The sequence below is a fragment of the Bos indicus genome, chromosome 14, assembly GCF_029378745.1.
Source record: "Bos indicus isolate NIAB-ARS_2022 breed Sahiwal x Tharparkar chromosome 14, NIAB-ARS_B.indTharparkar_mat_pri_1.0, whole genome shotgun sequence".
Classification (NCBI taxonomy): Eukaryota; Metazoa; Chordata; class Mammalia; order Artiodactyla; family Bovidae; genus Bos; species Bos indicus.
Window position 1 is genome coordinate 73,817,544 of NC_091773.1, and position 72,089 is coordinate 73,889,632.

Here is a 72,089-nt window from a genome sequence, read left to right on the forward strand (position 1 = left end):
ATCACGATGGGCACCTGATACAAGAGTGGTTCAACCACAGGCTTGTTGGCAGCCCATGACATGGCTTAGAGCTATGAACTCTTGCAACTGAATTGTGCTCCTATGAAATGCAGATTATAGGATAAGAAAAGGGTTAACTAGCACTCAGTAGAGTGAGAACTGATCAAAGAGGCAGAGAAAAACAGAGATACAATGGGAATAAAAGAACAGCTTTTCTTTAGAGGTGCTTCAGTTCCTAATAGCTGCTCATATATGTATATAAATACTCCTGCTTCCAACCCTTTTAATTAAAGTGGCTTTTTGGTCTCTCTTTCTTGCATGCAAAATAATTTAATGAGTACAATAGTGTCCCCAAGGTTTCACTCTTCTCATTCACTAAGAAGTGACAAAGATTTACTCTGAGACAAACAACAACAAAACCCCTCAAATCTCAGTTACTTAAAACAACCAAAGTTGCCTTCTCACTGACTTTAAATAGCCCATCACAAGGTGGATGCAACACTATTCTGCATTATCCTTCCAAGACCAAGATTAATACAGCAAATACTATGGAACATTGTTGATTGCCATGGCAAAGAGGAAAAGGGTTCTGGAAGGTCTTGCATCAACAATTAAATGTTGTGTTCATAATTCAAGGGCAGAATGAGTCAAGTATCTCATCCCAACCACAAGGAGGCTGGGAAATGCAATTTTACCATGAACCTGAAAGACAACAGAAGATATTTGGCACATCCACCACCATTGACTCACGCAAACCATGGCTTAACTGCTGTCTATATACCAATGTCAAAATTTCTAGGAGAGATGCCCCATTTTCTCTCTTTATCCACATTGTCAACCATCTACCAACATGTCACAACTGGATGATATCATAGACATTTCCAGTTTCACCTTTCTCACAACTTTCTGTACTTTCACCTTTCTCAGAAACTTTCTGTACTTTTTCTCTTGGTCATTGGCTCCATTATCTATCCACTACCTCAAATAGAAAACCCAGGTATTAGCTTTGACTCTTTCTCTCTCCTAACACCCAATCGGTGGCCAAGCCTATAGCTTCTAATTTATCCCCATTCTACTAACTCCATGACCATTACCTTACTTTAGTCCATCATGGATTCTTGCCCAAACAATTCTGTTAGCCTCCTGTCTGGCTTTCTTATCCTCCCCTGTAAACTGTAACTTATTCATTCAGAAAAACATATAGAGTACTTACTGTTTCTTTACTTATTAAGATTAAATAAGTAATGGGCCCATGTTAAAGAAATCCAGTCTAAAGAGGGAAACAGTGATGCAAACAAAAAATCTCAACATAATGGACAAATATAATAAGTAGAAAGAAGAATGAGAATGGGAACGAAACAACAAACTGGGTGTGACTGGGTAATGGGAAGGTAGTGTTGGAAGTTTCTAGAGAGGAAGTATAACTTTAGCTAAACAAGGAAGCTGCTCCTCCAGGTGAACTACAGGAATTAAAAAAGGTGAAGCAGCTTGTGCCTGATACCTTTGAAAAGCTTTAACTGACTCTGGCCAAACCCAATGGCTTGAGAGGAATGACATGAAAGAGAAAGCAGGTACCTAATCAGTAGGTCTCAAAGTGTCCTGGTGGCTATTTGGCGGGTAATTGGAAGATCGTCCACTGAGACAAGAAACTCAAAAGAAAGAGCAAATCTATGGGGAACAACACTTTAAACTATGAGATACCTTCTCATGGCTGAATACTGATTCCAGGAATAGTGTCAAGTATCTTTATTATTTTATTTAATCCTCACAACAGTTTTATGAGGTAAAATTGTACTATCATCTTCATTTTGCAGTTTAAAAACAAATACTGAGATTCAGGGGTTAATGACTTGACCAGTTCAGATCAGATCAGATCAGATCAGTCGCTCAGTCGTGTCCGACTCTTTGCGACCCCATGAACCGCAGCATACCAGGCCTCCCGGTCCATCACCAACTCCCGGAGTTCACTCAGACTCATGTCCATCGAGTCAGCGATGCCATCCAGCCATCTCATCCTCTGTTGTCCCCTTCTCCTCCTGCCCCCAATCCCTCCCAGCATCAGAGTCTTTTCCAATGAGTCAACTCTTCGCATGAGGTGGCCAAAGTACTGGAGTTTCAGCTTTAGCATCATTCCTTGACCAGTTCCTACGTCCTTTTTGCACCAGAGCTATGCTGAGTTTGAGGTACCTACAGAAATTCCATCTAGGTGTGTCCACAGGCTGGAGTGCAAGGGAGGGACGGAAGAGATAGACTTGGGGGTTATACCAAGTGGGATCAAATCTATGAGCTCAGATGAGAGGGCTCGGCGAGCTCTAAATAGAAGGAAAGAGCGCCTGAGGAACACTAACCTTAGAGTCTAGGCAAAAAGAAGAAAGGAAAGCAGCATGAGAAGGAGTCATCTGGTACGGCTAATCCTTAAGAATGTTCTTCGGTGTATCTTTTCGAGAAGTCGCTAGCCCAGGTGTCTGGCGCTCAATTAAAGACTTCTGGGTCAGAAGTGGCATTCTGTCGAGGTTGGGCTTTTATACTTAATTCCTTAAGTTCCTTAAGTACCAAACGACGACCTGAAACCTGCACGGAGATTTCACTACCTGGGGAGATAAAAATGAGCAAAGCCTCCTTAACGCAGATGAAGAACTCTTTTCCCTCTAATATCACCACAGTGGCTGTGGATATAAACCATCAGAGGTTACTGCAGAAACAGCCAACAGGTATTGGGCGAGAATCCAAGCGGCTGGCTGACTGGGACCGGGCCTGTCACTGCCCTGACAGGCAGGCACGCCTGCGCCTCCTAGGAAGGCCGGGAAGGCCCCTGCAGGGTTCCTCGCGCATTACCCAACTCTCCACCTCACTGCAGCCCCTGTCCTTCTCTGGCGCCCCCATAGTCTCTGCGGTTTCTCTCCTCCCAGAGGCTCCCTCAGCGCGTCAGCCCTCCAGACGCCGCCGCTACCCAGCCTCCTCATTACCCTGGCGGGGGCGGGGCGCTGTCCGTCACGGGGGCGGGGCTAAATATAGCTCGAGCCAGGCCCCGCCCCCGCGTGCTGACGCCCCGCCCCCTCGGCCCCCGGAGAGGCGGCCTCCACTGTGTGGCGTCGGGAGTTTTCTCCCTCTTCACGGCGTCATCCTTCCGTCAGCGAGCCCTCAGCTTTTTTTCCCTGAGGCCCTCTCCTGCCCCTCGAGAGAACGCGGCGAGTCAGGCCACGCGCGCGGGGCGCTATGAAGGTCCGCCGCCTGACTAGCGCGGCCGCCGCGGCGGCGGAGCCGCAAGCGGGTTGAGGAGGGCCCGGCGCTGGGCCGAGGCATGTGGAGCGCCGGCGGCAGCCTGCTCCAGTCGCTGCCCCGGCTTCTGCAGTACGCCGCCGCCCTCCCGGGCCACACCGAGCCGCCGCCGCCAGCCGGCTGGGCCCTGCCGCGGGCGGCCGGCGGGGACGGCCCGGCGGAGCGTCTGCCCCCGCGCGGGGGCGGGGCGAGCGCGGCGGCGGTGGCGGCGGCCGCCCCGGGGGCGCTGCTCGGCGCCTGTCTGGAGCGCCACGCTCCGTCCGACGCCTCAGAGCTGCCGGGGCCGGGCGGGGCGTTAGCGGGCGGCCCGGGGGGCGGCGGCGTGGTGGTCGACGTGGCCGAGGTGAGAAGCTGGCGCTGCTGCTGCCTCGGCAGCACCTGTTGGTGCCGGAGCCTGGTGCTGGTCTGCGCGCTGGCCGCCGTGTGCTTCGCTTCCCTGGCCCTGGTCCGCCGCTACCTGCAGCACCTCCTGCTCTGGGCCGAGAGCCTCGACTCGCTGCTGGGGGTCCTGCTCTTCGTCGTGGGCTTCATCGTGGTCTCGTTCCCCTGCGGCTGGGGCTACATCGTGCTCAACGTGGCGGCCGGCTACCTGTACGGCTTCGTGCTGGGCATGGGGTTGATGGTGGTGGGCGTCCTCATTGGCACCTTCATCGCCCACGTGGTCTGCAAGCGGCTGCTCACCGCCTGGGTAGCCGCCAGGATCCAGAGCAGCGAGAAACTCAGCGCCGTCATCCGCGTCGTGGAGGGGGGCAGCGGCCTCAAAGTGGTGGCGCTGGCCAGGCTCACCCCCATACCTTTCGGGCTGCAGAACGCAGTGTTCTCGGTAAGTGGCGTGCCACTGGGCTGTTCTCCCAAGTCTTTTTGTTTGTTTTGAGCGATCTTGGGGCGGCCCTGGGAGGGTGCTCCGTCCTGTGGAATGCCGGCAGAGGAGTGACATTAACAGAAGTGGAAAATACTTTCTGACGTACCCTGAGACATTTCAAACAGATAAAGCCAATCTGTGTCGGGCCCCCTCAATAGGAGATTTGGTAGAGAAAGAACTACTCCTTTTTTGACATATGAATTTGGTTAGAAATGAGCTCTCTCAACTATGAGAGGAGAGGAGTAGAAATATCTATTTTAAACATTTGTCATCTTACTCTGTAGCAGCTGTCGCACCAGTCAGGGAATAAATAAAGGCTGGCTTTCCCTCTAACTTGCCAAAATGCATCCAGTATTTTAGCTCAGGTTTTTAACAATGTGGGGCTAACGGAAGAGTTTGGGTAAATAGAGGAGAAAGTAGACTCTATTTTGGAGTTTCCTAAAATTTTTAATAGGATTTTTTTTCATCGAGTAATTTGCTTTTTTAATACAGTGTAATAAGGGGGGAAGCCTCCTTTTTACCTTTCTTTGGAGGAATTCATTTTAAAATCACTTGGTAGTGGATAAAGCAAAATTGGACAGGTAACCTTTTTCCCAATTGAGAATATATGTCTTTTTATACACCTTGTACACTTTTTTTTTTGTCTTGTATTCATATCCTTTGCTTATTCAGTTAAGGTGGTTTTAACTAATGTACATCGCGTTGTAAATGATTGAGTAATGGAAACACTGCTAGTAAATGATTGAAGAATGGAACTCTGCTACTGAGGACCATCCCATTGGGGAAAAAAAGGATCCAGTGTTTACAAACTTAGTGTCTTCAGCGCATGCTGTATGCTAAGTCACTTCAGTTGTGTCCATGGACTGTAGCCCACCAGGTTCCTCTGTCCATGGGATTCTCCATGCAAAAATGCTAGAATGAGTTGCCATTCCCTTCTCCAGGGTATCTTCCTGACCCAGGGATCGAACCTGTGTCTCTCATGTCTCCTGCATTGGCAGGCAGGTTCTTTACCACTGGCTATGTGCCCTTGCTTTCCTCTTTTTTAAGGTGAAGGGGTTAAACTAGTTACTGTGTTCTTCAAATTCAGTGATTCTGAAGTTCAAAGAATTTTCATATACATGCCCAGAAACTCAACCCAACTAGACCTAAAAAAAAACTCTGTGTGAAGAAAGAGTTTTAGCACTCAAATCCACAGGAATCATTAGTGAACCTGACAAATTTGTTTCAAAAATAGTTATCTCTAGAAACTTTCTCATTTTGTTTTATGTTAAGAATATTTCTAACCAACCTACCCTTTTCTTTTTAAATGCCTTTTGCAAATCTCATGTTGATTCTAACCAACTGCAGCAATGACTAGAGTGAGGCTTGAGGCGACATGGAAATAGATAAGGAGTTTTCTGTACACGGAAAGTTTGATGTTTACAGGTGGTTTAGTAAGTTCTCTTCCTTAAATTTTTACCTTTTCACAGCTTCCTATAAGCTTGAATTTTGACCCAGCCTTGGCTAATAATCGATCAAGTATCCTTAAACTTTGAAAGAGGGTTGGAACTAAGGAACCTGAATAGTTTCATTCTGTTAGTTTGCATCCTCTCCAGTATAGCTTATTTCCTTGTGCATTTTCTTGTCTACCAACTGTGTGCCTACTGTCCTGGACTGCTTCCACATATTATTTCTAATCTTTAAACTAGTTCTATGGAGAGTGATTATACGTATATTATAGATTATTATCTAATAGTCCGGAACACAGGGCTGATGATCTGAAATTCTGCTGTCTCCATAGAATTCGCCATAGAATCTGAATCTGTTGCCCCTCGGTCAAGTTGCTTACCCTCTTTATGGTTCACGTTCTTATATGCAAAATGGGAAGGTAATGTTACCTTCTTTATAGGATTATTGAGACAATTGCTTAAATAAATGCTACTAAGCCTGGAATAACAAACATTCTGGCTTTTGTTGTCATTCAGTTCAGTTCAGTTCAGTCACATCCAACTCTGCAACCCCATGAACCGCAGCACACCAGGCCTCCCTGTCCATCACCAACTCCCAGAGTTTACTCATGTCCATCGAGTCGGTGATGCCATCCAGCCATCTCATCCTGTGTCATCCCCTTCTCCTCCTGCCCTCAATCTTTCCCAGCATCAGGGTCTTTTCAAATGAGTCAGCTCTTCGCATCAGGTGGCCAAAGTATTGAAGTTTCAGCTTCAGCATCGGTCCTTCCAATGAACACCCAGGACTGATCTCTTTTAGGATGGACTGGTTGGATCTCCTTGCAGTCCAAGGGACTCTCAAGAATCTTCTCCAACACCACAGTTCAAAAGCATCAATTCTTTGGCGCTTGCTCAGCTTTCTTTATAGTCCAACTCTCACATCCATACATGACCACAGGAAAAACCGTAGCCTTGACTAGACAGACCAAGTAATGGTCGACTAAGTAATGTCTCTGGTTTTTAATATGCTGTCTAGGTTGGTCATAACTTTCCTTTCAAGGAGTAAGCGTCTTTTAATTTCATGTCGTCATTACTGTTGTTATTATCCAGGATCACCTAGGTACTAAATAATTGTTTGCAGATAGAGTCTTAACCCATGACTCCATTTCTTCATTTTATATTTTGTCCTGGGTATATAATGTGGGCTCATTATAATTTGTTAATTAAAACTATATAAGTTTTAAAAAATAATCAAATATATTAAACATGTAATTTATACTTTGTACTTGGAAGTAATTTAAGGTAATTAATTGAAAACGAACTTGACAAGAGGCAGATCTCAGTTTGGCCTTGTGGGGTCAAGAGAAAAGAAGGAAAAAAGAAAACTGGCCTCTTGAAATAGGTATTATTGGCATAGTTTAACTGAGGAAGACATGGAGGCATCCAGGAGCTTGTTCAAGATCACCCAGCTACCAAGTGGTGATGGTGGTGATGGTTCAGTAGCTAAGTCATATCCGACTGTTTGTGACCCCACATACTGCAGCATGCCAGGCTCCTCTGTCCTTCACTATTTCCTGGAGTTTGCTCATATTCCTGTCCGTTGAGTCATTGATGCTATCTAACCATATCATGTTCTGCCATCCCCTTCTCCTTTAGCCTTCAATCTTTCCCAGCATCAAGGTCTTTTCCAATGAGTTGGCTTTTCACATCAGGTGGCCAAAGTATGGAAGTTTCACCTTCAGCATCAGTCCTTCCAATGGATGTTCAAGGTTGATTTCCTTTAGGACTGACTGGTTTGATCTTCTTGCAGTCCAGAGGACTCTCAAGAGTCTTCTCCAGCACCACAATCCAGGTTCCTATGTAATGCTGTTCTTTATAGCACTGGACTTTACTTTCACCACCAGACACATCCACAGCTGAGCATCGTTTCCACGCTTTATTCTTTCTGGAGTTATGAGTAATTGCCCTCCTCTCTTCCCAGTAGTTTATTGGACTCCTTAAATGGCAACCCACTCCAGTTCTCTTGCCTGGAAAATCCCATGAACAGAGGGGGCTGGTAGGCTATAGTCGATGGGGTCGCAAAGAGTTGGACACAACTGAGTGACTTCACTTTCTTTCTTCTCTTTCTGACCTGGGGCGCTCATCTTCCATTATCCTGTCTTTCTGCCTTTTCATACTGTTTATGGGGTTCTCATGGTAAAAATACGGGAGTGGTTTGCTGTTTCCTCCTTCAGTGGGCCACGTTTTGTCAGAACTCTTCACTGTGACCCGTCCATCTTGGGTGGCCCTGCACAGCAGGCTCACAGCTTCACTGAGTTACATAGGCCCCTTTGCCTTGACAAGAGTGTAATCCATGAAGGGTCTCTAAGGACCAAGTGGTGGAGCTGAGTTATAAACCCCAGATTATCTGAAAAAGTTCATGGTACTGTGTCAAACTCTCACTCTTGGCCTTAAGCAAGGTGGCTTGTGGACCTATTGGATATAGTCTATATCTTGTTCATTTCTTGTTTTTAACTATCTACATAATAGCTTCTGCAACTGAAACTGTTTACTGAATTCACCCAGGGTATGTGAGTGAAAAAAAAGCTTAGTTAATGCTGATTTTTATTTTAGCTTGGCTTTTGCTTCTGCCTTCTAGAACCTCTTTCTGATTCTATCCTTTCTGTCCTTATACCCCTATGGCTACCCAAAGCTGCCCCCTTTCCAGGCATATTTCTTTTTCTTCTTCCCTACCTGTCTTTTAAAATTGTCCTTCCTCCTCTCCATTCCAGTTAAAACTCATCTTCAGTGTCCATGATTGACTGACCTTTAATCAATGCTCATGAGGAAAGGTAGTGGTCATGAGAGGCACAGGGTTTGGAAATAGACAGTCCTTGACAATCTATGCTGAGTTATGAGGCTCAAATAAGCTAATGCAGGGAAAGCATTGAGTATTTGCCTGGCACATGCTCATTTCTCAAAAATTAATAGCAATTATTATTATGGTGGAGGTAGTTTTTATATTTTAGAGGCAGGAGCCGATTGTAAAAGATGAATATATAGAAGAAGGAAAAAGGCTCTCCCTTGCTTGCTGTCTGTTCTTAACTTTCTTTCCTGCTCCCATGTGCGCTAAAAAGGGATGAACAAATTGACACTTCACTTTTGAAATGGAAATTAAATACATAACACTTTATAGTATGAATTGTTAGATCATAAGAAATATAATTTCTGAAGTACATTTTAGAATCATTTCTACTTTTTAAAATGTACTCATTTTTCCTGTGGGAAATAAAGGCCCCCATCTACCAACGTTTTTGATGTAATCTTGAATCTGTAGGTATTATTGTACATTAAGACAGATTTCTAGATGTGTTGTCTGTGAGTGTTTCTAAGTACTGTTCTTATCTGGGCACATATCTAGAATGACTGTTTCTTACTGCTTCACTCAGGATAGGCTAAATGGCGCTACAACAACAACCCCCAAACCTCACTGGGTTGAAAAGCAAAAGATTTGTAAAAAGTGCAGCTTATATTATTATTTATAGTGAAGGGAGATAAATTTAATTTATATTTTGAATTCCACTTTTATGATTTGGAGGGCTATATATGCTCCTAGCATTTATGATATATCCTTTAAAAAATGTTTTAATTAAGTAGACTCTATATTGCATATGATGCCATATTTTTCCTCATGATTTCTCATAAATATATGTTCCTTAAGTATTAAAAAAAAAAAAAAAAAAAGCAAAGGTTTGTTTCCTTACTTGGCGCAGATCCAGGTTCAGCTTTGGGGAAGGAGTCGGGAGTCTCTGCTTTATGTTATTTTTATTTGGGGATCCAGGTTGACGGAGCCACCATCTTTCACTTGGTGTATGTGACATAGTGAATTCTGTACTGATTTTTAATGCTTTCACCTAGAAGTAATCTCACTCTTTACTAGCCTGAACAAGTGACATGGCCACAGCTGACTTCACAGAGGCAATGTGTGTGCCGGGAAGGAGCGAGAAGTTGAGTGTTTGGCAGTAGTCTTTGACTCTGGCCCTTGACTTCTGGATCCTGCCTCCCAGATCCTTCAGTCCAGTCCACGCCACAACCCTGGCAGCATTTCAGCCTCAGCCTCCTATCTAGTCTCCAGTAAGGATTTCCAGTTTTTTCTCCCTCCAGAATGATCTTTGTAGAATGCAAATCTAATCTTGGTACTCCATGTAGGGAAACCGTCAAGTGGGTTTCCCAACCCTCAGCTTACTTCTAGCCTCTCTCTTGCTGCTGCTGCTGCTTGCTAAGTCGCTTCAGTCATGTCTGACTCTGTGCGGCCCCATAGACGGCAGCCTACCAGGCCCTGCCATCCCTGGGATTCTTCAGGCAAGAACACTGGAGTGGGGTGCCATTGCCTTCTCCAAGCCTCTCTCTCTTATCATTCCACAATTACTAAGTACCCCTTAATATGTTAATGTATTTCATCCTCAACATTCTAAGAGGTAAACATGATTATTTCTGACTTAAACATAGCAGATTTTGTCTCTAGCCTCAAAACTTCAGGATTTCCTTTTTGTTGATAAAGTTGAAAACTGTAAGCATTCATAAAAATAACTATTTAGAAAGCATTAATGCATCATTGTAAAGTCTCTTGTAAGATACTCCCGTGGAGATATCTGGACTTCAACAGTTTAAAGCTACCACCTGTGAAATATCAACTTTAATCCAAATATGGTGGTTTGGTGGCGGTTTAGTTGCTAAGTCATGTCCAACTCTTGTGACCCAATTGACTGTAGCCTGCCAGGCTCCTCCGACCATGGGATTCTTAAGGCAAGAATACTGGAGTAAGTAGCCGTTTCCTTCTCCAATGGATCTTCCTGACCCAAGAATTGAACCTGAGTCTCCTGTATTGCAGGCAGATTCTTCACCGCCTGAGCTTGGAGGGAAGCCCCTGTTAATCCAAATATATTACGTAATAAGTGGTTCTAATGGGTAACAGTATGCATATTGGTGCTTGCAACTTCTAAAAGGGTTTGATGTTGTTGTTACTGTTGTTCCACAGGAGAGCCTAAAAATTATTCTCTTTTTTCACTTTGATCATAGAAAAACTTAATTCCACATGGGAAATGTTTTCATCGTTGAAACCTCAAATAAAAGCATAAAACATAGCATGGAAGATCCTCTTGATCATATGTTGTATAGCACTTTACAGTATGTAGAGAAAATTTACATATATTTTACATATATTCTATCGCTTAATCATCACAACAGTCCTTTGAGGAGTTACCAGTGACTTACAGGCAGTTACATAGAGGACAAAATATCACATACTTGAAGTCAGACTTAGTTCTGACCTTTACTCTGACATCTTGAGCTACTCTTCGAGCCATGCTTTCTGTTGTGAAATGTGTTTGCCATTACCTGCTGCATAGCTGTGATAAAATGTATAGCTTGCTCATTACTTACTATTTCCTTCTCTCCATTCTCTGCATTCCAAGATAAGGACATTGAAACTGAGATAATTTTTTTTTCTTCTTAAGTTAACCATTTTTTTATGTTGTACTTAGGTAGTTGCCAGGCACTGTTGTTCTAACATGTACACATTACTTACTTAATGTTCATATGAACCCAATTCTCATATTAAACTAAGGCAGTTGAGGCAGAGTGGTGAAATAAATAGCCTAGGACCCATTTACCTAGCAGCTGGTAGGTACCATTTACCTAGCAGTTGGAAAATGGTAGAGCCATGAACTTACCTGAGGCTCTGTTGTTAATCTGAGAAGATCAGCAGAGAGCTTTCTGGTTTCTCAGAGATCTCCTGGTTCTAATTCCAGAGCACTAGCCCTGGGACCTCCCATGTGTCACGCACTGGGCCAGGTTCTCCACAGTTGAATCAGGCATCATCCTAGGGAGATAACTGGAAAAAATATCAAAAGAATAATGTTTTGTGTGTGTGTGAGAATTACATGAAATTCAGATTTCAGCATCTGTAAATAATGTTATTGGAATACAGCCATGCTTATTCGTGGATGTATAGTTGGTAGCTCTTTTTAAGCTAAAACATCAAGGTTGAGTAGTTGTGACAAAACCCCTATGGCCTGCAAAGCCGAAAATAGTTCCTACCTTGGACTTTACAGAAGTTTGCATTAGAGCTATAAACAGTCACTGTAGTAAAATAACCACCAAGTCCAAGCCCCTGAAACTGTAAGAAGAGTCCCATAAGCTCCCATATATATCTTTTTACCTTTGTATTTAACAAAAGCCTTTAAATAAATATATATATATATATATATATATGTATATATGTATGTATGTATGTATTGTGGGTAAAATGAAAAAATAAATAAAAGGAAAGAAAAAAAGAAATGAGTAAATATAAAAGTGGAAGGCCTGACCCATCAGCCTGGCTCACTTCTCAGTAGAACCATTTTGAAGAATTTTATGTTACCAAACTGTTAGTTACTTTGGCTATTTTTATTAGCCCCGAGTAGGTTAGAAGCAGCAACAGAGAGTGTTTTTGCTTGTTTGGGGGGAGGGCAGGGAGCTGTTAAACTGGTGTAGTGGCTAAAATAATGATGGTAAAATAAGATTAAAAACAGAGTTGAAGCAAATATAACTAAACTGTATTGTATTTCCCTAGAGTTTGCCTTGAGTAATCAAGAAAAAGATAAATTGCTTCTAATAATTTAGTTCACAATTGAACTGAAATTTACTGCAGTTAAATAAAAATATTTTTTTGACGAGTGACTATGAGACCAGAAAAATGGTAAAATCTTAGTCTCATGGACTGTTTGGGGACATTTAGTTCTGTCTCAGGTCCTGTGTGACTTTGGTGAAGTCATTTAATGATCTGGCCTCCAATTATCATTATTTGTAAAATTAGAGAGGTTAGACAGGGTCTCAGAGTTTACTCTTAAAAAGACAAATGTTCTGAGTAACTATTTAACATTACTTTGTATGTAACAGTTTGGTGATGGTATGTTTTATAAAAATGTTTTTTCATCTTAAAGTCTTATTCTGTGTATGAGTCACAATACACACTGTGCCAGCTTAACTAATGATTAGTTCTTCTTGCTGTTAAAGCATACTGATTCTTCTTACTATTAAAGTATCCTGATTCATTGCCATTGGTACAGTTCAGATGGAATAGATGACAGAGACACAGCCTGTTTTGAAGGAGCTTGGAGTCATTAAGTCTGAAGGTTGAGATATAATGACCAAGTTGAAAAATGCCTTGCCACCTCATCCGTAGACCTCACAGAATCACTGAATATAGCTGGCTGTTACTTCCTTAAAACTGTGTTCTCTTTGTGTCTCTTCAGTCATCTCACCAGCTTCTGTGGTTTTCATGGTCGTATATAGGGTTAGAATTCACAAACCTGTATATCTAGCCTATTGTATCATAGTAACAAATAGAGTATATCTTATTACCCCTTCCTAGATTAAAATGGCTTTGGAGGCAGAGAGTCTTATTAAAAATTATTTTAAAAGTGTTTTTTTTTTCTGCCTATGAATAAGTATTCATTGTAAAAACTTTGAAAAGTATAGTAAGTATAAGGAGGAAAACATTCAGCATTTTAGTGTTTATTTTTCTAGTCTTTTCACTTTTAGTGCATGTGTTTTCTTTATATAACATTGTGAGTGAATGTTGTAAATGATTTCTGAGACTTTTTACTGGATGTAATGAACATTTTGATCATTAAGTATAGTACAGAATGACTTTCATGACCGCACAGTAATTTTGTACTTTGCATGTTGATGAATCTGAACTTCATTCTTATGGCAATAGGAAAAAGTTTAAGCGGGATTGGATTTGCCCTTTTTTAAAAGATATCTGCAAAATTTAACTTAGGTTGTGAGTGGTGGTGGGTAGATCTAACGTATCAAGACCAGAGAGGAGGAGACTGAACAAGAATAGAACAGATGACGGGTAGATTTCTCACGGACGTAGAAGGTAGAATCTGTGAGAAAGAGTAGATGATTGGTTGTGGGGATGAGGGAAGAGTGCTGTCTGTCTAGGTAGGGCAGCTGAGATTGGAAACATGGAAAGGAGTATTTTGAGGAGGGAAGAGAATGATAGTGTTTTTCCTTAAAGCAGTTTTTAAAATTTCACGTTTCTAGAAGTGAAAGCTGGTTGCCATTTGTTAACTCTTTCTCCCTCCTTTCTGTTTCTGAAATACTGATAGTATTTTGAGGATATACATTATAAAATATAATTCATCAGTAATAAGTAGATGAAAAGATCAAACTGCAGTCACTTTAACTTCTTTTGACCATTCCTTAAAAATTATTATGGGGATTCATGATTTTTTCTGCATAATATTACTAAATATATGTTTTAATTGAAATTTATACTAATATAACTTTGTCAAAAACCAACATTGCTTTTATATAAACTAGGAAACACACCTCTACAGGAAGGTGTGATTTGCCAAAACTAATGTCGTTTCACAAAACTATGGATAAAATTTGAGGTCTTCCATACACAGATCACCTTTATATTCTTCATTCGATCTGTGTCAAGATATTCTGTGTAAAAATGATAAAGTTTTTTAGTTTGTTAAAGCCTGTAAAGCCATTGTGTAAACAGTTGTAAATGGAGAAGGTAGAGGAACTGTGTAGGCAGGGTTGCCAGAGGAGCTGTGCTTTGTACCGTGTCTGAGGTTCAGTGCGCATTCAAGTGATCATCTGTACATTCAAGTGATAATAAGAATAATAAGAGTTCTCTTATTATCAGCTTCAAAAATGTGTGTTCAGTGAAGAATCAGTTCTTACTCTTTAAGATTAAGGGTTTTTTCCCCTCTTTTTTCTTCCCTTCAGATGGGCACTTTGTTTTCAGGATCTGTCTGGTATGTGGTAATATTCTACAGTAACCCTTACCCACCAAGGCAAGTGAATTACATCTCCAAGTGAATCACAGTACTGCTGGGCATAAGAATGTGTGTGCTTTCACGGTGCTTCTGGAGTTCTGAAAGTATGGGAGGGTGGCAATCAGGGAGCATTCACCATCCCTGAAAGCCACACTGAAGTATTTCTGATCATAGAAGCTAACCAGCAGGATAACACTGACATCCTAGATTGAGATTTCTGAGTCTTTGGAGTAGGAAAACAGTCCTGAGTCAAGTCCCCAGGGTATAATAGGCAGGACTTCCCAGTAGGATTATTCTGGGTTCACATTTAATGTCTTTTGGGAAAGTAGGATAAGGAGACATATTTTTTTAAAGTCAGTGGGTAGGACTTCCCTGCTGGACCAGTGGTTAAGAGTCTGCCTGCCAGTGCAGGGCACACAGGTTCGATCCTTGGTCCTGGAAGATCCCACATGCTGTGGGGCAGCTAAGCCCATCTGCCACCACTGCTGAGCCTGTGCTTGGAGCCCATGGGCAGCGGCTGCTGCAGCCCCCGCACTCTAGAGCCCATGCTCCCCAACAAGAGACGCCCCCACCGCACGGCAAGGACTGCCCCCACTCACCACAGCTAGAGAGAGCCAGTGTGGACGAAAGATAATAAATAAATGATTTTACAGAATGTCCATGGGTAAAGGCTTTCTAGGGAAAGAAGGTTGGATGGATCTCTTTGTGAGATCAAGTGCTGTACGTTAACTATGTTTGTCCAAGATTGGATGCAGATGTCTGAGTATGATCTTGGCTTATAGGAAATGTGATATTAGGATAATTTAAAATTTGTTTATCTTTAATACACTTAGTTTGAAAACTGTGTGTGCCTGTGTACATTATTATTTTGAATATTGGCTAAATTATTTGATGTGCTAGCAAAACAGTTTTACTGTAATTGGCTGAAATTAGTTTCTTTGCTTTATTTAGCTATGCAGCTTTTCAAAAAAGAACTATATGTAAATCATAACACTTCCTTTTTCTGTAGGGTGAGATTTGGTAATGAAAGGTTTGGTAAACTTTCATGTATGCTTTGGACAAAGGTCTCATTAAAAGAGTTAAGTGGCAGAGTTGTTTCAGATTTATAATATCTGTTCTTAAAATAGCCATTTAGATGTTATTGCTGTCATCCATAAATGTTAAATATATATTTTCTTTAGGGAAACTTTAATTACATTTAAAGATTATGAACTGAAGCTTTGCATTCTGACATTTTAAATACTTACTTAGAAAATAACTTGCATAACACATAATATTACTATAATATAATTTTATGACATTGATTTTTGTCATATTTACTTACTTTATACATTGGACATGTTTAATTCTAAAGAAAGTTTTTCCATTACTGCAAGTGCCCCAAACTGGCAGAGGAACTTTCCTAAAACTTAGCCCCGTTCATGTCATTCTTGGATTACGTTCCTCAGAGCTTTTCTGCTGAGTACAAACTCATTCCCCAAGTGTCCTCTCAAAGACTTGCCCTGTCTTTGTTCTGCAGGAGCGCCTTGCACTTTAAACACTCCAGACTACACTGCTGACTACTGATAACCCTGCATTGCCCTCACCCTGAGTGCCATGCTGACCCCATTCATTCCCTTCCTGGAACCCCTTCCCTTCTCCATTCCACCGTCTTCCCCTGTGAAGCCCATGTTCAGCTTGTGACGTTCAGTTCAAATTCCTCTTATCCCACAGTGTTGCCCTTTGGCCCCCACTCCTACAGAGATTTTAGTCCCTGTTTACTCTGTAATACTTCCCACGCAGTTCTTCTCAAGGCTCCCCTTCTGCCTGTGTGTACTTGTCAGTGTGCAAATTCTTCAAGGTAAAAGTTGTGTCATTGTGTCTATCTCTGGCAGATACCTTCCAGAGCATCTTGCAGTCACTGAGTCAGTCATTGTTTAGCAGAATCTTAACAACCAGTCACACTGCAGAATTCTTTCTAAATCAGCAGTGGTGTGTCTGCTACTAATCACCTATGAGTAGAGGTGAATGTAGCTTTACATAATTTTAGGTTAGACTGCAGTTGTAGAATAACCTATAACTCATTAAAACACCAGATTTTAATATTAATAAAAATAGAATTTAATAAAGTGGCCACTAGCTTTCTTATATAACAGCAATACCCAGATAAAGATATGGAAGTTATTCTCAAAATTAGTGGCTGTAGTAACAACTATGGGCTTCTCAGTTGGTGCTAGTGATAAAGAACCCACCTGCCAATGCAGGAGACATAAGAGATGCAGGTTCGATCCCTGGGTCAGGAAGATCCCCTGGAGGAGGGCATGGCAACACACTCCAGTGTTCTTTCCTGCCTGGAGAATCCCATGGTCAGAGGAGCCTGGGGGGCTGCAGTGCATAGGGTCACAAAGAGTCAGACATGACTAAAGTGCCTGAGTACACACACACAATATCTGTAACGTAAAATATTTAGAAATAAACTAATAAGAAATGCTTGATATATATAAATAAAACCACCAAATTTTAGTAATAAATATGGAAGATTTAAAGTTATTATAAAAACATTTCTTGATAAAAATACTGAATATTCTGGAGGTTGCATCTCTATCCAGATTAATTTATAAATTTATCTTAATCCTAGTATAATATTTACTAGTTTTTTGAATGACAGAGTGATCCTAAAAAGTATTCGCAAAAATGAATAGGTAAGAATAGTTATGGAAGTTTTAAAAAGAAGAGTAAGAAAAGGAATTTGAAAGTTAGAAATTCCTTGTGAGATATTAAACTGATAGTCTTTACAATAATTTGGTTTCAACACAAGATTTAAGATATCAGTAGACATGTTGATGTATGGCAGAACCATCACAATATTGTAATTATCCTCTAATTTAAAATATATATAAAAGATTATCAGTGGACAGTATTAGAACCCCAAATAGGCTCCTTTAAATACAGTAACTTTATTTATAATAAACATCACAAGTTGCTGAAGAAGTTACTGATTATTCAATACATGATACTAGGAAAATTGGCTACTGGGGAATGGGAGGAGTAAGGATATATCATCAACCTTTAATTCTAATAAATTGCAGAAGGAATTGGTGGTAAATATTAAAGAGGAAAATATACTGAGAAAAGAAATATAGGGAGAAATTTAATAATGGGATCTGAAAAGACTTTCTGAAGCTAAAAGCAATGGAAGATCAGAGGAAACAATAATATTTGGTTATATAAATTTAGAAATGTTTGTATGTCTAAACAAAAAATAAGAGACAGTTCAGAGGAAAATACTTGCTACATATTATGGACAAAAGTTGGTGACAGTAGTGGTAAAGAACCTGCCTGCCTGTGCAGGAGACATAAGAGATGTGGGTTTCATCTGTGGATCTGGAAGATCCCCTGGAGAAAAATATGGCAGCCCACGCCAGTGTTCTTACCTGGAGAATCCTGTGGACAGAGGAGCGTGGCAGGTTGTGGTCCATAGGTTTGCAAAGAGTCTAACGCAACAGAAGCAACTTAGCACACAGCATGGGCAAAGGTTGCCTTTTTATACAAAGAATAAATGTCATGAATAAATAAGAAAACACTTTAACATTTCAGTAAAAATGAATAAATGTGAACAAATAAAGCCATCAAAGAAATGTAAATAGAAAAGTGCATATTTAAAACTAACGTAAATTAAAATTACAGTAAGGAAGTGTTAGTCGCTCAGTTGCCCCCAACTTTGTGACCCCGTGGACTGCAGCCCACCAGGCTCCTCTGTCCATGAGATTTTCCGGGCAAGAATACTAGAATGGGTTTCCATTTCCTTCTCCAGGGGATCTTCCCTACCCAGGGATCGAACCCAGATCTCTTGCACTGCAGGCAGACGCTTTACTGACTGAACTACAAGGAAAGCCAGATTAAACAATAATTGAAATCATTTTTACCCCTCTCAAACTAATGCATGTGTGCATGCTCAGTCATGTCTGACTCTTTGCAACCCCATGGAACTAAGGAGGATTAAAATTTAAAACTTTTAATTGGCCAGAGTATGATGAAATGGTCACACATACGTTACTCACTGATAAGAATGTCAATCAGTGTGAACTTTTTAGGAAAGCAGTTTTTACTGTTTGATCTAGTTACTCCATTCCTAATGATCTATCCTAAAATATGGAGTTGCATATTCTATTATTCTTGCTGTGTAACAGATGACTCCAAAATTGAATAGCTTCAGATCAGATCAGTCACTCAGTCGTGTCCGACTCTTTGCAACCCCATGAATCGCAGCACGCCAGGCCTCCCTGTCCATCACCAACTCCTGGAGTTCACTCAGACTCACGTCCATCGAGTCAGTGATGCCATCCAGCCATCTCATCCTCTGTCGTCCCCTTCTCCTCTTGCCCCCAATCCCTCCCAGCATCAGGGTCTTTTCCAATGAGTCAACTCTTCGCATGAGGTGGCCAAAGTACTGGAGTTTCAGCTTTAGCATCATTCCTTCCAAAGAAATCCCAGGGCTGATCTCCTTCAGAATGGACTGGTTGGATCTCCTTGCAGTCCAAGGGACTCTCAAGAGTCTTCTCCAACAGCACAGTTCAAAAGCATCAATTCTTCGGTGCTCAGCCTTCTTCACAGTCCAACTCTCACATCCATACATGACCACAGGAAAAACCATAGCCTTGACTAGATGAATCTTTGTTGGCAAAGTAATGCCTCTGCTTTTGAATATGCTATCTAGGTTGGTCATAACCTTCCTTCCAAGGAGTAAGTGTCTTTTAATTTCATGGCTGCAGTCACCATCTGTAGTGATTTTGGAGCCCAGAAAAATAAACTCTGACACTGTTTCCCCATCTATTTCCCATGAAGTGATGGGACCAGATGCCATGATCTTCGTTTTCTGAATGTTGAGCTTTAAGCCAAATTTTTCACTCTCCTCTTTCACTTTCATCAAGAGGCTTTTCAGTTCCTCTTCACTTTCTGCCATAAGGGTGGTGTCATCTGCATATCTGAGGTTATTGATATTTCTCCCGGCAGTCTTGATTCCAGCTTATGTTTCTTCCAGTCCAGTGTTTCTCATGATGTACTCTGCATATAAGTTAAATAAGCAGGGTGACAATATACAGCCTTGATGAACTCCTTTTCTTATTTGGAACCAGCCTATTGTTCCATGTCCAGTTCTAACTGTTGCTTCCTGACCTGCATACAAATTTCTCAAGAGGCAGATCAGGTGGTCTGGTATTCCCATCTCTTTCAGAATTTTCCACAGTTGATTGTGATCCACACAGTCAAAGGCTTTGGCATAGTCAATAAAGCAGAAATAGATGCTTTTCTGGAACTCTCTTGCTTTTTCTATGATCTCTGGTTCCTCTGCCTTTTCTAAAACCAGCTTAAACATCTGGAAGTTCACGGTTCATGTATTGCTGAAGCCTGGCTTGGAGAATTTTGAGCATTACTTTACTAGTGTGTGAGATGAGTGCAATTGTGTGGTAGTTTGAGCATTCTTTAGCATTGCCTTTCTTTGGGATTGGAATGAAAACTGACCTTTTCCAGTCCTGTGGCCACTACTGAGTTTTCCAAATTTGCTGGCATATTGAGTGCAGCACTTTCACAGCATCATCTTTCAGGATTTGAAATAGCTCAACTGGAATTCCATCACCTCCACTAGCTTTGTTCGTAGTGATGCTTTCTAAGGCCCACTTGACTTCACATTCCAGGATGTCTGGCTCTAGGTCAATGATCACACCATCGTGATTATCAGGATCATGAAGATCTTTTTTGTACAGTTCTTCTGTGTATTCTTGCCATCTCTTCTTAATATCTTCTGCTTCTGTTAGGTCCATACCATTTCTGTCCTTTATCGAGCCCATCTTTGCATGAAATGTTCCTTTGGTATCTCTGATTTTCTTGAAGTGATCCCTAGTCTTTCCCATTCTGTTGTTTTCCTCTATTTCTTTGCATTGATTGCTGAAGAAGGCTTTCTTATCTCTTCTTGCTATTCTTTGGAACTCTGCATTCAGATGTTTATATCTTTCCTTTTCTCCTTTGCTTTTCACTTCTCTTCTTTTCACAGCTATTTGTAAGGCCTCCCCAGACAGCCATTTTGCTTTTTTGCATTTCTTTTTCATGGGGATGGTCTTGATCCCTGTCTCCTGTACAGTGTCACGAACCTCATTCCATAGTTCATCAGGCCCTCTATCTATCAGATCTAGGCCCTTAAATCTATTTCTCACTTCCACTGTATAATTGTAAGGGATTTGATTTAGGTCATACCTGAATGGTCTAGTGGTTTTCCTTACTTTCTTCAATTTCAGTCTGAATTTGGCAATAAGGAGTTCATGGTCTGAGCCACAGTCAGCTCCTGGTCTTGTTTTTGCTGACTGTATAGCTTAATAAACATTTAATATCTCACAGCTTCTGTCAGTCGAGAATTCCTGTACAGAATAGCTATGCTGTGCTTAGTTGCTTAGTCATGTCCAGCTCTTTGCAACCCCGTGGACTGTAGCCCACCAGGCTCCTCTGTCCATGGAGATTCTCCAGGGAGGAATACTGTAGTGGGTTGCCATGCCCTCCTCCAGAAGATCTTCCCAACGCAGGGATCGAACCCAGGTCTCCCACATTGCAGTCAGATTCTTTACCAGCTGAGCCACAAGGGAAGCCCAAGAATATTGGAGTGGGTAGCCTATCCCTTCTCTAGGGGATCTTCCCAATCCAGGAATCGAACTTGGATCTCCTGCATTGCAGGCGGATTCTTTACTAACTGAGCTACCAGGGAAGCCCACAGAATAGCTAGGTGCCTCTAATTCAGGTTGTCTCACAGTACTCAAGATGTTGACCAGAGCTGCAGCCACCTTATGACACAACTGAGGAAGAATCTGCTTCCAGGCGCTCTCAGGTGGCCGTTGGCAGCTCTTAGGCATTTACTAGCTTTTGGCTGAAGACATCAATTCCTTGCTGTAGCAGAGACCTCTCCAAAGAGCTACTTACAGCATGGTAACTTACCTTCCTGAGGGAGAGACGGAGGTCTTGTTATTTTTGTAACCTAATCTTGGAACTAACATCTCATCACTTATGTGATAGTCTATTTGCCAGAAGAAAGCTCTAGGTCCAGCCCACACTCTAGGGCAGAGGATTACACAAGGGCATGAATACCATGAGATGGATTTACTGGAAATAGTTTAGATACTGACTCCCATACAGGTTATACACAAAGGTTTTCATACAGGTTTTAAAAAATTTGTAATAGCCAAAGAATACATAGTCACATGTACACAAAGAAACAATTAAGGAAGCAGTTTAAATGTTCCACAGGAAAAGAATGGTTAAATTGTGCTATGTAGTATAAATGTATAATGATACTTTGTACCTTTTTGAGTGCTGATCATGTGCCAGGCATTTGTTAAGATATTTACACATATCGCACGTTTTACAGATGGAAAAACTGACATTCAAAGACTGTACTTAAATGTCATTTTAGAGTTAGAGTTACCTGGCTTCAAAACCCAGTGACCACATTGCTGTTTAGGTTTATGAAGAATATTTAGGGGCTTCCCTGGTAACTCAGCTCGTAAAGAATCTGCCTGCAGTGCAGGAGACCCCGGTTTGATTCCTGGGTCCGTAACATCCCCTGGAGAAGGGTTAGGGTACCCACTCCAGTGTTCTTGGGCTTCCCTGGTGGCTCAGATGGTAAAGAATCTGCCTGCAATGTGGGAGACCTGGGTTCGATCCCTGGGTTGGGGAGATCCCCTGGAGAAGGGCATGGCAACCCACTCCAGGATTCTGGCCTGGAGAAATCCTCGTGGAGAGAGGAGCCTGGCGGGCTACAGTCCATGGGGTCGCAAAGAGTCTGAAACGACTGAGTGACTAAGCACAAAAACAAGCATGAAGAATATTTAATGACATGAGGAAGACTTTAAAAACTGTTTCTACAAAGTGATGTGTGTGTGTCTGCACCTTTTTATTTATGTGTAAGAAAAAAACAATAGTCACACATGTCAGCTTTCAATGACAGCAATAGAATGTTAAAATTTTTCTTTAACTTTTATTTCGTTGTAGATCTTTTACATTCTGTATATATTCCATGTATAATCATGTTTAAAAATCAGAACGCTTTGAAAAGTAGTTCAGCTCTCTCTGCTTCTGAAAGAAAACTGCTAGGAAGACTTGCATGCACAGTTCTATGTGACACTGAAGTTTTACTTGGTAATGAATCATCCCGTTTAATGCTCCTCTAGATCACTGACCTCTCCTTACCCAACTATCTGGTGGCGTCTTCAGCTGGCCTGCTTCCTACCCAGCTCCTGAATTCTTACCTGGGCACCACCCTGAGGACCATGGAGGATGTCATTGCAGAGCAAAGCGCTAGTGGATATTTTGTTTTTTGTTTACAGGTGAGTTTAAGGCCAAGGCTTGCCTTTTTTTGTTGTCTCTTAGTTTAAATCTAAGAAATTTCACTGAAAATAATTTGATTTTTTTCTTTTTCACATCTTTTATTATTCTTTCAACACTATTTCATATTTTGACATTTACATTTTTAATCTTGTGAATATGTGGAAATACATAGAACTGAATTGACACTTATTGAAAATTTTCTAAGCACAAAAAAGGGAATGACAGAAATAGGGTTCTTTTTGCAGTGATTATTTTTAAAATCATGACTAAATCAAATATTCTGAATTTATATGAATTATTGTTAATACTGTGTTTCTAAAGGTAGTTTTAATGAGATTTGATGAAGTTGGGTTTTTAATCTTAGTTACTTTATATCTTTAAATTTTGAAGATACTGAACTTTTCTATTGATATTTTTTAGATTATTATACTGGCAATGTAAATTTCTTTCTAGAATAATTTGATGTGAACAAATTTTTTTAGAAACTATTGCTTTATATAAAGTATAAAAGTATTATTCTATTTCAAGTTCAAATAATATTTGTATAATAGTACTACTGTGCAAATTATAATATAGTTTGAGGTACATATAATTTCATATAAGAGATTGATAAAAGGGGAAAATCCTGCTAAGTAGGCGGATTTATTCAGTGCCTTAAATTACATGCTGAAGGAGTTAAAACTTCATTTGCTTGTAACACATTTCATTCCTAGGATTTACCAAAATATAAAATTATTATTTTTGATAATTTAGTAAGATGGTGATGATGATGATAGCTAATATTTATTGAATGCTTTATATGCCATATATTTAAGCTCATTTAATGCCTACCAAAACCTTAGTAGGTATATACTTATTATCTATTATCAAAGCCAATTGTGTGTTCAGTAATGTTACATTGGTAGCTTGAAATTGGTCATGACAGGGGGTATTTACAATTATGGAAATTGGCAAGTGTTCTAAATCAAGCCTGCCACCTCTGATCCCTAAGATCAGAGGTGTGTGTTTACCAGCACACCATTAGATAGTAATTTGTGCAAGGGGTAGAATTAGGATTTGAACAAAGGCAGTTGGTTCTAGAGACCATGCTCGTAAGTCTACTGAGCAGATAATACCAGTTAGATAGCTGACTTAGTGATCTCCTCAACTGTAAGTTTTAATTTATACTGCTTTTGAATATATGGTATCATGTTACAGATTTACTCTTAATGCTATTATTCTCAAGTTTTTGAGGCACTATATTGTTTAAAAAATACTATGATAAAGTTAGAGGTAATTTTCTTTGTGCTTAGACAGTACAAATTTAGTAAACAAAATGAGCCCAGGAATATTTACATTAAACTATAAATAAGCTTGTCAGAGAAGACTTGCTTTAACATAAATTTTGTAATATTTATGATATTCAGAAAATCAGTTTTTATTTTCCTTTACTGTTTTTTTCTTCACAGCTACATTTTCTAAAAGATAACCTGCTCTACGTTTAGAGTTTTTGTTATAGTTGGTTTATTTTTATTAATGTAACATGCTAATCACATATTAAACTTTCTATGAGTTATGTCAGTCAGTCAGTTCAGTTGCTCAGTCATGTCTGACTCTTTGCAACCCCATGGACTGCAGCACACCAGGCTGTGTCCATCACCAATTCCCAGAGTCTGGTATCCCACATCCATTGAGTCAGCTTCCCTGTCCATCACCAACTCCCAGAGTCTACCCAAACCTATGTCCATTGAGTCAGTGATGCCATCCAGCCATCTCATCCTCTGTCGTCCCCTTCTCCTCCTGCCTTCAATCTTTCCCAGCATCAGGGTCTTTTCCAATGAGTCAGTTCTTCGCATCAGGTGGCCCAAGTATTGGAGTTTCTGCTTCAGCATCAGTCCTTCCAATGAATATTCAGGACTGATTTCCTTTAGGATTGACTGATTGGGTCTCCTTGTAGTCCAAGGTACTCTCAAGAGTTTTCTCCAACACAACAGTTCAAAAGCATCAATTCTTTGGTGCTCAGCTTTCTTTATAGTCCAACTCTCACAGCCATACATGACTACTGGAAAAACTGTAGCTTTGACTAGATGGATGTTTGTCGGCAAAGTAATGTCTCTGCTTTTTAATATGCTATCTAGGTTGGTCGGAGCTTTTCTTCCAAGGGGCAAGCATCGTTTAATTTCATGGCTGCTGTCACCATTTGCAATGCTTTTGGAGCCCCCAAAAATAAAGTCTGCCACTGTTTCCACTGTTTCCCCATCTATTTGCCATGAAGTGATGGAACCAGATGCTGTGATCTTAGTTTTTTGAATGTTGAGTTTTAAGCCAACTTTTTCACTCTCCTCTTTCTCTTTCATCAAGAGGCTCTTTAGTTCTTCTTCACTTTCTGCCATAAGGGTGGTGTCATCTGCATATCTGAGGTTATTGATATTTCTCCTGGCAATCTTGATTCTAGCTTGTGCTTCATTCAGCCCAGCATGAATGAATTCACATGATGTACTCTGCATGTAAGTTAAATAAGCAGGGTGACAATATACAGCCTTGATGTACTCCTTTCCCAATTTGGAACCAGTCCATTGTTCCATATCCAGTTCTAACTGTTGTTTCTTGACCTGCATAGAGATTTCTCAGGAGGCAGGTAAGGTGGTCCAGTATTCCTATCTCTTGAAGAATTTTCCAGTTCGTTGTGATCTACACAGTCAAAGGCTTTGGTATAATCAATAAAGCAGAAGTAGATGTTTTTCTGGAATTCCCTTGCTTTTTGATGATCCAGCGATTGTTGGCAATTTGATCTCTGGTTCCTCTGCTTGAACATCTGGAAGTTCACAGTTCATGTACTGTTGTAGCCTGGCTTGGAGAATTTTGAGCATTACTTGGCTAGCATGTGAGGTGAGTGCAATTGTGCGGTAGTTGAACATTCTTTGACATTGTCCTTCTTTGGAATTGGAATGAAAACTGACTTTTCCAGTCCTGTGGCCACTACTGAGTTTTCCAGGTTTGCTGGCATATTGAGTGCAGCACTTTCACAGCATCATCTTTTAGGATTTGAAATAGCTCAACTAGAATTCCATCGTCTCCACTAGCTTTGTTTGTAGTGATGCATCCTAAGACCCACTTGACTTCACATTCTGGAATGTCTGGCTCTAGGTGAGTGATCACACCATTGTGGTTATCTGGGTCATGAAGATCTCTTTTGTATAGTTCTTCTGTGTATTCTTGCCACCTCTTCTTATCTTCTGCTTCTGTTAGGTCCATACCATTTCTGTCCTTTATTGTGCCCATCTTTGCATGAAATGTTCCCTTGATATCTCTAATTTTCTTGAAGAGATTTCTAACCTTTGCCATTCTATTGTTTTCTTCTATTGCCTTACACTGATCACTGAGGAAGGCTTTCTTATCTCTCCTTGCTATTCTTTGGAGCTCTTCATTCAAATGCGTGTATCTTTCCTTTCTCCTTTGCGTTTAGTTTCTCTTCTTTTCTCAACTATTTATAAGGCCTCCTCAGTCAACCATTTGCATTTTTGCATTTCTTTTTCATGGGGATGGTCTTGATCACTGTGTTCTGTACAACATCACAAACCTCCATCCATAGTTCTTCAGGCACTTTACCTATCAGATCTAATCCCTTGAATCTGTTTGTCACTTCTACTGTATAATCGTAAGCGATTTGATTTAGGCCATAGATGAATGGTCTAGTGGTTTTCCCTAGTTTCTTTGACTGGGAGCTGACTATGGCTCAGATCATGAACTCCTTATTGCCAAAGTGTTATGTAGTATCTATGTTAATGATTTATGTTTATAATCATCCCAAGGTACTCTAAGATTCTGATGTATGCTACATTCTCAGATACATTTTTTAGTATATTTAAGTAATTTTATGTTTTTCTAGTTTCCTGAAAACAATTTAAAACATTTTTTTATGACATTGCAATTAGAATTCCTCATATTAGTAGCTTTCAGAAGATTTTCACTATTTGATACTTTATATTTCCATGCATCTTAGTAGATTACTCATATAATCAGTAAAATTGTAATAGAACAAAATAGTTCATGCATTTGTCAGTGTACTTCTTAAAATATAGGATCTTCTTTTTCTAAGGGATTTCTTACCCTTTAGCTTGAGTTGGAAAACTTAAGCTTAGGATACAAAACAAAAGGGAAAAAAAAAACACGTTTCTTAGCCCAGACATTTACAAAAAGCAACCACCACAAAGAAAATGTGAAGACATATTTATGTCTTGATTTGATACATTGATGTTATTTATAGTTTATTTCAGGGAGTATTAAGTTTAGCTTAAAGAAGTATAGAACTCTGAACAAGGAACTCTGCTCAGGATTTTGTGGCAGCCTGGATCGGAGGGGAGTTTGGGGGAGAGTGGATACATGGATATGTATGGCAGAGTCCCTTTGCTGTCTTCCTGAAACTACCACAACATTGTCAATCAGCTGTACTTCAATATAAAATAAAAGGTTTAAAAGAAAATGGAGAGGAGAAAGATGTCATCTTGAAGGGAAAATTAGCATGGGGGGAATAAAAAAAGAATGAAGCACATGTTAAGGTTGAAAGAGTACAGTATCATGTTGTTCTTGTTGTTCAGTAGCTAAGTCATATCCAGCTGTTTGCAGACCCCTTGGACTGCAGTGTGCCAGACTCTGTCTCCTTTCTGGATTTTCTGTCTTGTTCCTCTGATCGATATTTCTAGTTTTGAGCCAGTACCATACTGTTTTGATGATTGTAGCTTTGTAATATAGTCTGAAGTCAGGGAGCCTAATTCCTCGAGCTGTTTTTCTTTCTCAAGATTGCTTTGACTATTTGGGGTCAAACTTCTTTTCCAGTTTGGATTCCCTTTACTTCTTTTTCCTCTTTGATTGCTATAGCTAAGACTTCCAAAACTGTGTTGAATGAATGTGGCAGTACTGGACATCCTCCTGTTGTTCCTGATCATAGAGGGAATGCTTTCAGCTTTCCACCATTGAATATGATGCTAGCTATCAGTTTCTCATATATGACCTTTATTATGTTGAGGTATGTACCCTCTGTGCCCACTTTCTGTAGAATTTTTACATAAATGAGTGCTGAATTTTGTCAAAAGCTTTTCTGCATCTATTGAGAGGATCGTATGTTTTTCACTTTTCAGTTTGTTGATACGGCGAATCACATTGATTGATTTGAAGATGTTGAAAAATCCTTGCATCCCGGGGATGAATCCCACTTGACCATGTATTTTAATGTATCGTTTAATATGGATTGCTATTATCTTGTTGAGGATTTTTGCATCTATATTCAACAGTGATACAAGCCTGTAAATTTCTTCTTTTGAAGGTATCTTTGTCTGCTTTTGGTATCAGGGTGATGGTGGCCTCACAAAATGAGTTTGGAAGTTTTCCTTCCTCTGCAGTTGTTTGGAACAGTTTCAGAAGGGTAGGTGTCAACTCTTCTCTCAATGTTTGGTAAAATTCACCTGTGAAGCTGTCAGGTCCTGGGCTTTTGGTTTTTTGGGAGGTTTTTAATCACAGTTTCAGTTTTAGCACTTGTGATTAGTCTGTTCATATTTTCTGTTTCTCCCAGGTTCAGTCTAGGGAGATTGTGCCTTTCTGAGAATTTGTCTGTTTCTTCCAGATTGTCCAATTTATTGGCCCATAGTAGTTTCTTGTGACACTTGCTTTTCTATGGAATCAGTTGTAACTTCTCCTTTTTCATTTCTTATTTTATTGATTTGAGTCAACTCCCTTTTTTTCTTGATGAGTCTGACTAAAAGTTTACCAATTTTGTTTATTTTTTCAAAGAACCAGCTTTTAGTTTCATTGATCTTTGCAGTTTTCTTTTTCTCTATTTCATCTATTTCTGTTCTAATCTTTATGATTTTTTTACTTCTAGTAACTTTAGATTTTGTTTTTTCTTTCTCTGGTTGTTTTAGGTGTAATGTTACATAGTTTACTTGAGATTTTTCTTGTTTCTGGAGGTAAGATTGTATTGCTGTAAACTTCTCTCTTAGAATGGCTTTTGCTGCTTCCCATAAGTATTGAAGTGTTATGCTTTTGTTTTCATTTGTCTCTAGGTATTTTTTATTTCCACTTTGATTTCTTTGGTGATCCTTTGGTTGTTTTGTAGCATATTGTTTAGCTACCATGTGTTTTGTTTTTTTAGATTTTTTTTATATAGTTTATTTCTAGTCTCAGCATTTTGATCAGACAAGATGCTTGATTTTGATTTTCTTAAATTTACTAACACTTGCCGTGTGGCCCAGCTTGTGATCAGTCCTGGAGAATATGCCTGTGCACTTGAGAAAAATGTGTAGTCTGCTGCTTTGGGATGGAATGCTCTATAAAGATCAAAAAAAGCCCAGCTCATCCGAAGTGTCATTTAAGCCCTTTGATTCCTTGTTAGTTTTCTGTCCAGATGATCAGTCCATTGATGAAAGTGGGTTATTAAAGTCCTGCACTATGATTGTGTTACTGTTAGTGTCTCCCCTTATGGTTGTTAATATTTTTGCCTTACATATTGAGGTGATCCTATGTTGGGTGCATATATGCTGCTGCATCACGTCAGTTGTGTCCAACTCTGTGCAACCCCATAGATGGCAGCCCACCAGGCTTCCCCATCCCTGGGATTCTCCAGGCAAGAACACTAGAGTGGGTTGCCATTTCCTTCTCCAATGCATGAAAGTGAAAAGTGAAAGTGAAGTCGCTCAGTCATGTCCGACTCTAGCGACCCCATGGACTGCAGCCTACCAGGCTCCTCTGTCCATGGGATTTTCTAGGCAAAATTACTGGAGTGGGGTGCCATTGCCTTCTCCGGGTACATATATAGGTATTTATAATTGTTAAATCTTCTTGGATTGAACCCTTGATCATTATGTAATGTCCTTTGTCTCTTATAACCATCTTTTTATAAAGTATGTTTTGTCTGATATGAGTATTGCTACATCAGCTTTCTTACGATTTCCATTAGCGTGGAATACTTTCTTCTCATCTCCGTACTTTCAGTTTGTAAGCGTTCCTAGATCTGAGGTGGGTCTCTTGTAGACAGCTGTGTATATTGGGTCTTGTTTTTTTATCTACCCAGCCGGTTTATGTCTTTTGGTTGGTGCATTTAGTCCATTTACATTAAGGTAATTATTGATATGTATGACCCTATTACCATTTTCTTAATTGATTTTGGGTTTATTTTTTGTAAGGCTTTTCATTCTCTTGTTTGCTGACTAAAGAAGTTCTTTAGCATTTGTTGTAAAGCTGGTTTAGTGTTGCTCAATTCTCTTAACTTTTGTCTGTAAGGCTTTTGATTTCTCTATTAGATCTGAATGAGAGTCTTTCTGGGTAGAGTATTCTGGGTTGTAGGTTCTTCCCTTTCATCACTTTGAACATATTGTATCATTCCCTTCTGGCTTGTAGAATTTCTTTTGAGAAATCAACTGATAACCTTACAGGAGTTCCCTTGTATATTTTATTATTTTTCCCTTATAGCTTTTAATATTTTATCTTTATCTTTAATTTTTGATTACTATGTGTCTTCATGTGTTCCTCCTTGGGTTTATCCTACCTGGAACTCTGCTTCCTGGATTTTGTTGACTATTTCTTTTCCCATGTTAGGGAAGTTTTCCACTGTTATCTCTTCAGATATTATCTCTGGTCCTATATCTTTCTCTTCTCCTTGTGGAACACCTATAATGTGAATGTTGGTATGTTTAATGTTGTCCCAGAGGTCTCTTAGGCTAGCCTGTCATCATTTCTTTTTATTATTTTTTCTATATTCTTTTTTGCAGCAAGATTTCCACCATTCTATCCTCAACATCACTTATCTGTTCTTCTGCATCAGTTATTCTGCTATTAAATCCTTCTAGTGTATTATTCATCTCTGTGTTTGTTCTTGAGTTCTTCTAGGTCTTTGGTAAACATTTCTTGCATTTTCTCCATTCTTTTCCGAGATCCTGGATCATCCTCATTATCACTATCCTGAATTCTTTTTCTATAAGGTTGCCTAACTCCACTTCATTCAGCTGTTTTCTGGGAATTTATCTTGTTCCTTCATCTGGGATGTAATCCTAGTTCTTTTCATTTTAATTAGCTTTCTATGATTGTGTTTCTCATTCTGTACCCGCAGGACTGTAATTCTTGCTTCCTCAGTCTGCCCTTTGGTGGATGAGGTTAAGAGGATTCTGCAAACTTCCTTATGGGAGGGACTGGCTGTAGGAAATCTGGGTCTTGCTCTGGTGGGCAGAGCCTGCTTAGTAAACCTTTAATACAGTTGTCTGCTCCTGAGTGAGGCTGTACTCCCTCCCTGTTAGTTGTTTGGCCCAAGGTGACCCAGCCCTGGAGTCTGCAGGGTCTGTGGTAGGGCTAATGGTGATTTCCAAGAGGACTTAACGCTACCAAGGAGCACCTCTCATGACTGCCGCCGCCAGTGCCCTCATCCCCGCGGTGAGCCCCTGCCGACCCCCACCTCAGGAGACCCTCAGATACTCCCGGGTAGGTCTGGCTCAGTGTCTTGTGGGGTCACTGCTCCTTTGTTCTTGGTCCTGGTGAACACAAGGTTTGTTTGTGCCCTCCAAGAGCCGAGTCTCTGTTTCCCCAGTCCTGTGGAAGACCTGCAGTCAGATCCCACAGGCCTTCAATGTCAGATTCCCTGGCATCTCCTAGTCCATTTCCCAGATGCCCAGGCTGGGAATCCTGATCTGGGCCTAGAACTTTCACGGCTGTGTGGGAACTTCTTTGGTATTATTGTTCTCCAGTTTGAGGGTCATCTGCCTGGTGGTTGTGGGAGTTTGATTTCATTGTGATTGTGCCCCTCCTACCATCTCGTTACAGCTTCTCCGTTGGACATGGGGTACCTTTCTTTGAGGGATTCCAGCATCCTTTTGTCAATGATTGTTCAAAACATAGTTGTGATTTTTTATGCTCACGCAGGAGATCTCATTGTTGCTTCTTGACCCACATACAGGTTTCACAGGAAATGAGTAAGGTAGTCTGGTACTCCCATCTAAGAATTTTCCATGGTTTGTTCTGAGCCACACAATCAAAGGCTTTAGCATAGTCAGTGAAGCAGAAATAAACCTATCTCTGGAGCTCCTCCCTTGCTTTCTCCATGATCCAGTGAATGTTGGCAGTTTGATCTCTGGTTCCTCTGCCTCTTCGAAACCCGGCTTATACATCTGGAAGTTTTCAGTTCATATACTGCTTTAGCCTAAAGTGAAGAATTTTGAGCATAACCTTGCTGTCCTGTGACATAAACACAATTGTACAGTAGGTAGAACACTGTCTGGCATTGCCCTTCCTCGGGATTGGAATGAAAACTGACCTTTTCCAGTCCTGAGAGTAGCCACTGCTGAGTTTTCAAAATTTGCTGACATATTGAATGCAACACTTGAACAGCACTCAGTCTAAAACCTTTCAGGATTTTAAATCACTCAGCTGGAATTCCATCACCTCCAGTAGATTGTTCATAGTAGTGCTTCCTAAGGCTTACATGACTTCATATTCCAGGATGTCTGGCTCTAGGTGAGTGATCACACCATCATGGTTATCCAAGTCATTAAGACCTTTTTTGTCTAATTCTCTTCTTAATTTCTTCTGCTTTTGTTAGGACCTTACCATTTCTGTCCTTTATTGTGTCCATCTTTGCATGAAATGTTCCCTGGTTATCTCCAGTTTTCCTGAAGAGATCTCTAGTCTTTCTGATGCTGTTATTTTCCTCTGTTTCTTTGCACTCTTCATTTAAGGGGGTCTTATCTCTCCTGCTGGCTTCCCTGGTGGCTCAGAGGATAAAGCATCTGCCTGCAAGGTGGGGAGACCTGGGTTCAATCCCTGGGTCGGGAATATCCCCTGGAGAAGGAAATGGCACCCCACTCTAGTACTCTTGCCTGGAGAATCCCATGGACGGAGGAGCCTGGTGCATGGGGTCGACAAAGAGTCGGACATGACTGAGTGATTTCATTATCTCTCGCTGCTATTATCTGGAACTCTGCATTCAGATGGGTATATCTTTCCCTTTCTTCTTTGGCTTTTGCTTCTCTTCTTTCTTCAGCAATTTGTAAAGCCTCCCCAGACAACCACTTTGCCTTCTTGCATTTCTTTTTCTTTGGGATGGTTTTGGATACTGCCTCCTATACAGTGTCACCAACCTCTGTCCATAGTTCTTCAAGCACTCTGCCAGATCTGATGCCTTGAATCTATTCACTACCACCAGTATATAATCATGAGGGATTTGATTTAGGTCATATTTGAATGGCCTAGTGGTTTTCTCTACTTTTCTTCAATTCAACCCTGAGTTTTGCAATAAGGAACTCATGATCTGAGCCACAGTCAGCTCCAGGTCCTGTTTTTGCTGACTGTATAGAGCTTCTGCATCTTTGGCTACAAAAAACATATTTAGTCTGATTCTGGTATTGACCATCTCATGATGTCCAAATGTAGAATTGTCTTTTGGGTTGTGGAAAGTGTGTGTGCTGTGACCAGCGAGTTCTCTTCACAGAACTCTGTTCGCCTTTGTCCTACTTCATTTTGTACTCCAAGGCCAACCTTGCCTGTTTCTTCAAATATGTCTTGACTTCCTGCTTTTGCATTCTAATCCCTTATGATGAAAAGGACATCTTTTTTAGTGTTAATTCTAGAAGGTGTTGTAGGTGTTCATAGAACTGGTCAACTTCAGCTTCTTCAGCCTCAGTGATTGGGGCATAGACTTTGATTGCTGTGACGTTGAATGGTTTGCCATGGAAACAAACCGAGACAATTCTGTTGTTTTTGAAACTGCACCACAGTACTGCATTTTGGACTATTTTGTTGACTATGAGGGCTACTTCATGTCTTCTAAGGGATTCTTGCCCACAGTAGAACAAAAAAAATCTGCCTGCAGCGCATGCAACCCAGGCTTAATCCTTGGGTGAAGTAGGTCCCCTGGAGAAGGGAATGGCTGCCCACTGCAGGATTCTTGCCTGAAAACTTCCATGCACAGAGGAGCTTGATGGGCTACAGTTCACAGGGTCAAAAAACATTTGAAGTTCATGTGCAATATTGTTCTTTATTGTGTTGGACTTTACTTTCACCACCAGACACATCCACAGCTGAGCATCGTTTCTGCTTTGGCCAGCCTCTTAAGTCTTTCTGGAGCTATTTCATTGCCCTTTACTCTTCCCCAGTAGCATACTGGACACCTTCAAACCCGGGGAGCTCATCTTTCGTTTTGTATCTTTTTGTCTTTTCATACTGTTTATGGGGTTCTCCTGGCAAGAATACTGGAATGGTTTGCTATTTCCTGCTCCAGTGGACAGTAGTACTCTTCACTGTCATCCGTCATCTTGAGAGGCCCTGCATGGCATGGCTCATAGCTTTATTGAGTTACACAAACCCCTTTGCCATGATAGAGCTATGATCCATGAAAGGGTTAGTATCATAAGCTTCCTCATACTTGGTAGAAGTAAGCCACAAATTTGCCTCCCAGTATAGCCACCTAAGCCACCGAAAGAGAATCCAGAGTGTCCATTAACATTAGAGCAGTACCACATAGATATTCAGAGGAAGGCACAACTCTTCATTGTACTGAAATCCAACATAGATTCCATGGTTTGTCAACTTAGTCTTTTCCATATATTTTTGTGTGTACTCATCAACCAAAACCCAATCCTGGATAAATCCAAGTTTTGATCTGCTCTTGCACCTGCTCTTTTGGGGAAGTAATGCATCTAAGTAGACTGGTGATATTTAATTCATGGTTGCAAGCGTTCAGCTGGTTTCTCAACACTGCTGTATATTCTGTTCCCTTCGTCTTCCCATTTCCCCATTTTCCTTATGACTTTCAAACTTATCCTCACTCCCCTCACAAATTCTTCCTCCTGCCCCAACTTCCTTCTTCATTCACAACAGATTACCTTTCTTGCTTAACAGAAAAATCAAAAGCCTTCAAATGGGAAACCCCTCAATTTACAGCTATGGAATCTCCTAACCTTATGTTCTGCTTATACTCTCGGCCTGCTTTTCAGTTAACAGTGGAAGAAATCACTTTCTTGTATAAGGCTGTCTTTCTACTTATGTTTGATTCTTTTGTTTTAGTAGGGAAACTCTGTAAAAAGGTTTGGTTTTGTTTTGTATTATTTTAACACTTCACTGGGCTGTTAGGAAGAGTCAGTATAAATTTCCAACCCCTGGGCTCCAGAAAGACATCTGGAGAAAATCCCATGTAAAGATGAGCCAATTCACCCTTGCGGGGAACCTGAAAAACTTTCTCACTAGTTGTAAACTTACTTTCTATGGCCTTGCCAAATCCTTCCCTCGAGCTTTCATCACTAACCTTCTGTAAATCAGATACACTTTCTAGTTCTCATCTTAGCAAGCTAAGACTCACAACTATGCTTTTTAAAAATGTTTTCTTCTCTTAGCTTCTTTGACACCACTATCTTGAGCTTTTTCACTGTTTTCCTGGCTCATTTATCAGCACCTCCTCCTTTTACTCCTAACTTGGTCCTCCTCAAGACTCTAGCCAAAGCTTTTTAGTCTCACTCTGAAAACTTTTCTTCTTGGCAAATGCAGTTACTATAGTGGCTACTATTATTAAGGACATTGTGAGGACTCCCTAATATGCGTCTTCAGCTTAGTCTTCTTTCCATACCTTTAGACCTATTCACTGAATTGCTTTGGATATCTAATTGGCACCTCAAATTCAGCATATCCAGAGCAGAACTTAGCATCTCATTCACACCCTCTCCCAACTAGGTAACTAACTAACATTTTTCCATCTCTTTTTATGGTATTACCATCCACATAGTATCAGACTTAGGGTGTTCAATAAGTATAACTTATATTTTCCAGAGAGATAACATACTAGAGAACAATGGCAAGATTTAAAGGCCTACGTTTAAAATAACTGATTTGAAGGGAACCCTTCTGCAGTGTTGCTGGGAATATAAATTGGTGCAGCCACAACACAGAACAACATGCGTGCTAAGTCGCTTCTATCACGTCTGACTCTGTGCGACCCCATGGACCATGGCCCACCAGGCTCCCCCGTCCCTGGGATTCTCCAGGCAAGAACACTGGAGTGGGTTGCCATTTCCTTCTCCAATGCATGAAAGTGAAGAGTGAAAGTGAAGTCGCTCAGTTGTGTCCTACTCTTAGCGACCCCATGGGCTGCAGCCCACCAGGCTCCTCCATCCATGGGATTTTCCAGGCAAGAGTACTGGAGTGGGGTGCCATTGCCTTCTCTGATATTCCTATGTGGAATTTAATTTTTAAAAAAAGATACAAATAAACTTATTTACAAAATGGAAACAGACTTACAGACATTGAAAACAAACTTACAGTTACAAAAGAGGAGATGAATAGAGGATAAATCAGGAGCTTGGGATGAACACACAAACACTGCTCTGTATAAGGTAGAGAACCAGCCAAGGACCTACTGTACAGCACAGGAAACTACTCAGTATTCTGTGATAACCTATGTGAGAAAAGAATCTAAAAGAGAATGAGTAGACACCTGAAACTAACACGACACTGTAAATCAACTATAGTAACATTAAAGAAAGAAAAATGTTAACTATGGGTGAAAATTAATTATCTTTGTCTCCTGTAGCATAAAAAATAAGATAAAATAACTACTTTGCTTAGAATTGTATTGAGTAATGGGTACTCACTTAATGTACATCCCTTGTACAAGTTCCAGATTCCTTCATCTCCTTAACCTGCCTCACCATCAGTGTGAGGTAGGTCACCACCTTCCCCCTCCACCCTCAACATTTGTACCTGGAGTATTTCTCCCATAAAAATATAGGTAGGCTTAATTGAAACAGTATTGTATTTCAGGATCACTATGCTTAGAGCAGCTTTTGAAAGCATGCTGAAACATTAAACATCTACTGAGAATATTTTGCTCCAAACCCTGAAGAACTGCTTTACAAATGAACTTTGGAATAAATATCATTTAGAAGATGTAGACTGCTTAGACAGTCATTGAGCTGAATTGTCTGTAGAATGTTTTAAGTACAGAGGGAGCACAGCTTCTGGACAGCGGGAGAAGCCCACGTGGTTCCCAGGCGCTTACTTGAAATCAGATCACTAAGTGAGCGGCTGAACTGAGACTAGAGCCTTGGTGCTTTTTCTGTTCCTTTTACTGGAATTTTTCCCCTTATCACGTTTCTGTGTTTTTATTTTGAAAAGTGTAGACAACTTCATGTTCACAGTCTCTTGTTAATTTCTTTTAAAGCTTATTGGCATTTCATTTTTCAAGTGTTTTAATATTTTTCATTTCAGCTGTACCAGGTAGGTCATTTGCAAATAGTAGTGTTTCTAAGTCAACTTAAAAATACCTACAGACATTTATAGTTTTGCACAGAAGTAATACTACATGAATTACATTAACAAAGTTTAGCCAACTTTATTGTAGAAATATATATTTTTTTATTCATTGAAGGAAACTTTTTGATACAAAGAAAGAAGCTTGACATCAAACAAACATCATTTAATATGGACTAAAAGGGATATATGCTTGCTTTGTGTTAACCTGACACTGTTATGAATACTGTGTAGATGTTGGCCCTCTACACCCAGCAGACAAGAAATAAATGACACCTTTGTGTAAACTATTTAAAAATGTTACCTTACTGTATTTGAAAACTGCCCTGTTTGAAACATTTCTGACGATATTTATTGGCTTGGAAATGTTCTGCCTTTTTACTATGTAAAACATTGCTAACTGTAATGTTTTATTTTTATTCACAGATTATTATAAATATCCTGTTTGCAATATTTCTAAGACAACATTTATTGGCTTAGAAAGTTCTCCCTTTTTACTATATAAAATATTGTTAACTGTAATTTTTATTTTTATTCACAGATTATTATAAGTATAGGCCTCATGTTTTATGTAGTTCATCGAGCTCAAGTGGAATTGAATGCAGCTATTGTAGCTTGCGAAATGGAACTGAAAACCTCTCTGGTTAAAGGCAATCAACCAAATATCAGTGGCTCTTCATTCTACAAGAGGACCCTAACATTTTCTGGAGATGGAATCAATATTGTATAATTCTAATGAAATGTGTAATTGTCAAGAGCCTAGTGTGCTGTCCAAGATCTAGCAGTTCCCTTACTACTGGGCAGGGATGCAAGTTTTAATTGTCTTATGGCACACACACACACACACACAAATGACTAGTTTTTAAATTGCACAGTTTTTAAAAACAGGAATCATTTTCTGGATATGTAAGTGTAAATGTCGATGCACCTTTGGCTGCAGCTCTTTATCATTTATTATGCCCTTAGTGGCCTATAAGTCTGCACTTTAGGTTTTGGGCTTTTTTTTTTTTTTTTTTGTCATTTTCTTTATGAGTACTTATGAACAGAAAGATAATCCAAATATTTTTCTGTTTAGTGTCTTCATTTATAAAGACTATGAATAGTTGTATGTGTCTTTCCTGCTTATAAAAATGAGTAAAAGTATGCAATTTTAAATGTATAATATTATTGGATGTTCTTTGCTTTTGTAGTGTTTCCAGAAAGGATAAATGATGTCTTGTTTTGTTTTTTTTTAATGTTTTAGTTGGAACTACTTTGCTTTCCTTTTCCTTGCTAGTTAGAAAATAGACATGAACTTTTGTTTAAATGTATTTTTGCAAGGATCAAATTGTTACACCTATACACACAAGTTTAAATCCTACATTGTGGGACTGAAGTGCTCTTAAGATACCTTTTTTATTTTTGCTGTGTAATATGCAAAGCGAAAGGGAAATTATTTAATGCGTAGTGGCTCAAATTAGAACTTGTGTTCTAATTTCACATCATTGGCTTTAGCCTCCTTAGGTCTTCCATCAAAGGGCTGTCCTATTACAGTCTTACTGAAAATTTTATTAAAATAAACTTCTTTTCTTTTTGTATTCATTATTAGGCTTTGAAATAAAGATGTTATTCCTTTAAAGTGGTGGGCTTACAATCACTGAAGATGTCACTCTGATGGCCTTGTTTGATCAAAATGCCTATCTAAAAAATTAAGCTTTAAAATCAGGTTTATAATTCTGTTGAAGTACATATATATTTGTCCCCATAGTCTTCAGCTTTACAACTGTAAGTAATGTTATCTTGATGCCCAGATTTGTATTATATATTTGCCCTACTATAGAGTAGGCTTATTTTGTTTGTTTTTTGGTACTTGTTTTCCTCTGATAAGACTCAGGAATTCTGAAATGTGAAATTAAGTCTCAGTTCTTTTTCCTGTAGAATGAATTGAGTGTATTTATTAATAGTACTTATGTGTATAGAATATAATAATTTGGTATATGATTCATATGACATTCATTTATCACCTTATATTTTTAAAGTAGCTTAATTGTGATCTTAATGATTAGTTTATTTTACAGTGGAGATTATTGATATGAATGCAGATTTTCTGGTATGTATCTGTTTTTTAGCTATGAAGGTGCCACCTTATCAGAGACCTCCCATTTGCCTTTTCATTAGGGTAAAATCTTTACCCTGATTTACTAAAGTGCAAAAGAATTATTTAGAAGCAATTATTTTAATTTTATGCTACGGATACATTTAATCATTTTAGTATATAAATTTTTGCCCTGCTGCAGGTATAATTATTTCCCTTTCCTTCATAATGAATAAGTTTTCTCACCTTTGAATAACAGTGAATTTTGTTTTTATGTCTATACCAAGTTCTTTTGGTATAGTCCAGATGATTTTATAGGGACCTGGGTCTATAGCAGTCAACTGACCTACAAATCTTTCCTTCTTTTATTGATAGAAAAATACCATTGAAATGTTATTCTTTTTTTAAATCCTAATTGTTTCGTTTCTTTAATAATTATTTTAATTATCCTAATAAACAATGATTTGATTTATTCTTGTCTAACTTGAAACTATCTTGTGCTTTCTGTTTGTTTAGTTTTTTTATAAAGAAATTAATAATTTAAGATCACTACTTTCATACACTTGTATTACACTTCATGTATTTTGAAGTGCATTTATTTACTTTGGCATTTTGTAACTTGAATAATTTTGCCAAATGAAAAACTATTGGTAGTTTGTCATGAGTTTTTCCAACTGTTGCATTTTGCTTAGTACTTAAATATGTAAAGGTAAAAGAGAAGTAACTTTTCTATATTCTGCCAACATGATTTTATATAATAAAATCATCCATTTTTACTTAAAATAGTATGGATGTACTATTTTTAAAACATTAATCTAAAACTGCAGTTTTCCTTTTGTTCATTGTTTCCAGCCTCCACATAAACTGTTATCCCTTATAGTCATGCTGTTTGATAGCTGCATTTGGTTGCTGTCTTTTTATTAATATATGTGCTGTCTATAAATTGTACAAAACATGCTGTATTGACAAAACATATACAATGTTATATTCATTCCATCTTTAATCCCACATGCCAGATTTCTGGCAGCAACAAATTTCTATAGGATCCTTTTTATGTTGCCCTAATATTGCCTCCAGTCATAGAGTATATATTAATATATATATTATATATTAGATTTCTTAAATATATATATTTACATATATATAAATAATATATATATATTGGATTTTTTTTATTTCTCAAATCATTTAAGATTTGGATTCTCAAATCATTTAAAGTACAGTTAAAGTTGCTTTATGCTTATTTTTAAAAGCTCGCAAAACACTTGTTTCAAACCTTTTGAAAGATATGTGCTGTTTTTAATTCTTTGGACCTTTTTCTTAGTTTTCCACATTTTCTGGTTTATTATTAATGATTTTGTTTACTCTTTGCCAAGTTTTGTCTTGTGAATTATTTTTAAACAGCAACATCCCCTTTTAAAAACATGTACATAATAATTTACTACATGTTTTCATGTCCATTTTCATTTGATCATGTGATTTGTGAAATAACTTGAAATCTATACTTTGGTTTGTGAAAATAATAGAACCAAATCTCTGTCGTTAGAATGTATATTTTGAGTTTATGTTCAGAAGTGAGTTTGTGGATTTGTTCAGAGCCAGCCATACTCTCCTTGTATGTACTTTGTAACCAGTGCAAACCTTTCTAAGAAGACTTTCCCATGATCAGGTCAAGCTTATGACTATAAAGCATTTCCTTCCTTGAGAAGCTATAGAATTCAGTATCTACTCTGATTTACCATTGCTCTAACTGAGCTAAGTGGTGGAGACTATTAGCATATACCAGTATGCATTTGTTAATGTGCAACGCTGATTGGAACTGGTCTTAGGAAGGGTGCTGTGGCTTATGTACATCTACAGTTGTAGGACTGTCTTTAGAATGCTGAAAGTTGCTATGTATATGCTAGGTTGATACAGGTAAATTCTGAGGTACATGGTAAATCCATGCTGTTCAAAACCAGTCACCATGTGCAGAGGAAAAGAGAGGTTTAATGAGGACCTCAGGAATAATGATACTAAGTTATTGACTTCAGTGATGGAATTTTGTTTCAAACACAAGCCACTTAGTGTACCAGAATGGTCGTCAGAGTAACACTAGTTGGTTTTTATATTTTACATTGCTAATTTTGTTAATAATAAACTGCTTAGGATATACTTTTTTAGTGGTCATGTCTTTAACCTGAAAAACTTAAAAGAAGTGGAAAACTTGTTCCACAGGATATTTAAAACTAAGGAATTCCAGTAACCTCGCATATGTTGACTATAAACTGTTAACTGATTCAGCAACTGAATTATAACTTGGTACTTCTGAATGGCAAAGTGATTGCTGTAAACTATTTTCTAAGGTAGCTAAAGGTTTAAAATAGATAATTCTAAAGGTAAATCAGTAAAATCTCTTGATAATTGGTATCCTAAATCACTTGTGTGCCTGAGAAAATAAAAGGTTATGTTTTATTTTCCTTTTCTCTTCTCTTACTTCCCCTCTGTAATTTAATGAATTTAGGGCCATTTGCAAGGGGAGGGAGCAATTTAGGAGGAATGGTGGACATGTTTCTAAAAGTCATAATGCTCATAATTGACCCTAGATGAGGGTGGTTATGGTTATGGCAGAGGCCCTGTGGAGAAATGATTTTGGTGTCTTACACTGGCACTCAATCTTCAGTGTGCTTTTTTTCTAACATCCCCAAATCATGAAATGCTACCTGCCAGTCAAATAACAGTTAGTCATTTGCCCAGGCTATAGAAATCTTTATGATGCCTTTCATAATGTTAAACGACTTTTACCAGTCTTAATTTCCTATTGACGTCTACCCTGTTTCTATGACTATTTCCTAAGGGCCCGTTCCAGCCACCATAAAACTTTCTTCTTAGTACTTGGAATGACATTGTCCTTGTTGGTTTGTTCAGTTCAGTTGCTCAGTCGTGTCTGACTCTGCGACCCCATGAACCACAGCATGCCAGGCCTCCCTGTCAATCACCAACTCCCAGAGTTTACCCAAACCCATGTCCATTGAGTCAGTGATGCCATCCAACCATCTCATCCTCTGTTGTCCCCTTCTCCTCCTGCCCTCAATCTTTCCCAGCATCAGGGTCTTTTCAAATGAGTCAGCTCTTCACATCAGGTGGCCAAAGTATTGGAATTTCAGCTTCAACATCAGTCCTACCAATGAACACCCAGGACTGATCTCCTTTAGGATGGACTGGTTGGATCTCCTTGCAGTCCAAGGGACTCTCAAGAGTCTTCTCCAACACCACAGTTCAAACGCATCAATTCTTCGGCATTCAGCTTTCTTTATAGTCCAACTCTCACATCCATACATGACCACAGGAAAAACCATAGCCTTGACAAGACCGACATTTGTTGGCAAAGTAATGTCTCTGGTTTTTAATATGCTCTAGGTTGGTCATAACTTTCCTTCCAAGGAGTAAGTGTCTTTTAATTTCATGGCTGCAATCACCATCTGCAGCGATTTTGGAGCCCCCAAAAATAAAGTCTGCCACTGTTTCCCCATCTGTTTGCCATGAAGTGATGGGACCGAATGCCATGATCTTCGTTTTCTGAATGTTGAGCTTTAAGCCAACTTTTTCACTCTCTTTCACTTTCATCAAGAGCTGATCCCATACTGTTGCATGTACATTTTTCCTAGACATTTTACATCAGAATTGCTTGCTAGAGCACAAATAGGCTACCACACATTGCAGGCTGCCTTCAGCTGTGGTGGTACAGTGGAGCACTCATTGAATAAATATGTTGGCAGTGTGTGTGTATTCGTTATGCGAGGCTGTACAGTACTTTCTGCCATGGTCACCTTCCTTGGTTGAGGCTGCCTATCTGTACTCAGAGTGTGGGGAAAACATATCTTAATACTAACTGTATTATGAGTTAAATATTGAACATTTTTAGGGAAAGCGTTATAGGTGTGGTAGTGTTAAAATGGTGTATATATTGGTAAATTTGTATTTAGTAATTGTCATGTTTCAATGAAGTTGACTATCCAAATTAAGTGATTAGCCTTAAAAGTGACTAATATTCTGTGGGTTAACCTGCTGTTTGAAAGGCTTAAAAATTACAAAATATGCATGAAGTGGGATAGAAAAGAGTGAGTAGAATATATACTGAACCAAAACAAAGAGCAATTTGAGAATTACATAATTCTAAAAGTAGGTATACATTTAGACTAGTATATTTTAATAAATATTTTTATCTTAGGATGGCATAAAACTCATAACCACCATAAAGTAGAAACCTTGAGTGGATTTGTTTATTCTGCCTTTCATAGTTATAAAGCCATTTTCAGTAGAAATGTTTTGAGACATGGTCTGTTTCATACTCATTTCTTACAGTCCTGTTCCCAAGTTGACCAAAGCTGGAAGGACAGGGAACCTGAGTAGTTTTCCACTGTCTTTTCAGTTTATTTGTTCAATCACTAAGCTGTGTCCAGCTCTGCGATCGCATGAACTGCAGCACACCAGGCTTCCCTGTCCTTCACTGTCTCCCAGAGTTTGCTCAAACTGATGTCCATTAACTCAGTGATGCCATCCAACCATCTCATCCTCTGTCTCCCTCTTCTCCTCCCCCCTACAATCTTTCCCAGCATCAGGGTCTTTTCCAGTGAGTCGGCTGTTTACCTCAAGTGGCCAAAGTACTGGAGCTTCAGTTTCAGCATCAGTCCTTCCAATGAATATTCAGGGTTGACTTCCTTTAGGATTAACTCATTTGATCTCCTTGCTGTCCTAGGGACTCTGAGAGTCTTCTCAAGCACCACAGTTCAAAAGCATCAGTTCTTGAGTGCTCAACATTCGTTATGGTCCAACTCTCACATCCATACATGGCTACTGGAAAAACCATAGCTTTGACTAGACAGACCTTTGTTGGCCAAGTGATGTCTCTATTTTTAATATTCTGTCTAGGTTTGTCATAGCTTTTCTTCCAAGGAGCAAGCGTCTTTTAATTTCATGGCTGTAGTCACAATCTGCGGTGATTTTGGAGCCCAAGAAAAAAATCCGTCACTGTTTGCATTTTTTTCCCGTCTATTTGCATGAAGTAATGGCACCATATGCCATGATAGTTTTTTGAATGTTGAGTTTTAAGCCAACTTTTTCAGTCTCCTCTTTTACCCTCAAGAGGCTCTCTAGTTCTTCACTTTCTACCATTAGAGTGGTGTCATCTGCATATCTGAGGTTATTGATATTTCTCCCAGTAGTCTTGATTCCAGCTTGTCATTCATCCAGCCCAGCATTTTTCATGGTGTAATCTGTATATAATCTGCATATAATCAGCCATGAAATTAAAAGATGTTTGCTCATTGGAAGAAAAGCTATGACCAACCTAGACAGCATATTAAAAAGCAGAGACATTACTTTGCCAACAAAGGTCTGTCTAGTCAAAGCTATGGTTTTTCCAGTAGTCATGTATGGACATGAGAGTTGGACTATAAAGAAAGCTGAGCACCAAAGAATTGATGCTTTTGAACTGTGGTGTTGGAGAAGGCTCTTGAGAGTCCCTTGGACTGCAAGGAGATCCAACCAGTCCATCCTAAAGGAGATCAGTCCTGGGTGTTCATTGGAAGGACTGATGTTGAAGCTGAAACTCCAATATTTTGACCACCTGATGCAAAGAACTGACTCATCAGGAAGAGACCCTGATGCTGGGAAAGATTGAAGGCAGGAGGAGAAGGGGACGACAGAGGATGAAACGGTTGGATGGCATCACCTACTCAATGGACATGAGTTTGAGTAAGCTCTGGGAGTTGGTGAAGGATAGGGAAGCCTGGTGTGCTGCAGTCCATGGGGTCACAAAGAGTTGGACACAACTGAGTGAATGAACTGAATCTGCATATAATTTAAATAAACAAGGTGACAGTAAACAGCCTTGACATACTCCTTTCCCAGTTTTGAACCTGTCCATTGTTTCATGTCCATTTCTAACTATTGCTTCTTGTCCTGCTTACAGGTTTCTCAGGAGGCAGATATGGTGGTTTGGTATTCCCACCTCTTTAAGAATTTTCCTCAGTTTGTTTGCTCCACACAGTCAAAGGGTTTAGCATAGTCAATGAAGCAGAAGTCAAATGTTTTTCTGGAATTCCCTTGCTTTCTCTATAACCCAATGGATGTTGGCAATTTGATCTCTGGTTCCTCTGCCTTTTCTAAGTTCAGCTTGTACATCTGGAAGTTCTCAGTTCACGTACTGTTGAAGCCTAGCTTGAAGGATTTGGGGCATTACCTTGCTAGAATGGGAAATGAGTGTAATTATGTGGTATTTTGAACATTCTTTGGCATTGACTCTTTGGGATTGGAATGAAAACTGGCTTCATTGGAATGAAAAAGAATAGATAGATGTATTAGTCGCTCAGTCGTGTCCAACTCTTTGTGACCCCATGGACTGTAGCCCACCAGGCTCCTCTGTCCATGGGGATTCTCCAGGCAAGAATACTGGAGTGGGTTGCCATGCCTTCCTCCAGGAGATCTTCCCAACACAGGGATTGAACCTGAGTCTCCCACAATTTGGGAGGATTTTTTACCATCTGAGCCACCAAGGAAGCCCAGATACATGTATATGTATAGTTAAACCACTTTGCTGTACAGGTGAAACTACCACCACATCAACTATGCTCCAATATAAAATAAGAAGTTACAAATATGGAGAGAAGAGGAATGCTGTCTTAATAAGGAGAAACCTGGGCTGTTTAGAAGCCCTTGCACAGAACTGAAGTGAATTTTGGGACTTCACATCACTTCAATGCCAGGATGAAATATTCTAAACTGAATAGTTTAGAATCCCTGGGCCCCTTAGAAACAGCACGGAGGAACACAACTAGCAATCCTAACTGGTTTAAATCAAAGTGTAGTGATGCATAAACACTTCCACTCCAGTGTTTTCACAGTGTTTAAAATCATTTACTCACAATGCATTAAGCATGGAAGCTCATCCATGCTTCAGTTTGTGGTTTTCCTGATTCTACCTCAGTACAACTTTTCAGGTAAAGGTAAATGTCGCAGTGTTGGGGGCCAGAGTGAGGTACTCCGCCCGTGGCAAAGGTCATGAGGAAGGAGGCTCGACATACGCAAAGGCGGGATCGAGCCTCAGGAGTCCCCCTGGAAATCCTCGAGCATCTACCCCCATAACCAGAGCCTGCCTACTTTACTACTTTGTGCTCACCTACACCTCTGACTTTACGGGGGGCTGTCCCCCACCACCTCTTTCGGAGAAGGAGTTAACTTAGAGCTCAGTTAATAATAATTCCTGGGCATGATAGGAGTTTTTCAACCTACAATCTCCTCTGAAGGTTCTCTAGCCTGCCTGACGGGCTTGTCCGGCCACATGTGATTGCTCACAGCCTTCCAACCGTGAGAGGCACGAGATGCTTTAAACCTTCTAAAAACAGGTTCCTTAGAAAAGTCAGAAAACTATTAGTATAATGGGCTGATTAAAAATTGTATTGGTGAAGGGTTTTTCATTTGTTGAGCCAATGTTTGTTGCTAAGACTCCACATCCCCTGCCCTTACACACATTAATGAATATATAGAAGAAATAAGTATTAACCTTTGATATTAATCACATTAGACCTTAGGCTAAGTAAATTCTTTCCTTAACTAAAACCCACTGTACCCTCACCCTATAGGAATGTAACTTTATTTGGGTGGCGTCTGTTTTAAGAATAATCACCCTTGGAGAAAAAAGTGTTCTGGTTGACTGACCACTGTCACAAGGAGAGGGTCATAAATTGTCAGCAGGCCCCCCTGGCCAGAAGATGATGTAACACCCCTAAGACCTCTGTATACATTTGTATGAAGCACCTGACTTTAATAAAAGTCAGGACTGCTGTCCCCACGTGACTTTTGTATAACACCTCAGTGTATAAAAACAGACTCTGGAAAATAAAGAATTGGGATCAGTTCCTCGAAAGACTGGTCTCCCCATGTCTCTCTCTCTCACTCTGGCTGAGTCTCCATCTGGAGTGTGGAACCCGCCATGCTTACTAATTATGCCTGGGCTTCTAAGATCCGACCGGGGAGGCCTCAGTGTCTCCTCTCCTTTGGGAGAACGGAAGGACGCCTGTGGCCTACGTAAGTGGCGCAAACTTCTTGTCTTGAAGTTTTATTGGTCTCCCGCGTAAACCAAGCTACTCAGCCTCTTTTCTCCACTGAATCTTCCTACTGAGCTATCCTCATTCTATTACTCTTTATATCTTTGATGAATATTTAAATAGTCGCCTAAGCCGTCTCCCCTTCGAATACCCTGGATCAGCCGGGGCTGGACCCCGACATTGCAGGTGAGTCAAAAAGGAAAATAAAATTTCCCCTTGGTTGCAATGGCCAGAGAATGATTGCCCAATTACACATGTTACTCTGGTTTAGAACCTTGACGGGTGCCTTACTTGGAACTTTATAACTTTGTTGCTACAGGAACTGTGAATTCAGTGCTGAGGGTATTGTATTCTTTGTTGGGCTTCCCCAGTGGCTCAGCAGTAAAAGAATCGACCTGTGATGGAGGAGACACAGGTTCAATCCCTGGGTCTGGAAAATCCCTGGAGAAGAAAGTGGCAACCCACTCCAGTTATCTTGCCCAGAAAATCCCATGGACAGAGGAACCTGGCAGGCTATAGTCCTTGGGGTCACAAAAGAGCTGGACACAACTGAGCGACCAAACAACTGGGTATGTGATTCACATGAGATGCCAGGGAAAGCAATTGAAAATGCTTGTCTGGGGTTGTGTGGAAAGATTCAGATGGAAGATTGTGTTAAGGGCCACCTGTTTTTAGCCTTAGGCATGAAAGAGACCTCTCCAAGGAATAAAGAGAAAAGGTAAACTAAAGGACACATTGCCTGCATAACAGCCTTCACAGGAGAAAGGCAGGCAAAAAATGAGACAGTCCACACTGGTCTCCACGATATCCTTGAACCCACCCAGCATAATCCCCTGAGGGCTTGTACCTTCCATCCTTACCTGGAATTCTCTTTCCACAGAGGCAGAGTTGCTTCCCTTGTGGCCTGTAATATACTGTGAATGTTTCTGATGCTATGTTCACCATAGACTATGACATGTGATCAAGTTGTCTCACTGGCTACATAATAAATATTTAGTGATTAAATGAGTGGGAGAAGTGGGTTAAAAAGAGACTGTGTTCAGTGCCATATTTTAGAAATCAAGATCTTGGAGTTCTCATATGTTGGTCAGAAAATGTCACTTCACGGAAAATATAACCCAGTACTCATTGTGTGCCAGGCATTCCTGGAACAAAAGCCAGACATTTTAAAAACAGTGTCAAGGAAACTCTCCATTTCTCGGTTCTGGTTTTCTATGTACTGGCCTCATCTTCAGGCAGGTTTTTCTTAAGTAGTAGCAAAGTCAACACTCCTTCAAAGTGATTCTGTCTCTGCTGCAGTCATTTACCCACGTCTAGGTGGAGGTTGGGCCCCTGCTGGATTATCCAGGTAGAGATGGGAATGGTTTTGAGAGCAGAGTGTGATATGAGGGCAAAATCAAAGTGAGAAGTCCATTCCTGAAATCATAAAAGAGGCCATCACTATAATCAGAAACAATAGTCGGAAACAGAAAGGGAAAGAAGAAATACATTCTGCCTCTCCTCCATCTTACTGTCAGAATTCCACGCTATACTGTCAGAAAGATGGGTGCTGGCCCCTGAGTTTGCTTTTGTTATGTGTGTGAGGTTCTGTAAATGAAGGAGAGTTGAAAAAGCATCACCTGAGAATAAAACCAATTGTCAGAACACTGAGCTTCAGTGTTTTTATTTATTTAAACCTTGCCTTTGGTTTGATATGGAAATATACATCTAATATAAAAGTTTTATAAAAACTTACAAAAGTTCTCTAAAGTCTCATATATAGCATGAGCTTTGTAAACAGGCCCCAGGTTCAAAGCCTCCTATACCATTTACTATCTGTGTGAAGTCCAGATAGATGACTTAAGTTTTTATGTTTCATTCTCTAGTACTTATTTTAAGAGTTATCTAAGAGAATGGGTGAAAAGCATTTAGCTCATTGTCCAGTGCAACTGTCAACACCATACATTTTTATGTCGACTTAAAAAGTAGTCACAATCTAAAAGTTGGGAGGCTTTATTCGGTGGGGATTTTTAGGACGTCAAGCCCAAGAGACAGCATCTCAAGTAACTTTGAGAGAACTGCTCCAAGGAGGTGAGGGTAGAAGCCAGGTTATAGAGAAGTTTTGCGACAAAGGGCAGGTAGTCTGAACATCAAAATTATTCTTAATTAAAATCAGGTATCTCAAGAAATTGAGTGCTTTTCTATCTGCGGGAAGATGCAAGAGCCTGGGCTCACTGAAGCCATTCCTACTATATGCACTTCAGCTATCCTGGGCCAGTATCCTGTGTGGTTTTTTTCACATTTTGGCCCCATTGGAGCTCACTGTGGGAAGTGGCTGCAGTCCTGATGGCGGCTAGGTCGCAGGTACTTCTTCCTGAGTGCCCTTAGGACTCGCCAGCTCACATTGGAGGATGCAACCACCTATGAGGACATCCTTGTTTGCTGATATGGCAGGAAGTATTTCATTCCTCAGGTATTATTGCATTACTGTTGTGCCTTAAGAGTTTTTTATTGTGGTAAATAAAATATACAGGAAACTTACCATTTTAACCATTTGTAAGCATGCAATGAAGAGGCAAAAATGTACATTCACATTACCAATATCCATCTTCAGGTTTTTTTCATCTTTCCAACCAGAACTCTGTATTCATTTATCTGAATACATTTGAATTCATTATTTTTGAATTCAATAATTCCCCATCTCTCCTCTACCCACCCAGACTCTGATAGCTACCATACATCTGTCTCCCTGAGTTTTCCTATTCTGGGTTCCTCATGTAAGTAGAATCAGTCAACATTTCTCCTACTGTGTCTGGTTTAATTAAGATCTTTTTTTTTAAATAAAGCTAAATCCTGACTTTTTAGTCATTGATTCCTGGAGTTCCTTTACTACGTAGGCCCCAGTGTACATGTGCTTGCTCAGTTGCTAAGTCATGTCTGACTCTGCAAATCCACGGACTATAGCCCACCAAGATCCTCTGTCCATAGGATTTCCCAGGCAAGAATAGTGGAGTGGGTTGTCATTTCCTTCTCCAGGGGATCTTCCTGACCCAGAGATCAAACTCATGTCTCCTGCATTGCAGGTGCATTCTTTACCGCTGAGCTACCAGGTAAATCCAAAGGCCCCAATGTGGAAGTGAAAGTTACTCAGTCTTATCCCACTCTTTGTGACCCCATGGACTGTACAGAATTCTCCAGACCAGAATACAGGAGTGGGGAGCCATTCCCTTCTCCAGGGGATCTTCCCAATCCAGGGATTGAGCCCAGGTCTTCCACATTGCAGGTGGATTCTTTACTGTCTGAGACATCAGGAAAACCCAAGAAAACTGCAGTGGGTAGCCTATCCCTTCCCCAGCTGATCAATCTTCCCAACCCAGGATTGGACCAGGGTCTCCTGCGTTGCAGGAGAATTCCTTACCAGCTAAGCTACCAGAGAAGCCCAAAGGGCCTAAATTCCACCATCTTGTTGATAATATCTACTAATTATAGGCACAATCTTAGTAGATAGGAAACAGTTTCACAGTTACGGGCTTTAGATGCCCATTCTATCTCCATAGCATCACAGAAGCAGGTTTCTTTGGTGACTATAGAATCTGAAAATGGTTCTGAAAGGTAGCTCAAATGCTTGAGTGCTTTCACTATGGCTGAGAATAAAAGATTTCAGAGCATTTTAGTAGTCAGCCTCAGGGTGCCAGTAAGCAAAATAGATGACAACAAGGTATAAACATTTATCATTAAACCAGGATGTAGGCCTAAAGAAGATTGCTCAGGAAAAAAAAAAAAACTCTAAAAAATTTCTCACAGTTGGTTTCATTTTTTCATTTTATGAGCTTAATGTGTTCCTTGCCTGGCAAATTTGCATTCCTTCAGTTTTTCATTTCCTGGACAAAAAGCAAGATCTGTTCAGCCTGTAACCATCAAGTATCAAGCAAGTTGTTTTTGTAGCAATAAATAATCTACATGAAATCGCTTGGGTGTTTACTTCCTTACTTCAATGATTTTTCAATGCAAATTTGGCTATTATCAGTCAAATGGAACATCCTAAAATTGCTGCTTAAAAATCTGGTGGGGGGGGGGAACAAACATGTAGGGGCAGACTCTTTCTCCGTAGCTTTGATCCTTTGAGCCTGGTCTTTCTAATGTGGATAATCATCTCTACAAACTACAGGAGACATCTCTGATTGTAATTTCTATTTTCATTTAATAATCTTGGGCAAGTAACTTATAATCTCTGAGTTTTAGTATTTCTGCTGTAAAATAGGCAGATAAAGACTACTTGTGAATGGTTTGTGGCGTGTAATAAGACACACAGGCAAGTATTAGTTTTAGGAAAGAAGCATGTGGTCGTGTGTGTTTTATTTTCCAGCCCTCTTTCTCCTGGAGACTGTTTCTCATTTCTCTCCTTACAACCATCTCACAGCTTCTTGCTATAGTTTTTAGGAACTGAAAATTTTCACTTGATTTGTCCTTCCACTAGCAAGGCTTGTCCTAACATAAGCTAAGACTGCAGGCTGAAATCCTTGCCTTTCTGACTTAGTTCTCTTTATTTCATCCATACCATGGGCCCCAGGACTCTACCTTCTGCTTTCCTGAGAGGAAGTTTGATAGTTTGCTATTTCTAGTTTTTAATCTAAACGGAATGGCTGAGAAGTGAAGTATTTTCTGCCACATCAGTAAACATGAATGTCACAGTCATGCACAATTTGCAGCCCTCCAGCATGCGTCCTAAGAGCCCTCAGCAAGTGGCTGCCGCCACTCCCTAGGGTGAACCCCAAGGGAGCTCAGGATGTGAAAAACACAGGACACTGGCCAGGATAGCTGAGATGCATAGGAAAGAAATGATTTCAGTGAGCCCTGACTCTTGCAACTTTTCATATATAGAAAAGCACTAAATTCCTTAGCTTGAGATATCTAATTTTCTTTAATAATAATCTTTTGGTGTTCAGATTAGCTGGGTCCTCCCTTCCCTCCCTCTCCTTCTTCCCTTCCCTTCCTCAGAGCTGTTGTCTCAGGGCTACTTGAGATGCGGTCTCCCAGTCCTGAAATCCTAAAAAACCCCACCAAATAAGACCTACTCCAACTTTTAGGTTGTGAATATTTCTTCAGTCAACAGCTATGGTGACTGATGAAAGGACCAGGGCAGATTCCTCACCTCCACCTGAGCTCTCCGAGGACCCAGAGCCTTCATACTAGCAGAAGCCCCTTGTGCCCGTCCACCTCCTCAGAAAGTCCAGACAAATTTGAGTGAGTTCTAGGATTTCCCATTATAGGTTGATAATGCTAAGTTTTATTTGGTGGGGGAAGAGGTTATCCTTGAAAGGATACCTTTCCAGAAGAGAGCTGGGTTGCTCCGTTTAGACACAGGGTGGGACATCAGTGGAAGGATTGGGAAGATTTTGCTCAGTTTAGGCAGTGAGTGGCGGCTTCTCATTGTAAAAGGAGCTGGGAAGACTGTTTGGATACTGAGCGGTTGGTTATTCTCAGTTTAGAGGCTAGGAAGACTTTGCTCGGTTAAACACTGAGTAAGTTGGGACTGAGATGGTCGGGAGGGAAGACTGCCCTGTCGTTTTCCCTTGAATTGGCTACCTTAATCGGGCTTGTCAAAAAAAAAAAAAAAAAGCCAAAATCTTATGAGAGCTTCTGAGCAGCAAAGAAGGAACTCTCTCCTGCTGACCAGCAATGGCTTTCTCAGGTGATGGAAACCTGCAGGAGTGGTGGAGGCAGGTCATCATGCCCTGCAGCTTCTCAGTACAGGGAAACGCACGCATGTAATCAACAAACTGCTCAACCAGGGACACACAAAAGAACTGGCCATTCTTCCATCTGAGCACCCATGGAAGTCTTACACTCCACAGGCATTACCCAAGACCCCTAAGGCGGGGGGCGGGGGATGGGGGGAGCGGAAACAACTCTGGGGGGAAATCTGTGAAATGAGATGATCTCCTGCCATATTAATAAACAAGAAATGCTGCAGCCATCAGCGATTTGTGGCCTCCAAATATGAATGAGCACTCCCCAAACTGCGATCCAGCAGATGCTGCCACCCCTCATGGGGATTGCTGAGGAGCTGGGGAAATGCAAGAAGCAAGGTGAACAACGAAACAGGATTGGCCCCAGACACCTGAGGTGCGTATGAAAGAAGTGAATTCAGGGAGCCCAGAGGCTTGCGTCTTCCCGTACACAGAATGCTAAATTCCTTAACTTGATACCTCATCTCTGATGTTCAGACTGCCTGCTCCCTTTGCTGGAAACTTGTATATAGTCTGACTTTCTCTCCTGCCTCCTTGGAGCAGTTTTCTCACAGCTTCTGAGATGCTGATTCTCGGGCTCTCAGTCCTAAACGTTCTCGCCAAATAAAATAAGTCTCTACTTTCAAGTCGTGACTTGACTTTTTAATTGAGAAATCAGAAAAGTTAAGCTCTCAAGTAGCACGCATTGGCCCACTACACGATCATCACTAGCAATTTTATCTCAACAAACTGACTTCAAAACGAAAAAGAAAGGCTTCAAAATAAAAAGGAACAACAGATTGCCAATACCCCAGCTGTGAATATGTATGTACAAAACTTGCAAGTATTTGCTTCATTGGAAATTAAAGGAAAACTTGCCCTAAAAATTGAGGGGGCTCTTTCATTGCTTATGCAGTTAAGTTACCTTAAGGTTAAAAGTTGCCTTAATAAAGATGTCTTTTCAGACTTCAAACAAAGGCTTTTAGGGAGAAACTAGCATTTCTGTCTGTCTTTCAGATACAAATGTTCCATCTGATCTTCCGAGGTGGTTCTGTGTCTGTGTGTTTTGTTTGTTCGTGTTTTTGATTGGCCTTTACCATACTGTTTCCCAGGGTAAACTCTCCGGATTTAGGTTACATCCTACCCCACCATCTTACCGGGAGGCCTCTTGAGTCCTAGGGAATCATTATTAATACATACCTTTTATTAATGTCCAAATGATGGATCCTTTTTAAATTGGAGAAACTAACACACTGGTGAATCTAAAGCCCTCATTATAAACAACTGTTTTACTGGTACATATGAAATAAAAGTACTGGGCGTCCCAGGTGGCACAGTGGTAAAGAAACCGCCTGCCCGTGCAGGAGACACAGAGATGTGGGTTTGATCCCTGGGTCTGGAAGATCTCCCAGAGTAGGAAATGGTCACCCACTCCAGTATTCTTGCTTTGAAAATCCCATGAACAGAGGAGCCTCGTGGGCTACAGTCCATGGATTGCAAAAGAGTGGGACATGACTGAGCACACACATACGCATAAAATAAAAATAAAATTAAATGTGAGAAAAAGATATCTAATAATTAAGAACTTCAATTGTTTATAACAAGAAAAACTAGTTTGGGAAACTCTAACTGTGGTCTTTGCTTCCCTCGATGGGTCTTATGGATGCTAATAGTATTAGAATAATTAATGTTAACAGAAAAACTTGTAAGGGAAGTCTATCTACTGTTTCCAACAGCTAGAAATGTAAAGAATTATCTCGAATAAATAACTTGTTATGATTATTTTAAATGAGATAAAAGATTTTATATGATTAAAACAAGATCTAAATTTCATATACTGTAATGTTATAGTTCAGTTACTCAGTCGAATCTGACTCTTTGCAACCCCATGGACTGTAGCATGCCAGGATTCCCTGTCTGTCATAATGTCCCAGAGTTTGCTCAAACTCACTTCCATTGAGTCAATGATACGATCCAACATTTTCATCCTCCGTCCTCCCTTCAATCTTGCCCAGCGTCAGAGTCTCTTCCAGTGAGTCCATTGTTCTCATCAAGTGGCCAAAGTGTTGCACCTTCAGCTTCAATATCAGTCCTTCCAATGAATAGGTTGGTTATCTTTAGGGCTGACTGGTTTGATCTCCACGCAGTCCAAGGGACTCTCCAGAGTCTTTTCCAAAACCACAGAATGAAAGCATCAATTCTTTGGCTCTCAGCCTTCCTTATGACCCAACTCTCACATCCATACATGACTGTTACTGAGTCAAAGCTTGCTCTGCTCACCCCACAACAGGCCAGTGAATCCGAGAGACAAGGTGCTGAGGCAAGGAAGAGACTTCAACTGGGGAGTCAGCCAACCGAGAAGATAGCAGGCTAACACCTCAAAATAATCATCTTATCGGAGTCTGAATGCCGAATTCTTTATAGATCAGAGAGAAAGAAGCAATGAGGAAACAAGACAAAAGGCAGAATAGAGAGGGAGATGCAGTGGGGAAGTAAAGTGAAAGGGTCTTCGTCCTGCAAAACATCTCCAAGGGAATGGCCAGCCTTCAGAAGGCGGGTATTAATCTATTCACACGTGGGCAGGGACAAACTATCTCTCCATCAGCTGGACAATGGCACTTTATTTACACACAAGCGGAAGGGGCAGGGTCCTCCAGTCAGGCCATTGAGTATGATTATAATAATAAAAGCAAGTCAAAGAAACAGTTTTCAACATGGGGTCAGAATTGGCTTCCTCCCTGCAGTATGACTACTAGAAAAACCATAGCTTTGACTATACAGACCTTTGTCAGCAAAGTGACACCTTTCTTCTTAATATGCTGTCTAGGTTTGTCATAACTTTCCTTCCAAGGAGCAAAGGTCTTTTAATTTTGTGGCTGCAGTCACCATCTGCAGTGACTTTGGAGCCCAAGGAAATAAAGGCTGTCACTATTTCTGTTGCTTCCCCATCTGTTTGCCATGAAGTGATGGGACCAGATGCCATGATCTTAGTTTTCTGAATGTTGAGTTTGAAGCCAGCTTTTCATTCTCCTCTTTCACCTTCATCAAGAAGCTCTTCAGTTCCTCTTCACTTTGTGCCATTAGGGTAGTGTCATCTGCATATCTGAGGTTATTGATATTTCTCCCTTCAATTTTGATTCCAGCTTAAACTTCATTCAGCCTGGCATTTTGCATGATGTACTCTGCATAGAAGTTAAATAAGCAGGGTGACAATATACAGCCTTGACGTGCTCCTTTCCCAGTTTTGAACCAGTCCATTGTTACGTGTCTTGGCCTGCATACAGATTTCTCAGGAGGCAGGTAAGGTGGTCTGGTATTCCCAACTCTAAGAATTTTCCACAATTTTCCACAAATTTTGTTGTGATCCACAAAAGGCTTTAGCATAGTCAATGAAGCAGATGTTTTCCTGCAATTCTCTTGTTTTATCATTTTTTCATTAAAAAAATTTTTTTAATATTTAGTTATTTTTAATTGATTGATGAATGCTTTACAAGATTGGTTTGATTTCTGTCGTACATTAACATGAATTAACCATAGATTACATATATCCCCTCCCTCTCGAATCTCCCTGCAACCTCCTGCCCATTCCCACCCCTCTAGGTTATTACAGAGTCCCAGTTTGAGTTCCCCGAGTCATACAGCAAATTCCCCTTGGCTCTCTACTTACATATGTCGGTGTATACCATTCCATACTACTCTGCATTCATCTCACCCTCTCCCTCTCCTCCTCCACACTTGTCCATAAGTCTGTTCTCCATGTCTGCATCTCCTTTGCTGCTCTGAGAACAGGTTCGTCAGTACCATCCTTCTAGATTCCATATATATGTGTTTAATATATGATATTTGTTTTTCATTTTCTGACCTACTTTTCTCTGTATAATAGGCTCTAGGTTATCTACCTCATTAGAATGAACTCAAATGTGTTCCTTTTTTTGGCAGAATAGTTTTCCATTGTATATATGTACCATTACTTCTTTATCCATTCACTGGTCGATCAACATCTAGATTGCTTCCACGTCTTGGCTGTTGTACGTAGGTGCTGCAGTGAACATTGGGGTACAGTGTTTTTTCAGCTTTGGTTTATTCAGGGTATGTGTCTAGAAGTGGTATTGCTGAGTGATATCATGCTTTTATTCCTAATTTTTAAAGGAATCTCCATACCATCTTCCATAGTGGCTGTATCAATTTACATTCCCAGCAGCAGTGCAGGAGTGTTCCCTTTTCTCCACACCCTCTCCAGCCCTTGTTGTTTGTGAATTTTTTGATTATGGCCAGTCTGTCTGATTTGAGGTGATATCTATTGTAGTTTTTATTTGCATTTCTCTAATAGTGAGTGATGTTGAGCATCTCTTCATATGTGTATTAGCCATCTGTATGGCTTTGGAGAAATGTCTATTTAGGTCCTTGCCCACTTTTTGATTGGGTTGCTTGTTTTTCTGGTATTGAGTTGTATGAACTGCTTGCATATTTTGGAAATTAATCCTTTGTCACTTGTTTTATTTGGTATTATTTTCTCACATTCTGAGGATTGTCTTTTTACCTTGTTTATAGCTTCCTTGCTGTGCAAAAGCTTTTAAGCTTAATTAGGTCCCACTGATCTATTTTTGTTTTTATTTCCATTATTCTAGGAGGTGGGTCATAAAGGATCTTGCTAAGATTTATGTCATACAGTGTTCTGCCTGTTTCCTTCTAAGAGTTCTATAGTTTCTGGTCTTACATTCAGGTCTTTAATCCATTTTGAGTTTTTCTTTGTGTATTGTGTTAGGAAGTATTCTTATTTCATTCTTTTGCACATCATTGTCCAATTCTTCCAGCACCACTAATTGAAGACTGTCTTTTTCTCACTGTATAGTCTTGTCACCTTTGACAAAAATAAGTTGCCCGTATGTGCTTTGGTTTATCTATGGGCTTTCTATCTTGCTCCATTGGTCTATACGTCTGTTTTTGTGCCAGTACCATACTGTCGTGATGACTGTAGCTTTGTAGTATAACAGGAAATCAGATAAGTTGGTTCCTCCAGCTTCATTCTTCTATCTCAAGACTGCCTTGGCTATTTTGTGTTTCCATACAAATTGTGAATTTTTTGTTCTAGTTCTGTGAAAAATGCCATTGGTAGTTTAATAGGGGTTGCACTGAATCTGTAAATTGCTTTTGGTGGTAAAGCCATTTTCACAATATTGATTCTTCCAACCCAGAAGCATGGACTATCTCTCTGTTTATGTTGTCTTTGATTTCTTTCATCGGTGTCTTATAGTTTTCTGTTTTTGGCTCTTTTTTCTCTAGTTCAGTTCAGTTCAGTTTAGTCACTCAGTCCTCTGACTCTTTGCAACCCCATGAACTGCAGCATGCCAGGCTTCCCTGTCCATCACTGACTCCTGGAGCTTGCTAAAACTCATGTCCATCAGGTTGATGATGGCATCCAGCCATCTCATCCTATGTCATCTCCTTCTCCTCCTGCCTTCAATCTTTCCCAGCATCAGGGTCTTTTCTAATGAGTCAGTTCTTCATATCAGGTGGCCAAAGTATTGGAGCTTCAGCTTCAGCATCAGTCCTTCCAGGGAATATTCAGGACTGATTTCCTTTAGGATGGGCTGGTTGGATGTCCTTGCAGTTCAAGGGACTCTCAAGAACCTTCTCCAACACCACAGTTCAAAAGCATCAATTCTTTGGCACTCAGTTTTCTTTATGGTGCAACTCTCACATCCATACATGACTACTGGAAAAACCAAAGCTTTGACTAGACAGATCTTTGTTGGCAAAGTAATTTCTCTGTTTTTAATTTGCTGTTTAGGTTTGTCATAGCTTTTCTTCCAAGGAGCAAGCATCTTTTAATTTCATGGCTGAGGTTGCCATCTACAGTGATTTTGGAGCCCAAGAAAATAAAGTTTGTCACTGTTTCCATTGTTTCCTGATCTACTTGCCATGAAGTGATGGGACCAGATGCCACGATCTTAGTTGTTTGAATGTTGAGTTTTAAGCCACCTTTTTTCACTCTCCTCTTTCACTTCATCAAAAGGCCCTTTGGTTCTTCTTCCCTTTCTGCCATAATGGTGGTGTCATCTGCATATCAGAGGTTATTGATATTTCTCCCGGCAATCTTGATTCCAGGTTGTGCTTCATCCAGCCCAGCATTTCTCATGATGTACTCTGAATATAAGTTTAATAAGCAGGGTGACAATATACAGCCTTGATGTAGTCCTTTCCCAATTTGGAACATCTGTTGTTCCATGTCCAGTTCTAACTGTTGCCTCTTGACCTGCATACAGATTTCTCAAGAGGAAAGTAAGGTGGTCTGATGTTGCCATCTCTTTAAGAATTTTTCACAGTTTATTGTGATCTTCACAGTCAAAGGCTTTAGCATAGTCAATGAAACAGAAGTTGATATTTTTATGGCATTCTCTTGCTTTACCTATGATTTATGGCAATTTGACCTCTGGTTCCTCTGCCTTTTCTAAATCCAGCTTGAACATCTGGAAGTTCTCAGTTCACATATGGTTGAAGCCTAGCATGGAAAATTTTGAGCGTTACTTTGCTAGTGTGTGAAATGAGTGCAATCGTGTGGTAATTTGAGCATTCTTTGGCATTGCCTTTATTTGGAATTGGAATGAAAACTGACCTATCCAGTCCTGTGACCACGGCAGAGTTTTCCAAGTTTGCTGGCATATTGAATGCAGCACTTTCACAGCATCATCTTTTAAGATTTGTAATAGCTCAGCTGGAATTCCATCACATCGATTAGCTTTGTTTGTAGGCACCCTTCCTAAGACCCACTTGACTTCACACTCCAGAATGTCTAGCTCTAGTTGAGTGATCACACCATCATGATTATCTGGGTCATAAAGATCTCTTTTGTATAGTTCTGTGTATTCTTGCCACCTATTTTTAGTATCTTCTGCTTCTGTTAGGTCCACACCATTTCTGTCCTTTATCGAGCCCATCTTTGCATTAAATGTTTCCTTGGTATCTCTAATTTTCTTGAAGAGATCTCTAGTCTTTCCCATTCTATGTTTTCCTCTATTTCTTTGCATTGGCATTTACGAAGGCTTTCTTACCTCTCCTTGCTATTCTTGGAACTCTGCGTTTGGGTGGGTATATCTTTCCTTTTCTCCTTTGCCTTTTGCTTCTCTTTTTCTCTCAGATATTTCTAAGGCCTCCTCAGACAACCATTTTGCCTTTTTGCATTTGTTCTTCTTAGGGATGGTCTTGATCCCTGCCTCCTGTACAATGTTTCGATCTTCTATCCATAGTTCTTCAGGCACTCTGTCTATCAGATCTATACCCTTGAATCTATTTGTCACTTGTACTGTATAATCATAAGGGATTTTATTTAGGTCATACCTGAATGGCCTAGTGGTTTTCCCTGCTTTCTTCTATTTAGATCTGAATTTTGCAATAAAGAGTTCATGATCTGAGCCACAGTCATCTCCCGGTCTTGTTTTTGCTGACTGTATAGAGCTTCTCCATCTTTGGCTGAAAAGAATTGAATCAATCTGATTTCAGTATTGACCATCTGGTGATGTCTATGCATAGAGTCTTTTCTTGTGTTGTTGGAAGAGGGTGTTTGCTATGATCAGTGTATTCCCTTGACAAAATTCTGTTAACCTTTGCCCTGCTTCATTTTCCACTCTTAAGTCCAAGCTTTCCTGTTACTCCAGGTATCCCTTGATTCCTACTTTTGCATTCCAGTCCCCTATGATGAAAAAAACAATAGAAAGGCCTAAAGACATTATATGGAGAATGGCTAAAAATATAGAAGTATTTTCCTCTGGATAAGTAGACATATTTGAATTTTCAAGCATTTTTTAATAAAGTTCCTTAATCCATCTTAAAATGGACTTGTATTTATACATCTAAAAAGAAATAATTTAGGAGGGAGATTTAGATTCAGCACAGAGATAAATATTTTAGCAATGGGAAGAACTGAGGGAGTGGGAAGAGTGCTTTGTAGTGAAATGCTAAATGCCTGTCAGATTAGAAGCAGATTAGAAGATAGGTCTCCTTTAGTGGGACAAACCACCTTATATATTACCAAGAAAGTCCACTGTGTCACTCTATAAGACTATTCCATTGTGCAGATTATTCTTCATGATTTCTAAAGATTCTCAGATATGCCAGAAAAATGCCACACCAGCTCAACTGAATATGCTCCTGCACTGTGCAAATAGAATGAGTGGGCCATCATACTCATATTGTCTATGTCATGAATAGAAATAGAGAAATATATATTCTGCAGTCTTCATGACCCACTTTATTTGTGGTACCATAGTAGCTACTGCCCCAATTTTACACAAATTTGCTTTGTGCCCCATCTTCATATGAGTTAGCTAGAAAGTAAGTGCACAAAAACACTAATCTTATTAAGGTTTATTCACTTGTCTATTTCACGTCTTTAGATGTTATTGAAACATGCATCATTTTAAACAGGAAGTATATTTCCTATTAATATTATTTTGCATGATGGAGTATCTGTTCTTTGCTAAAATGAGGTAAATGCATTTTTTAAACCCAAGAAAGGCCAGTGATCTATAAAAAGGGGAGGGTTCCTATGAGATTAAATTTCAATGCTCTTAGAACTACATCAAAGCAATTAAAAAAGAGTTAGTTAATTATAGCTTTCCCCTGGTGAAGAAGCTGTCCTTAGTAGGACACACTGCTATATTCTGTAACTAAATACAGTGCCCCAATTTACTTTAATTCTAGCTAAATCTGTACACCCTCCAGAGTGGTATCCTTGAGAAGCAAGCACCATGGTTATTGAAATCAATGATAATGTGAATAGCAATACCAGGGCTTACCAGAAACAAGTGGTAGATTTGCATACCAGATTCAAAGGGACAATGAATACACATTGACTATAGGTCACATGAAAAGTAGGCTACACCCACTGGGAAATAATGAGATATGAAATATCCTAAAAGGTGTCTTGAAACAGAGACCAGTTCTTCTAAGAGTTTACCATGCCAGCACCCTGCATGCCCCCAAATCTAGGCAATAGCATTAAAATTATGGTGAAGTAATTTTTCTTACTAGAACCAGACTTTATCTTCCTCATGTGTATAGACCCCAGGACTTGGCAAACACTGAATGCTTAGTTATTAACATATAAATAAATGAGTTAATTTGTGGAAGTTGATAGCTTCAGATGATTACATTTTACCTTGGATGTGTGCTTATCATATGGACTCTCTGTACTTACAAATAACCACTAGAGGTTGCTATTTTATATTTTTTAACTTCCCAAATCTGTATTATGATGCTTTTAAAAACTGGCACACTACTGCAAATTGTACTTTCCAAAGAGAGCCAGAATAATATATTTTATCTCACATATTCTTCCTACAAGTGACATTTCCATTCCTCCCATTGAGCAAAGGTGCCGGTGCCCCTTCTAATGGATCAGTATTGACTTCTGTAATTCCGCTATTGAAATATGGTGAAAGTAACATTGTGTCAGTAGGTCATTAAGATGGTAGGCTTATCTGCTCTGTTCAGTTAGTATGCTTCCTCTCACAACCCAGTCACCATGCTATGAGAAAGCCAAGAAGCTTTATGGAAAGGCCACTTACAGATGTTCCAGTCTATCGCCCTACCTGAGGCTCAAACCAATCCAGCATTAACTGCTAGACAAATGATCGAGAGAACTCTGATAATTCCAAGTCACCCTCACGCTTCAACCCAGCCTACAGCAAGGAACAGAGGCACGCTGACCCTGCTAAACCTTGCCTAAATTGCACCTTCATGGAAAAAATAAATGACTTTTCTTCTTCATGCAACTAAGTTTTTAATTTCTTTCTCGATATTTTTTTGTGCAGTTAATCCATATTGTTGTATGTAGCTGTGATTCATTCATTCTTATTGCTATTCTGTTGTATGAAGACAATACTTTTTCTCTTCTACCATTGGTTAACGTTTAGGGTTGTGACAAGTGATACTGCTATTAATACTCTTGTGCATGTCTTTTAGTGTACATATTCATCATTTCTTTGGGATTTATACCTAGGAGTGGGAATTCTGAATCACAGAATATACATATATTCACCTTTATTTATTATAGAAAATTATCTTTGAGTATGATTGTACCAATTGGCCTTCATCACCAGTACATAGATGTTCCACCCCAAAACTTTTTAATTTGAGTCATTCTGCTGGATGATCTTCATGTGCATTTTCCTGATGTCTAGGGAAGGTGAGCCCTTTTTCTGTTTGTTACCCATTTGCATATTTTCTCATAAATTGTTCACTTTTCTGTCAATTTTTATTTAGTGGTCTTATCTTTTTCTTATTTTTTTAGGAGATTATTTATATTATATAAGTGACTTGTCAACTGCTAACTCTTCTAAGAGGCTGCTAGAACAATTTGATGATCAAGCAAAACCAAGTTTACTAAACTTCAGCAGTAATGGAGAGCACCGCTTTGATAGTTTGAAGTTTCTGAAAGGAGAAGGCAGGAGTGGCTGCCCCTGGGATTTTATACCTGGCATCAAGTAATTTAAGGAAAATCTTTCAATACAAGTATATGATTGGGACTAGGAAAACTTTATGATATAAGAGTTTAGAGTTGGAGGACACAAAAGGCAACAATCCTGAAGCGACAACCCTTCTTCACTTGTTTCGTGTGAGCTTTTTGACCAGGGAAGCAATCTATTATCCTGACAAGGAGGTTGCTTTCCCAGACAGTCTATTGTTTGACCTTATTTAGTTTTTATTAGTTTCCTGAAACAAGCTGTGAAGTTATTTGTTGGTTTAAAATATTTTTCTTTCTTGGCAAATGTTTTCAGGAAGAAATTGTGAACAGTTTGTTTTCGGTCCTGAGACTTAAACCAAGCAGATGTAAATGGCCTCAGTTTTCAAGCCCCTTGTCCAAGAGATGTTACAAGTAGAGTTACAGCTTTTATTGCTTGCCTTTGGAGTCACCGTTCTAGTCTGCCAGGACTCTCCTAGTTTAGCTCTGAAAAATGTCACATTTTGGAAAACACCTTCAGTTCTGACCAAATGACTATGGTTGGTCACTCTACTTGCCTTATTGCTCTTAAAGGTGCCTTGTCACAGACAGATGCTTTTAAAATTAATGTAGTCTTCAATATTTTTTTCTGAGAGTTAGTGCTTTTTTGATTCCAGTTAAGAACTCTTTCTCTTGACAAGTTTTTATACATAGTCTAGTTTTAATATGTCCTTCCCAGGTGGCTCAGTGATAAAGAATCTGCCTGCAATGCAGGAGACGCAGGTTCTATCCCTGGGTTGGGAAGATCCCCTGGAGGAGGAAATGGCAACCTACTCCAGTATTTTTGCCTGGAGAATTCCATGGACAAAGGAGCCTGGCAGACTACAGTCCAGAGGGTCACAAAGAGTTAGACATGACTGAACACACACACACACACACACAGTTTTAATAAAGATATAATGAAAATATTCTTTTATGAAAATGATTATGCAAATGGATTTTCTGTACTTAAAATTTCTTGTATATGTTAACCTAAAATAATTCTTTAATATCAAAAGTTAACAAATTCATTAAGATGTTTCTATGTTGTTATTTAATGCAATGAAACAATGAGCAAAACTTGATAACTGGAAATGGCAGTTCCTGAAAACACCCCACTAATAATGCTCAAATTTTATTTATTTTCTTTTAACAAAATAGTTTTGTTGTTGTTGTTCTATCATTGTTCCTTGCTAGTTTCCTTCATTCTTCCTCTTCTTTTTCAAAATTAACTCCCTCAACAAGATGTGTTCATTTTTGTCTTCATCTATTCCAGTTAATACTCTGCAAAATTCTTGTCATTTGACTAAAGGAGCTTATGACAGGGCTCACTCTTGATCTTTTTCATAACAGATTAATCATCTCGGCTACCATCAGTTGAACCTTGGAGCATTTACAGCATTTGTACTGTGCCTGAGACACTAGAGAAAACACTCTTTAGGAGGCAAATATATTTGACAGCAACATTTGTATGAGAGCTCTTTTCCTTAACACTTTAAAATCCAAAGGTCAGAATCCTACATCTTTTTGCATCTTCTCAAGCCCCTATCACTTTTGCTGTCTCTGCCTTATCCTAAACGTTAAGGTTAATATCTCTTCAATCATATTCTTTTATAGGCATACCATATTTAATTTCTTTTCATTTACTGTACTTCGCAGATACTGCATTTTTTAAAAATTGAAGCTCTGTGGCAACCCTGCATTGAGAAAGTCTATGGGCACCATTTTCCCAACATTTTCTCACTTTGTATCTCTCTATCACATTTTTGTAATTCTTGCAAAATTTCAAATATTTTATTGTTATATATTTTGTGGTGATCTGTGATCAATGAACTTTGATATTACTACTGTAATGATTTTGGAGAGCTGTGACCCACACCCACATACAATGGTGAACTTTCTAAGTGTTGTTTGAGTTCTGACTGACCTACAAACTGGCCTTTCTCCATCCCTCTCCCTCTCCTTGGGCATTCCTATTCCTTGAGTCACAACAATACTGAAATTAGACCAACTCTACTACCCTACAGTGGCCTCTTAATCTTCAAGTGAAAGGAAGAGTTGCATGTCTCTCACTTTAAATAAAAAGTTGGAAATGATTAAGCTCAGTGAGGAAGGCACGTCAAAAGCTGAGACAGGCTGAAAACTGAGCTTTTTGCACCACATGGCTAACCAAGCTGTGAATGCCATGGAAAAGTTCTTGAGGGAAATTGAAAGTGCCACTCCAGTGAACACAGAAATGATAAGGAAGGGAAACAGCCTTATTGCTCACATGGAGAAAGTTGTATTGGTTACAATAGGAGATCAAGTCAGTCACAACATTCTCTTAAGTCAAAGTTTAATCCAGAGCAAAGTCCTAATTCTCTTCAATTCTATGAAGGCTAAGAGAGGGGAGGAAGCTACAGAATACAAGCTTGAAGCTAGCATAGACTGATTCATGGAGGTTAAGGAAGAAAATGTCTTCAAATTACAAAAGGGCAGGTGAAGCAGCAAATGCTAATGTAGGGGCCGCAGCAAGTTATCCAGAAGATCTAGCCAAGATCACTAATGACGGTGGCTACACTAAACACATTTTCAAAGTAGATAAAATAGCCTTATATTGGAAGAAGATGCTATCTCAGATTTTCATAGCTAGAGAGGAGAAGTCAATGCCTGGCTCCAAAGCTTCAAAGGACAGTCTAACTTTCATGTTAGGGGCTAATGCTACTGGTACCTTTCATTAAAGCCAGTGTTCATTTACCATTCCAAAAGAGTGACGGTCCTTAAGAATTATGCTGAATCTACTCTACTTGTGCTAAATGGAAAAACAAACCTAGATAACAGCACACCTCTTACAACATGGTCTGCTGATTACTTTAAGCCTGCTGCTGAGACTAATGGCCTCCAAAAGAAATTCCTTTAAAATTACTACTGCCCACTGATGATGTACCTGGCCACCCAAGAGTTCTGATGGGGATGTACTGGACTTCAAGGTTAATGTTCTCTTCCTGCCTCCTAACTCAGCATCCGTTCTGAAGCCCATGGGTCAAGGAGAAATTTCAGCTTTCTTGTCTTATTATTTAAGAAATGCAAATTGTAAGGCTATTGTTGCCATAGATAGTGACTCCTCAAATCGGACTGGGCAAAGTAAATTGAAAACCTTCTGGGAAGGATTCACCTTTCTAGACACAATTAAGAACAATTGTGATTCATGCAATGACGTCAAGATATCAATATTAACAGGAGTTTTGAAGAAGCTAATTCCAACCCTATGGATGACATTGAGGGTTTCAAGACTTCAGTGGGGGGAGTAACGGCAGATACGGTAGAAACAGCAAGAGAACTAGAATCAGAAGTAGAGCCTAAGGGTGTGACTGAATGGTGGTAATTTCATGATAAAACTTGAATGGATGAGGAGTTGCTTCTTATGGATGTGCAAAAAAAAAAAAAAGGTTTCTTGAGATGGAAACTACTCCTGGTGAACATGCTGGTGAAGATTGTTGAAACAACAACAAAGAAGTTAGAATATTATATAAACTTAGTTGATAATGCAGCAGCAGCGTTTAAAAATATTGACTACAATTCTGAAAGAAGTTCTACTGTGGGCAAAAGGCTATCAAGCAGTGTTATATTTACAGAGACAACATCCATGAAAGGAAGAATCAACCAATGCAACAACCTTGATTGTTTTAAGAAATTGGCACACAGCTACCTTACTCCTTGGCAACCATCATCCTGATCAATCCCCAATCGTAAACATCTAGTGAAGACCCTCTACCAGCAAAAAGATTACAGCTTGCTGAAGACTCAGATGGTGGCTATCATTTTTTAACAATAGAGTATTTTAAAATTAACATATGTACATTGTTTTTCTGGACACATGTTATTGTATACTTAATAGACTATAGTATAAACTTAACTTTTATATATACTGAAAACTAAAAACTCCATGTAGTTGTTTATTGCAATATTTACTTTGTTCGGAACCAAACCCAAAGTATCTCTGAGGTGTGCCTCTTGGCTTCCCTGGTGGCTCAGACAGTAAATAATGTGCCTGCAATGCGGGAGACCAGGGTTCAATCCCTGGGTTGGGAAGATCCCCTGGAGAAGGGAATGCAATCCACTCCAATATTCTGGCCTAGAGAATTCCATGGACAGAGGAGCCTGGTGGGCTACAGTCCATGGAGTCACAACGAGTCGGACATGACTGAGCGATTAGACTTTCACTTTCATGCCTCTGTATGTATTTGTTACTCCCCAAAGTAAAGGGTCTTGTCCATAGACGATGTGGAACCTAAATCATTATTGATTCAATTACTTAATTAACCTTCTATACATAATCATATAGCACTTTCTCTAGTTTCATATTTCTTATATTCTGTGGACTTTTCTTCTTATACTTAAGTTACACAACAAAATCTGGTTTAGACTTTCATAGGGCTTCCCTGATAGCTCAGTTGGTTAAGAATCCACCTGCAATGCAGTAGCCCCTGGTTCGATTCCTGGGTCGGGAAGATCCCCTGGAGAAGTGAAAGGCTACCCAGTCCAGTATTCTGGCCTGGAGAATTCTGGACCCATATGGTCCATGGGGTCGCAGAGTCAGACATGACTGAATGACTTTCATGTTCACTTTCTTCTCCGTCAGCCCACTACTGTTTATCTATCCCGATGATTATCTATCTCCCGGCTTTAGCCCAAGGCTAGTTTTAGTGCAGAGCTATGTAGCAGGTGTGGAAAGCAAAAATGCAGAAATCAATCTTGTCTCTCTCAAATTTCAAACCCAACATCTGTGTTCCAGAGAATATGTGTGTTTGTTTGTTGGCGTTTCCTGTTCTTTTCTCATTACTTTTTTCTCCAAGTCCCGCCTCTAGAAGAAACCTCAGTTACAGAGCTTCACTGCAGCAGCGGGAGCGATTGTGCAGACACTTAAAGCTAGTGTTCTGGCCAAAGGAGCTAGGAGGGGTGTGCCCTGCGGCCCCATGTGTGTGACGCAAACCCCATCATTGTATTCTCTCCTTTTTCTCACTGCTTAAAACTAGTGTTCTGGCCGAAGGAGCTAGGAGGGGTGTGCCCTGCGGTCCCGTGTGTGTGACGCAAACCCCGTCATTCTATTCTCTCCTTTTTCTCACCGCTTTACCCCAAAAGCAGTCCTAGTCATGCAGAACCACATGGCAACATGGGCATATACATCTCTAAGAGAAAGTCTTTCTACCTAAGTGAGTGGGAAAAGGGGTAAATTATATGCCTATATTTATCCTTTCACTCTGGAGACATGTATACTTCATGAAACTTTTAAAGGCACTCTGTGTTATTCCTTTCAAAATTTCCTCTGTTCTGTTCTCACTTTCTCAAACTCTTTAACTGGATTTTGAGTTTCTTGTCTTGGTCTTAAATATATGTAATATTTTCTCATAAATTTTCCAATGATATGTGTTTTTTTCAACCTTCTGGGAGATTTTATTAATTTTCTTCCCAAGTGTCCACCATTTTTTTTTTTTTTTTGACTATCATATTTTGCTTTCCTGAGGATTTTAAAAGTATTTTCTAATTTCATTTTTTTGTTTTCATTGCATTTAGTACCCTAGTCTTGCATCATCAATGCAATCTTCTAAACTAGCTCCAGAATACAAATTAGCATACTATTATTGGTTGTTGTTGTTGTTCAGTCGCCAAGTCATGTCCAACTCTTTAAAATCCCATGGACAGCAGCATGCCAGGCCTCCCTGTCCCTCACCATCTCCCAGAGCTTTCCCAAGTTTATGTCCATTGAATTGGTGATGCCATTCAACCATCTCATCCTCTGTCACCCTCTTCTTCTACATTCAATCTTTCCCAGCATCAAGGTCTTTTCCAATGTGTCGGCTCTTCGCATCAGGTGGCCAAAGTATTGGAGCTTTCAGCTTAAGTGACAATCTTTCCAATGAATATTCATGGTTGATTTCCTTTAAGATTGAATGGCTTGATCTCTTTGCTGTCCAAGGGACTCTCAAGTCTTCTCCAACACCACAGTTCAGAATCATCAGTTCTTCAGCACTCTGCCTTCTTCATGGCCCAGCTCTCACATCTGTATATGACTAATGGAAAGACCATAGTCTTGACTATAAGGACTTTTGTCAGCAGAGTGATGTCTCTGCTTTTTAATACACTGTCTAGCTCTGATGCTGGGAGGGATTGGGGGCAGGAGGAGAAGGGGACAACAGAGGATGAGATGGCTGGATGGCATCACTGACTCGATGGACATGAGTCTGAGTGAACTCTGGGAGTTGGTGATGGACAGGGAGGCCTGGCGTGCTGCAATTCATAGGGTCGCAAAAAGTCAGACACAACTGAGCGACTGAACTGAACTGAGGTTTATCATAACTTATTATTGGCCTATTTCCATTTAATTTTCTTTTATTTTTTTTAAAAGTTCCTTTCTTTTTACTAAATTTCCCATTTTATCTGCATTCATCTGTGTTTTACTCTGTGTCATAATAAGTATACATTTAATCTCTCTGTTTATATATTAATTTATATATATAAACAGTATAATATATACTGTATAAGCAGTATAACTGTTTATATATTATATATGTCTATAAATGTATATATTTAATCTTTCTGTCCCTTGTGCTGACACAGAACTCCTAAAATTCTTGGAATCTCCTAAGTGATAGGGGTGGTGCTGCTAAGTCACTTCAGTCATGTCCGACTCTGTGCGACCCCATAGACGGCAGCCCACCAGGCTCCCCTGTCCCTGGGATTCTCCAGGCAAGAACACCGGAGTGGGTTGCCATTTCCTCCTCCAATGCATGAAAGTGAAAGGTGAAAGTGAAGTCGCCCAGTCGTGTCCGACTCTTAGCGACCCCATGGACTGCAGCCCACCAGGCTCCTCCATCCATGAGATTTTCCAGGCAAGAGTACTGGAGTGGGGTGCCATTGCCTTCTCCGAGTATCTTATTCATTTCAATTACACTTAATTTTACATTAATGAGGCGGTGAGTCTTAATTGTTCCCAGTCAGTTTCAGAATGGGATTGGTTGCCAGAGGAACCTCATTCTTGAAGTCAAGGAGACCTCCCTGACTACATATGAACAGAAAGGCTCCTTGGAGGTCAAAAGGGAGGAGGCATCACTCAGCTCCGAGTGATGAGTCAGTGATCTACCCATAGGTCTCTTCACTAGAATCCGTCTTGGCTAAGAGAAGCATGCACACACGTGGGAGAACTCTGAGATACACCAAATACAGCTTCTGAACCAGCCAAAGCAATATGATTGGCCAAAAGAAACCCAGAAGAAATGCCTCATAAAAGTGATTCAAACTACCATGAGGGCGTGAGTCTCTGAGCCTGCACATGCATCTATCCACATGGACTCCCTTTCTTCCTGCTAAACACTTTACTTGTTTCACTACTTTCTGTCTCTGTGTGGAAATCCCTTTCTGTACAGCTGGTAGATCACAGTCTTGTCACTGGCCACTGGTCCTTGGTGGTCTAGTGGCTAGGATTCAGCACTCTCACTGACTTCAAATCTCTGGCCAGAAAGCAAAACCCTGTTCCAAGCCACTGCAGGCTGAGGCCATCCAAGGTCAGAACCACCCATATACTATGCATATGAAACTTTCAGCCAGCCAGTGGACCAAGAATTTAATCAGTTATTATGCCTATGTAATAGAAGCCTTAAAAAAACATCTAAACAATAGCATTCAGAGAGCTTGATCCTTCCAGACTTCGCCCTACGTACCTTTCCATCTGGCTGTTCAAATTTATTCTTTGTAATCAACCAGTAATAGTAAAGCGTTTTGTGGAGTTTATGAGCTGCCCTAACAAATTATAAAACATTAATGGGAGGGTGGTGGGAACCCCTCAATTTTGTAACCAAGTGGATAACCTGGGGACTTGATATTTGTGACTGGCAACTGAAATGTGGGCATTCCTGTGAAATTAAGACCTTAAACCTGTGGAGTCTAATACTAACTCTTTTTTTTTTTTTCTAATTTTATTTTATTTTTAAACTTTACATAATTGTATTAGTCTTGCCAAATATCAAAATGAATCTGCCTCAGGTATACATGTGTTCTTTTAGGCAGTGCCAGAATGAAAATGTATTATAGGACAGCCAGTTGGTGTCTGGAGAGTTGGAGAAGTGATGTTGGAAGACATCACGTATTTGGCGTCAGGAGAAGTATCCAAAGTGCTGTGAGTTAGAACAGCCTGTCCTTTTCCCACTAGGTTTTATTTAACAAAAAAAAAAGGACCATTTTTGTTCTTTGGGATTTATTGATTGGAAGATTTTACTTTAGGACATCAGAGTAGAAAAATGTCTGGAGGGTCCCTAAACCACCAGTATAGAAGTCTGAAACCTGAAAGCTCCTAATCTGCCTTACCTTTTAACAGTGTGGATGGTTATATTTCTTCAGAGAAATACTTGCATACATGTACATATTTTTTGGCTTCAGTTGGGGAGTAACCCTGCTGACAGATATTAATCTGTCAAGTAGAGAGGTGGATAAAAGGATAGGTTGATTTTTTTACACTGGTTTCATTTAATGACCTTCTCTATTATCTATTGCTGCTGTAGCAAGTCACCAAAAATGTGATCTGTGCTGTGCTTAGTCATTCAGTCATATCGGACTGTAGCCTGCCAGGCACCTCTGTCCATAGGGATTCTCCAGGCCAGAAACCTGGAGGGGGTTGCCATGCCCTCCTCCAGGGGATCTTCCCAACCCAGGGATCAAACCCAGGCCTCCTACGTTGTGGGCAGATTCTTTACCAGCTGAGCTACCAGGGAA

At 39.9% G+C, this 72,089-nt stretch overlaps 1 protein-coding gene across 2 annotated transcripts; it reads left to right on the forward strand.

The window, feature by feature from the left end:
• The first annotated feature begins 3,041 nt into the window (after positions 1–3,041).
• TMEM64 (transmembrane protein 64) lies at positions 3,042–41,523 on the forward strand. Of its 2 annotated transcripts, XM_070802932.1 has the most exons (4): positions 3,042–4,102; positions 22,583–22,738; positions 28,042–28,140; positions 37,537–41,523. In XM_070802932.1, the coding sequence occupies exons 1-4, from the start codon at positions 3,302–3,304 to the stop codon at positions 37,723–37,725; spliced, it is 1,245 nt and encodes a 414-aa protein (XP_070659033.1). In that variant the 5' UTR covers positions 3,042–3,301; the 3' UTR covers positions 37,726–41,523. The 2 variants fall into 2 exon arrangements, with proteins under 2 accessions (XP_070659033.1, XP_019829027.2); XM_019973468.2 differs by lacking the exon at positions 28,042–28,140.
• The last annotated feature ends 30,566 nt before the right edge of the window (positions 41,524–72,089 follow it).

Bases quoted from the DNA above. Each gene is read 5' to 3' on its own strand.
- TMEM64 (XM_070802932.1), top strand. From the start codon at position 3,302: ATGTGGAGCGCCGGCGGCAGCCTGCTCCAGTCGCTGCCCCGGCTTCTG. The intron at 4,103-22,582 runs GTAAGTGGCGTG...ATGCTCCTCTAG, and splicing joins TGCAGAACGCAGTGTTCTCG to ATCACTGACCTCTCCTTACC. The intron at 28,141-37,536 runs GTAGGTGTCAAC...TTTTATTCACAG, and splicing joins TTTGGAACAGTTTCAGAAGG to ATTATTATAAGTATAGGCCT.